Below are 72,089 nucleotides of genomic sequence, written 5' to 3' on the forward strand. Positions count from 1 at the left end.
TAGAGGTCATTCTGACCGGGGTGAGGTGGTACATCATTGAGGTTTAGATTTGCATTTCTCTGATAATGAGTGATGTTGAACATCTTTTCATGTGTTTTTTAGCCATCGGCATGTCTTCTTTGGAGAAATGCCTGTTTAGTTCTTTGGCCCATTTTTTGATTGGGTCATTAATTTTTCTGGTAATGAGCTGCATGAGCTGCTTGTATATTTTGGAGATTACTTCTTTGTCAGATGTTTCATTTTCTATTATTTTCTCCCATTCTGAAGGCTGTCTTTTCACCTTGCTTACACTCTCCTTCGTTGTGCAAAGGTTTTTAAGTTTCATTAGGTCCCATGTGTTTATTTTTGCTTTTATTTCCATTACTCTGGGAGGTGGGTCCTGGAAGATCTTGCTGTGATTTATGTCAGACAGTGTTTTGCCTATGTTTTCCTCTAAGAATTTTATAGTTTCTAGTCCTACATTTCAGAGAAGGCAATGGCAAGCCACTCCTGTACTCTTGCCTAGAAAATCTCATGGATGGAGGAGCCTGGTAGGCTGCAGTCAGTGGGGTTGCTAAGAGTCGGACACGACTGAGCGACTTCACTTTCACTTTTCACTTTCCACTTTTACACTTTGGAGAAGGAAATGGCAACCCGCTCCAGTGTTCTTGCCTGGAGAATCCCAGGGACAGGGGAGCCTGGTGGGCTTCTGTCTATGGGGTCACACAGAGTCGGACACGACTGAAGTGACTTAGCAGCAGTCCTACATTTAGATCTTTAATCCATTTTTAGTTTACTTTTGTGTATGGTGTTAGCTTGTCTGTAAAGCTTTTGATTTCTCCTTCATATTTGAATGAGATCCTTGCTGGGTACAGTAATCTGGGTTGTAGGTTACTTTATTTCAACACTTTAAGTATGCCCTGCCATTCCCTCCTGGCCTGAAGAGTTTCTATTGAAAGAACAGCTGTTATCCTTATGGGGATCCACTGTGTGTTATTTGTTGCTTTTCTCTTGCTGTTTTTAACATTTGTTCTTTGTGTTTGATCTTGTTAATTTGATTATTATGTGTCTTGGGGCATTTCGCCTTGGATTTATCTTGTTTGGGACTCTCTGGGATTCTTGGATTTGGGTGGTTATTTCCTTCCCCATTTTAGGGAAATTTTCAACTATTATCTCCTCAAGAATTTTCTCATGGTCTTTCTTTTAGTCTTCTTCCTCTGAGACTCCTATGATTTGAATGTTGGGGCGTTTAACATTGTCCCAGAGGTCTCTGAGATTGTCTTCATTTCTTTTAATCCATTTTTCTTTTTTCATCTGTTTCATTTATTTCTAGGTTTCTATCTTCTAACTCACTTATTCTATCCTCTACCTCCATTATTCTACTGTTGGTTCCCTCCAGAGTGTTTTTGATCTCATCTATTGCATTATTGATTGTATATTGACTCTTTTATATTTCTTCTAGATCCTTATTAAACCTTTCTTGCATCTTCTCGATCTTTGTCTCCAGATTATTTATCTGTAACTCAAATTTGTTTTCAAGATTTTGGATCATTTTCACAATCATTTTTCAGAATTCTTTATCATGTAGTGCCCTATCTCTTCCTCTTTCGCTTGGGTTCAGTTCAGTTCAGTCGCTCAGTCATGGCCGACTCTTTGCGACCCCACGAATCACAGCATGCCAGGCCTTCCTGTCCATCACCAACTCCTGGAGTTCACTCAAACTCATGTCCATCGAGTTGGTGATGCCATCCAGCCATCTCATTCTCTGTCGTCCCCATCTCCTCCCGCCCCAATCCCTCCCAGCATCAGAGTCTTCTCCAGTGAGTCAACTCATCGCATGAGGTGGCCAAAGTATTGCAGTTTCAGTCTCAGCATCAGTCCTTCCAATGAACACCCAGGATTGATCTACTCTAGAATGGACTGGTTGGATCTCCTTGCAGTCCAAGGGACTCTCAAGAGTCTTCTCCAGCACCACAGTTCAAAAGCATCCATTCTTCGGCGACAAGCTTTCTTCACAGTCCAACTCTCACATTCATACATGACTACTCGAAAAACCATAGCCCTGACTAGACGGACCTTGCTTGGTAAAGTAATGTCTCTGCTTTTGAATATGCTATCTAGGTTGGTCATAACTTTCCTTCCAAGGAGTAAGCGTCTTTTAATTTCATGGCTGCAATCAGCATCCACAGTGATTTTGGAGCCCAGAAAAATAAAGTCTGACACTGTTTCCACTGTTTCCCCATCTATTTCCCATGAAGTGATGCGACCAGATGCCATGATCATTGTTTTCTGAATGTTGAGCTTCAAGCCAACTTTGCACTCTCCTCTTTCACTTTCATCAAGAGGCTTTTGAGTTCTTCTTCACTTTCTGCCATAAGGTTGGTGTTATCTGCATATCTGAGGTTATTGATATTTCTCCCAGCAATCTTGATTCCAACTTGTGCTTCTTCCAGCCCAGCGTTCCTCATGATGTACTCTGCATATAAGTTAAATAAGCAGGGTGACAATATACAACCTTGACGTATATCTTTTCCTATTTGGAACCAGTCCGTTGTTCCATGTCCAGTTCTAACTGTTGCTTCCTGACCTGCATACAGGTTTTTCAAGAGGCAGGTCAGGTGGTCTGGTATTCCCATCTCTTTCAGAATTTTCCACAGCTTGTTGTGATCCACATAGTTAAAGGCTTTGGCATAGTCAATGAAGCAGAAATAGATGTTTTTCTGGAACTCTCTTGCTTTCTCCATGATCCAGCGGATGTTGGCAATTGGATCTCTGGTGCCTCTGCCTTTTCTAAAACCTGCTTGAACATCTGGGAGTTCACGATTCACATATTGCTGAAGCCTGGCTTGGAGAATTTTGAGCATGATTTTACTAGCGTGTGAGATGAGTGCAACTGTGTGGTAGTTTGAGCATTCTCTGGCATTGCCTTTCTTTGGGATTGGAATGAAGACTGAGTTTTCCAGTCCTGTGGCCACTGCTGAGTTTTCCAAATTTGCTGGCATATTGAGTGCAGCACTTTCACAGCATCATCTTTCAAGATTTGAAATAGCTCAATTGGAATTCCATCACCTCCACTAGCTTTGTTCGTAGTGATGCTCTCTAAGGCCCACTTGACTTCACATTCCAAGATGTCTGGCTCCAGGTGAGTGATCACGCCATCGTGATTATCTTGGTCATGAAGATCTTTTTGTACAGTTCTTCTGTGTATTCTTGCTACCTCTTCTTAATATCTTCTGCTTGGGTTAGGTACATACCATTTCTGTCCTTTATCGAGCCTATCTTTGCATGAAATGTTCCCTTGATATCTCTAATTTTCTTGAAGAGATCTCTTGTTTTTCCTATTCTGTTGTTTTCCTCTATTTCTTTGCATTGATCGCTGAGGAAGGCTTTCTTATGTCTCCTTGCTATTCTTTGGAACTCTGCATTCAGACGCTTATATTTTTCCTTTTCTCCTTTGCTTTTCACTTCTCTTCTTTTCACAGCTATTTGTAAGGCCTCCTCAGACAGCCATTTTGCTTTTTTGCATTTCTTTTCCATGGGGATGGTCTTGGTCCCTGTCTCCTGTACAATGTCACGAACCTGTCTCCAGAGGTCATCAGGCACTCTATCTATCAGATCTATTCCCTTAAATCTATTTCTCACTTTCACTGTATAATCATAAGGGATTTGATTTAGGTCATATTTGATTGGTCTAGTGGTTTTCCCTACTTTCTTCAATTTCAGTCTGAATTTTGCAGTAAGGAGTTCATGATCTGAGCTACAGTCAGCTCCTGGTCTTGTTTTTGCTATCTGTATATAGCTTGGCATTTATCCTGTTCCTTTACTTGCTGGGTATTTCTCTGCCTCTTCATCTTGCTTATATTGCTGTGTTTGGGATGGTCTTTCCGTCTTCTGGTAGTTTGTGAAGTTCTCTTTATTGTGGAGTTTCCTCGCTGTGGGTGGGGTTGGATGGGTGGCTTGTCAAGGTTCCTTGGTTAGGGAAACCTTTGTCGGTGTTCTGGTGGGTGGAGCTGGATTTCTTCTCTCTGGAGTGCAATGAAGTGTCCAGTAATGAGTTATGAGATGTCAGTGGGTTTGGAGTGACTTTGGGCAGCCTGTATATTGAAGCTCAGGGCTATTTTCCTGTGTTGCTGGAGAATTTGCGTGGTATGTCTTGCTCTGGAACTTGTTGACCTTGGGTGGTGCTTGGTTTCAGTGTAGGTATGGAGATGTTTGATGAGCTCCTATCGATTAATGTTCCCTGGAGTCAGGAGTTTTCTGGTGTTCTCAGCATTTGGACTTAAGCCTCCTGCCTCTGGTTTTCAGTCTTATTCTTGCAGTATCCTCAAGACTTCTCCATCTGTCACTTCCAAGGTGGTTCCCTCTGTTTTAGCTTCTTTTTGCTGGTCTCTTCAGTGTCTAATTTCCTCCCTGACACTAGGGGGCTGTGGTGGACACTTTTTAAGACTCACTTGTTCAGTCATGCTGTGGGGAGGGAGGTATGCTGCAGACAAATATCACTGGAGTCTGTGGGGAGTGCTTGCAGTGTCTTGGCCACACTGGGTTTGCCACTGCTCACGGCATGTGTGCTGTCCCAGTCTACACTGTACAGGCTTAGGTTGCTCTGCCGGGAACCATCCAAGGCCAGTGCTGGGTTTCATGCACATTCCAGGTCTAATCCGCTCAGGTTCAGGTACTCGAGTACTCCACATAGGCACAGACTTGGTTGGGCCTGCGTTTTGTGCCCTTCCCCGGTCTGAGCCGCTCAGGTTACCTGGTGTTTGGCGAGTGCAGTCACTGTGAATTATTGCCTCCCCGGTCCCTGCTGCTTGGTTTTCTGGGCATACACCCAGTGCACCTTCTCAGGTGGATGTTGCCCAGCTAGAAACCCAAGAAGTCCTGGCCAGCAACGAAGCCTGCCTGCAGTGTATCAGATGCCTTTTTCGGCCCGCAATTGCCCGCTTCTGGCTCTGGCTGCCCTCCCCTGCCTGTCTCAGCGGGGGATGGGCCGTCTACAGCCAGCTAGGTCTGCTCAGTCCTTTGTTCTCTGAGCGGGTCTGGCGGAGTCTTAGGTTAGGGTTTTTTGCCTTTTCACGGGGTAGCTATCCCACAGTCTGCTTTGCTATCTCCAGTTAGCTCTCTCAGATTGCCCTTGCAGCATTCAGTCTGGGTCCTCAATGCAGCCCTGTGTATGGTGTTAGAACTTGTTCTAGTTTCATTCTTTTACAAGTAGTTGACCTGTTTTCCCAGCATCACTTGTTAAAGAGATTGTCTTTTCTCCATTGTATATTTTTGCCCGCTTTTTCAAAGATAAGGTGTCTATAGGTACATGGATTTATCTCTGGGCTTCCTATTTTGTTCCATTGATCTATATTTCTTTGTGCCAGTACCATACTGTCTTGATGACTGTAGCTTTGTAGTATAGTCTGAAGTTAGGCAGGTTGATTCCTTCAGTTCCATTCTTCTTTCCATGGTTGATTTGTATGTAATTAGGAAAGCAATTGTGTCTGAGCTATCATATATATATATATATCTTTTGGTCTAATTCAGCCTAATCCAACTGTTGTTCCATATATATATTTACTGGTAGTCCCTGGAGTTTGTGGACAGGCAACTGAGCTTACAAATAGTGTCTGGGCATCTGAGAGGTGCCTGGGGGGGGGGTCTGTTTTCTCCATGGTGTTACCAGCACAGGTATGTAGACATACAAAGAGAGCTATTTTGACCTTTTTCCTGAGCTCAGCACAGCCGGGTCCTTTTGGGCGGCTGGAGGAGGACAAGGAGGCCTGGATTGGAGATCACCCCAGTGGTTCTTAAAAAGTCTTAAGTAATCCATCATTGAGCACCCATTCCTTTACTATTCTCCTCCCTCAGAAGCTCCTGTACAACAGAGGGAGGGAAGGAGTAGGGAGGAACATTGGCTGGGAAGTCAAGAAGATTAGGTCCCAGTCTCAGCCTATTAACAACTCTCTGAAGCTTCCTTTCCCTCCATGGGCTTCAGAGTCTTCAAACCCAGAAGGAAATTAGTGAGAAGACTCAGTACTGAGATTCAGAGAGCACCCCAATCCTATCCCTCATCCTTGATTATCTGTGTCTCTGTGTGTTCCAAGCAGAAGTCATAGCTGCTAAACTAGAGGGTCTGAGAAACCTTATTTGGATTCAAGGTGTATATTCTGAGGACCAGTACATTAGCACCACCTGGGAGCTCATTAGAAAGACAGACTCTCAGGGCCCACCACAGAACTACTGAGTCTGCAATTTGATCCCAAGGGGATCCCTCTGTGCCTTCGTCTCAGATGTACTGATCCAGAGGCCTGGGGGAAAAGACCAACGTCAGCTTGAAAATAAAGAATGGGATTTGCAGTCAGGAGACCTAGGCTCTACTTTTGAGTTCTGCCCTTTACTTGCTCTACACAATTCACCAAAATATGTAACCACTCTCATGCTTATTCTTAAATGAGGTTGCTCTCATAACCAATGAATGGAGTAAAGGTTAATGGTACATATTCTGGAGCCAAACTGCCTAATCTTAATTCTTTGTTTCATTTACTAGCTGTGAAGCTTTCGGTAAGTCACTTGACATGCACATCCTTCTGTTTCCTTATCTGGAAAGTACAGTATCATAACGAGGGATTCTAATAATAATTTTAAGTTAGAAGTGAATATAAATAACATAGGATAGTGCCTGGCACAGCCTAAGTCCACAGCACATATTATTACATATTGGCTTTTCACAGCATCTTTTAAGAACACAAAGAGACCTTATCTGCTATGGGGTTTGCATGGTGTACACCCTTCTCAACTGAAGGACACAATCACCAAAGACTGAGGTTCTAACCTCTAGACCATCAGACATCCGTGAGATTGGCTTCATGCTACCATTTTGGAGCCATCAACCAGTCCCCTGGGGTCGATTCCCATCTTGTCTATTCTTGTCTATTCCAGCTCCACTCACTCCACACACTTTCCAGCCTGCGGAAAATCTGCAGGAGTAGTGGCTCAGAGAGCTATGCAGTCCACCCAGGAGATGAACACTTGAACTGGCCTTCTCTTTTCCTACAGAAACTCATGAAGTTCAAAGAACAGAATGTCATCAAGGCATTGATCAACAGACCTGTCACCCACAGTCATTGCAGGGAAGACTTCCAGGAAGAGGAAGGTACCAGGAACCTTCAGCAGAACCCTAGAGCTCAGCAAGAAAACAAGCTCCCTCAGCTGCCACTAGGCAAACCTAGATAGTGTATTAAAAAGCAGAGACATTACTTTGCTGACAAAGGTCCGTATAGCCAAAGCTATGATTTTTCCAGTAGTTATGTATGGATGTGAGAGTTGGACGATAAAGAAAGCTGAGCCCTGAAGAACTGATGCTTTTGAACTGTGATGTTGGAGAAGACTCTTGAGAGTCCCTTGGACTGCAAGGAGATCCAACCAGTCCATCCTAAAGGAGATCAGTCCTGAATATTCATTGGAAGGACTGATGATGAAGCTAAAACTCCAATACTTTGGCCACTTGATGTGAAGAACTGACTCATTGGAAAAGACCCTGATGCTGGGAAAGATAGAACGCAGGAGGAGAAGGGGACGACAGAGGACGATATGTTTGGATGGCATCACCGACTCAATGGACATGAGTTTTAACAAGCTACAGTAAATGGTAAAGGACAGGGAAGCCTGGTGTGCTACAGTCCATGGGATCTCAAAGAGTCGGACACAACTGAGCAACTGAACAACAATAGCTGCTGCCCAATGCACATCCTCAGGACCTCTGCTCCTCAGAGGTGGGAAAATCCCAGCCTTGCTCTCTGAGTGCTGCTCCTTAGGTTGGCCGTCTCCTCCCAAACACCAAGCAGATGTACTGCTGAGGGCACAGTCATACTGGGTTCAAGAGCCCCACCCACTGGGATGGTTCTAACAACCAACCTGGGAATCTACAGCAACAATGTGTGCAGGGTCCCCATGGCTTGACGATTCCCTAGGATGACTCAGGACTTGGAAACACTGTTATGATTTCTCAGAGTCTGGGAGTCCTACTGAGCTGTTATATACAGAGTTGATTTATGACAGTGAAAGTAAAATCAGCAAAGGGAAAGGCACAGGGGTGAAGTCCAAAGGAAACCAGTTGTGAGATCCAGTTGTTCTCTCCCAAAGGAGACACATGGACAACACTTAATTCTCCCAGAAACGATCTGTGACAACGCATTCAGTGTCACCAGTCAGGGAAGTTCAACCAAGACTGGGGTCCAGAGATTGTACTGGAGGTCAGGCATGCAGCTTCCATGTGAGCACTTCTGCTACTCAGTCTACAGCCCCCAGATGTCAAATGAACACAGCATGGCCCAGGGCCTCTGACATACAAAACAGATGCTCACAATAGATCACACTGTTAGCATGAGCTACCTGGTTAGATGAAACAGGGCTGGAATACAGAAATACACGACTAGGCAGAACACGCCAGGGTCTTTGGGGTGGCTTCCCAGGAGTGGACAAGGACCAGTCTTCATCAAACAGGCTTTTCTTTGGAATATAAAGGTTTGAGTAACTGGGGCCTTCTGGAGTTACCATTTACAATGAATTTTAACTTATTAATAATTAGAGACTCAATTGTCATTTAGAAATGTTTTCAGTTGGATATGAGTGGTGATCCTGGGCAAGGGTGGTGGCAAAGTGCAGGAAGGAGGAGTAATGGGGACTAGCATGCTCCCTAGTGTTGGGGAGAGGACCTGCCACCAATTGCCAGGTGCCTGCTGTGGGCAAAGTCTTGGGCTTGGAGTTCTAGAGATGTTCCTTCAATCATGAGGACTATTTTGATGGGTGGTCTTTAGCTATGATGGAAAAGAGGCTCAAAGGGCCAGTAAGTGGTAAAGCCAAACCTTCTCTTCTATGCACAGAAAGATCCCAACAGCTGGGCAGAGTGTGGGCTAGAAGAACACCTTGGCATGTTTCCTGGATCCTGGATGCCCAAGTCACACTAGAAAAAGCTAGCACTGAGTGAACAACAACCACACGTCCTTCACCAGCCACTTCTTTCTGTGTGAGCACTCATTCCTGCCAAGTCAGGATACAGAGGAGAGTCTGACCAGGACAAAAAACCAGGTCTTTCTGCTACTAGGGGTTTCACTACTGTCCTCAGCACACTATCACACTTCAGTTCAGTCGCTCAGTCGTGTCCGACTCTCCACGACCCCATGAATCACAGCACGCCAGGCCTCCGTGTCCATCACCAACTCCCGGAGTTCACTCAAACTCATGTCCACAGAGTCAGTGATGCCATCCAGCCATCTCATTCTCGGTCGTCCCCTTCTCCTCCCGCCCCCAACCTTTTCCAGCATCAGAGTCTTTTCCAGTGAGTCAACTCGTCGCATGAGGTGGCCAAAGTATTGGAGTTTCAGCTTTAGCATCAGTCCTTCCAATGAACACCCAGGATCGATCTCCCTTAGAATGGACTGGTTGGATCTCCTTGCAGTACAAGGGACTCTCAAGAGTCTTCTCCAACACCATAGTTCACACTTACTCTATTAAATTTCTCCTGCCTCTTGACAGCGTTGTCAGAAAAGGTTATCACGTCACTTCTTCTGGAAATAGGTTAGGATCCCCAAATCTGGCCATCATTTATAAATGCACAAAGAATTCACGGGGTGGGGGGGTCCCCACTCACATGACTGACAGTAAACAGACTCTTCTCCTAGGACTTCTACACAAGACTGGGACAGAGTCACTTCCCAGACCTCCAGGTTGTAAGTTTGGGCTATGATTCATCCAACTACCATGGGAGTATCAATTAACTCATAGGGGAAAGGGAAAGAGAGGGAGAAAGCAATGTGTTCACATGGAAGAATAAATAAATGTATGTTGGATGCCATGACTGCTTTCCTCACTTGAATCTCTCAACAGTGCCTGGCAGATATTGGCTGTAGCACAGCGGTGGGCATCCTGAGCCCAGATTCTGCCCTATTCAGACCAAGTTCAGCTTGCAACCAGGGAAGTGCCACAGGCACACGGCACAAACTTAGCCTCTCCCCAAGACCCTAACAAGAAACAGAAAACTTTCCTGAAAAGCACTGCAGGCCTTTTTAGCAGACCACGTTGCCACAGGCTGGCATCATCAGAGAAACAGTTCTCCCCTACTTTATGCTGCATTTTCAAAATGGGCAAAGCCCAGGTTCTCCAAAGATCCCCAGGCTCCAAGAAACCAGAACTTCTCGATTTATTTCAGGAGAATCAGGCATCACGGTTTCTTCATTCGTGCATGCTGCCAGCCCAGCAACCTGGCTCCCACCGCTGCTCCAGGCGGTTTTCCGAACTGTGCCTGACCTCTGCTCTCTGATCCCTGACCTGACACCAGACCCCGGCTCCAACGGGCCGGCCCCGCCTCCAAGATGGCCGCACCCGTGTAGGTTGTAGTTATCGCTGAGGTTTCTTATTCTGATGATCTCAAGAAAGAGGAGAGCGTGGCTTTGCTGGATGGAGGGATGAGAACTCCCCAGGGAGCACAACCACAAGGAGGCCCGGCGCAAGAGGACGGGGAGAGCGGCCCTCGGAGGCAGCGGACCTGGCTCCGCTACAACAGTCTGCGCGGAGCCCGCTTGCCTCCCGCCGCCCGAGACGCGCCCCTCCCCCCGCCCCCGCCTTTCGTACGACTTGTCGCGTAAAATGGTCGCACTCCCTTGTCGCTCCATCTAACCTCAGAGGGAGCCACGTCAGAACCAGCGTCCCTGAAAGGCGCCATGTTGCCCATTGGCTGTCTTGCCATCCGCCCAGCCCCCTCACTTCCCTCCTGCGCATGCGCAGCACTTGGGCTCCCAGGGCAACGGGGAGCGGAAGTGTTCTGCTCATCCCGAGGGCGGTGCGAATTGGCGTTGGCTGTTTTATGCCCTCACACCTCGGGTTCCTGGTAGTTTAGTAAGGGGAGGCGAAGTTGGGGGCGGGCTGGATGGGGAGGTCGGAGGGGCAGTGGGCCGTGGGTAATGAGCTCGCGCCCCTGGGGTGTTGAGTGACAGGGCCGTGGGGAGGGGACTACGGAGTTAACGAGTGAATGGTTCATTAATTGATTCCTTTAGCAACTATTTACTTGGTGGTGGTTTAGTCTCTAAGTCCTGTCCGACTCTTGTGACCCCATGGACTGTAGCCCGCCTCTGTCTATGGGAGTTTTCAGGCAAGAATACTGGAGTGGATTGCCATTTCCTCATCCAGGGGTATCTTCCCGACCCAGGAATCGAATCTGGGTCTTATGCATTGCAGGCAGATTCTTCACCGACTAAGCTATGAGGGAAGCCCAGCTATTTACTTAGTGCCTAGTGAATACCGGACACCATTGTTTCACGTTAGTCATCACAATAGCCCCATGAGTAGGTACTACGAGTCTCTTCATTTTACAGAGAGAAAGCAAGAACAGAAATGTTCGGACACTTGACCAAAGTCACACAGTAAACTAGGGGGATCCTTGTTCTTTTTCTCAGCATACTATTTATGCGTTTCTAACTAACATACCCTGAATTTATCAACTTTATTGTTTACTGTCTCTCCCCGGCTAAGAATATGGCTCCTCAAGATGGGGGAACTCTGTTTATGTAGAACAGGCATAGTAAGCACTCACCTCTGTTATTAACTGAAGAAAAGCAGCAGAGCAGGTGGTCAGTTTCGTTTCAGAGTCCAGACTCTTAGGAAGTAAGGCAGTGCTTAGCTCTTTATCTAATGGTGTTGGTAACTGAGCTTACTAAATGTCAGTTCTTAAACTAGAGGGAGGCACTGTGCCTTCGAGTGTCAAGGGAGACATTTGGATTTTCCTCAACTTCACTCCATCGTAGACGTTGCTATCTGCATCTCCTGTGTGGTCATTCCCTTTACAGGGTCGGGGTTCATAACAGCCAACAGCTCACCAGACGCCAGCTGATCTACCATGGGCTTCCTTAGTTAGTCTACAGAAGACCTAGTCTGAGACCTCAGAAGGAGGTGAGTTTGCCTGGTCAGAGGTAGAGACATGGTCCAGAAGGGAAGGTCCTAGCAAAGGTATCTTTGGCTTTGAATCCTTGGATCCTGCCTCCTTAGTAATAAGACAGCTCATTTGGGAATTCCCTGGCGGTCCAGTGGTTAGGACTCCATGCTTTCACTGCTGAGGGTCCAGGGTTCGATCCTTGGTAAGGAAACTAAGATCCCACAAGCCGAGCAGCCAGACCAAAAAAAAAAAAACAAAAACAAAACCTTAAAACCCAAAAATACAGCTTCTCTGAGGGGAGTTGGAAGAGAAGCACCAGCCCAGATCTCAGGGCAGAGTGGGGAGACCCACAGGACAGACTCAAATGCTCTGGTTAGAGGGAAGTGGCTCACAAGATAGCAGGTTCTAAAACAACAGAACCTGCAGTGCCCTCTGTCCCTTCCTTCAGCTGAGAGAGAGCAAGACTTCTAGCCACCATCAAAAGCTGTGTCATGGTGGTCAGTTGAACCCCTATTGCGGGAGAGAGATGAAAGTTATGGATGGATGGAGGGATGCTGCCCTGTGGTAGTGCTAGCAAGGACATGATCAGGCTGGAAAGATTGACTCCCTACCTTCCAGGACTTTCTCCACTCTTAATACATTTGTGCACAAACATTTGTGCTCCCCTCTTGTGCCATGGGCTATTTCAGTCAGCCCCACAGTATGAACAACCCACTTGCCTGTAGCAGAAATGTTGAATCTCCTCTACCCTGACTAAATGACTAGAGAGATGTTTTTGGTTTCTGCATGTCTGTGAAATCTCAGAGTAGTCTCTAGGTAGCCATCACCTAGCTATGCTACCCCATTTTCATGCTAGTAACTGGGTCTGGAAGCATGACTCACTAAGCTCCATCTTGCTGAACACTGTTGTCTTGATACTAAGGCAGGGATTGCTAGAGTGGCAGTGGTTAACAAGAGCTTCTTGCTGAAAATTTGTTTTGAAAACTGCCACATAAGGAAGAACTTGGCAATCAAATGGCCATGATGAGAAATAAGGAAGTATTAGGGAAGGAACAGGGAGGTGATGGGCTGGAAGGACCGGGGTTGTGGGGAGCAAGGTCAGTGGTTTACAGTTCCATGTGGACTTGACCAATTCCAGGCCCTTAACCTCCTTCCATCCCCCTACCTTCCGCCCTCCACCCCTTTCCCTTCCGCCCTGCACTCAATCCTGGTTAGTCTCCTTCCTCCAAACCACAGCAAGTTGTCCCTGTCTCCAGACTGCTCAGGGTGTGTCACCTCAAGGGCTCAGTGTGATAATTAGGTGGTTTGTAATGATTTCTCCTTTTTATTTTACTAGTAATTAATATTGTCAAAAGTGATAAAATGCAAGTAAACAAAAAAAGGAAAGGTGAAATCAACCCTCAAAGGTAAGCAGGGTCAAAGTTTTAATAGCTATTCTTTTTCAGTACATGCATGTAGCTTAACAAAGGAGATCCCGCCCACCTGCTTTCTGGTAACCTGCTTTTAAATATGTTAAGACATGAGAACAGGATTCCATTGCATTTTTAAAGCCCATGTGGTATTTTCCATTTTGTGTGTCTTATTTTTTTTAAACTTGAGTCCCCTTTACTGGAGGTTTAGTTGCTTCCAGATTGTTGAATGGTGGAGACACCTACAGTTAACATCTTTGCAAATTGTGATAAATTTCCAGGCATAGAATTCTTGAGAGAAAGGAAATATCAGGATGTTAATGGCTTCTGAATAGAAGTCTTTAAACACAAGTCATACATCTGTCCAGGGAGAGAAAATCAATGCCCATGGGACTGTGCAAAACCCTTAGGATCTTAGCCAAGGGAACAGCCTGGAGCTACCAGGCCTTGTGTCCTGATCATCCTCACTGTGGGGCTGTGGTGATTGTTATTAGACTGGTGATGGTGGTCTCAGGAATGTGTGCACTGACCTTGATCCTCCTGATTCTGCCTTCCTAGATCTCCATCCTTGGTCTGGAGAGAACCGGATGGCCATGTCCCAGGTGAGTTCCTAATTTACCCCTACTTTGTTTCCAGTTAATTTGAGGCAGCAATTAGGAAATTATATTGCAACCTTGAAAAAAATATGTTAGTTCCCTCAGCTGTGGCTGTTTTCTTCTCAACCTGTCATCCACCTCAGGTTTCTCCAATCCTTCCTCTTTTCACCAAAAAGGAAAAAATAAAAGGAACGTGATAGAAAGGAAAATACATTTTTGTCTACTTCTTACTTTTGGAACTGTGCTTCATATTTTTGCCTTCTCAAAGAAAATTGTTTAAATGCATAGACTTATCTTGCTTTTTCTATTCACTTTCCATTCACTTTTTGCCTTTTCATTATGTTTAAAATTGTGAAAGTAAATCCACGTCTCATGTTCTAATATGCATAAAATAAACAGTATCCAAAAGATCCCCATTTCTTCTTCCCCCAGTACCACATTCTTCCTCAGAGATGCCCACTGTTAGCAGTTTGGTGATAAGGTGCTGTAGATGCATTTCAGTTCAGTTCAGTCGCTCAGTCGTGTCCGACTCTCCGCGACCCCATGAATCACAGCACACCAGGCCTCCCTGTCCATTACCAACTCCCAGAGTACACTCAAACCCATGTCCACAGAGTCGGTGATGCCATCCAGCCATCTCATTCTCTGTCGTCCCCTTCTCCTCCCGCCCCCAACCTTTCCCAGCATCAGAGTCTTTTCCAGTGAGTCAACCCATCGCATGAGGTGGCCAAAGTATTGCAGTTTCAGCTTCAGCATCAGTCCCTCCAATGAACATCCAGGATTGATCTCCTTTAGAATGGACTGGTTGGATCTCTGTGCAGTATAAGGGACTCTCAAGAGTCTTCTCCAACACCACAGTTCAAAAGCATCGATTCTTCGGCGATCAGCCTTCTTCACAGTCCCAACTCTCACATCCATACATGACCACGGGAAAAACCATTGCCTGGACTAGACGGACCTTGGTTGGCAAAGTAATGTCTCTGCTTTTTAATATACTATCAAGGTTGGTCATAACTTTCCTTCCAAGGAGCAAGCGTCTTTTAATTTCATGGCTGCAATCAGCATCTGCAGTGATTTTGGAGCCCAAAAAAATAAAGTCTGACACTGTTTCCACTGTTTTTCCATCTATTTCCCATGAAGTGATGGGACCAGATGCCATGATCTTTGTTTTCTGAATGTTGAGCTTCAAGCCAACCTTTTCACTCTCCTCTTTCACTTTCATCAAGAGGCTTTTGAGTTCCTCTGCACTTTCTGCCATAAGGGTAGTGTCATCTGCATATCTGAGGTTATTGATATTTCTCCCAGCAATCTTGACTCCAGCTTGTGCTTCTTCCAGCCCAGCGTTCCTCATGATGTACTCTGCATATAAGTTAAATAAGCAAGGTGACAATATACAACCTTGACGTATACCTTTTCCTATTTGGAACCAGTCTGTTGTTCCATGTCCAGTTCTAACTGTTGCTTCCTGACCTGCATACAGGTTTCTCAAGAGGCAGGTCAGGTGGTCTGGTATGCCCATCTCTTTCAGAATGTTCCACAGTTTATTGTGATCCACACAGTCAAAGGCTTTGGCATAGTCAATGAAGCAGAAATAGATGTTTTTCTGGAACTCTCTTGCTTTCTCCATGATCCAGCGGATGTTGGCAATTTGATCTCTGGTGCCTCTGCCTTTTCTAAAACCTGCTTGAACATCTGGGAGTTCACGGTTTACATACTGCTGAAGCCTGGCTTGGAGAATTTTGAGCATGACTTTACTAGCATGTGAGATGAGTGCAATTGTGCGGTAGTTTGAGCATTCTTTGGCATTGCCTTTCTTTGGGATTGGAATGAAGACTGACCTCTTCCAGTCCTGTGGCCACTGCTGAGCTTTCCAAATGTGCTGGCATATTGAGTGCAGCACTTTCACAGCATCATGTTTCAAGATTTGAAATAGCTCAACTGGAATTCCATCACCTCCACTAGCTTTGTTAGTAGTGATGCTTTCTAAGGCCCACTTGACTTCACATTCCAAGATCTCTGGCTCTAGGTCAGTGATCATGTTATCGTGACTATCTTGGTCGTGAAAATCTTTTTTGTACAGTTCTTCTGTGTATTCCTGCCACCTCTTCTTAATATCTTCTGCTTCTGTTAGGTCCATACCATTTCTGTCCTTTATCGAGCCCATCTTTGCATGAAATGTTCCCTTGGAATGTCTAATTTTCTTGAAGAGGTCTCTTGTTTTTCCTATTCTGTTGTTTTTCTCTATTTCTTTGCATTGATCACTGAGGAAGTCTTTCTTATCTCTCCTTGCTATTCTTTGGAACTCTGCATTCAGATGCTAATATCTTTCCTTTTCTCCTTTGCTTTTTGCCTCTCTTCTTTTCACAGCTATTTGTAAGGCCTCCTCAGACAGCCATTTCGCTCTTTTGCATTTCTTTTCCATGGGGATGGTCTTGGTCCCTGTCTCCTGTACAATGTCACGAACCTCCGTCCAGAGTTCATCAGGCACTCTATCAATCAGATCTAGTCCCTTAAATCTATTTCTCACTTCCACTGTATAATCATAAGGGATTTGATTGAGGTCATATCTGAATGGTCTAGTGGTTTTCCCTACTTTCTTCAATTTAAGCCTGAATTTGGCAATAAGGAGTTCATGATCTGAGCCACAGTCAGCTCCTGGTCTTGTTTTCGCTAACTGTATAGAGCTTCTCCATCTTTGGTTGCAAAGAATATAATCAATCTGATTTCGGTGTTGACCATCTGGTGATGTCCATGTGTAGAGTCTTCTCTTGTGTTGTTGGAAGAGGGTGTTTGCTATGACCAGTGCATTCTCTTGACAAAACTCTATTAGCCTTTTCCCTGCTTCATTCCGTGCTCCAAGGCCAAATTTGCCAGTTACTCCAGGTGTTTCTTGACTTCCTACTTTTGCATTCCAGGCCCCTATAATGAAAAGGATAATTTTTTTGGGTGTTAGCTCTAAAAGGTCTTGTAGGTCTTCATAGAACCGATTAACTTCTGCTTCTTCAGCATTACTGGTTGGGGCATAGGCCTGGATTACTGTAATATTGAATGGTTTGCCTTGGAAACGAACAGAAATCATTCTGTCATTTTTAAGACTGCATCCAAGTACTGCATTTCGGACTCTTTTGTTGACCATGATGGCTACTCCATTTCTTCTAAGGGTTTCCTGCCCACAGTAGTAGATATAATGGTCATCCGAGTTAAATTCACCCATTCCAGTCCATTTTAATTCACTGATTCCTAGAATGTCTATGTTCACTCTTGCCATCTCCTGTTTGACCACTTCCAATTTACCTTGATTCATGGACCTAATATTCCAGGTTCCTATGCAATATTGCTCTTTACAGCACTGGACCTTACTTCTATCACTGGTCACATCCACAGCTGGGTATTGGTTTTGCTTTTGCTCCATACCTTTATTCCTTCTAGAGTTATTTCTCCACTGAGCTCCAGTAGCATACTCGGCACCTACCGACCTGGGGAATTCCTCATTCAGTATCCTATCATTTTGCCCTTTGATACTGTTCATGGGGTTCTCAAGGCAAATATACTGAAGTGGTTTGCCATTCCCTTCTCCAGTGGACCACATTCGGCTGTGGTCCATGTGATCAGATCGACTAGTTTCCTGTGATTATGATTTCAGTGTGTCTGCCCTCTGATGCCCCCTAGCAATACCTACCGTCTTATTTGGGTTTCTCTTACCTTGGTCGTGGAAAATCTCTTCACAGCCGCTCCAGCAAAGTGCAGCTGCTGTACCTTACCTTGGACGAGGGGTATCTCCTCAAGGCTGCCCCTCCTGACCTTGAATGCTAAGTAGCTCCTCTCGGCCCTCCTGCGCCCGCGCAGCCACTGCCTGTTGGACGTGGGGTATTTACTTCAGTTTAATTAACTAAAAATAGAGGTACATGTTGGAGAGGGAAATGGTAACCCACTCCAGTACTTGTGCCTCGAAAATCCCATGGACGGAGGAGCCTGCTAGGCTACAGTCCATGGGGTCTCGAAGAGTCCAACAGGACTGAGCGACTTCACTGTCACTTTTCACTTTCATGCATTGGAGAAGGAAATGGCAACCCACTCCAGTGTTCTTGCCTAGAGAATCCCAGGAACGGAGAAGCCTGGTGGGCTGCCGTTTATGGGGTCGCACAGAGTCGGACACGACTGAAGTGACTTAGCAGCAGCAGCGGAGGTACATGTAATGTGTGTTTTTTCTCAAATGCCATCACACCCCTATACCCATCTTGCTTTTCCCACTTGATTATATTATGTGTTGTTCCCCATCAGTACATAGAAACTGTTTCAATTCCTCTTTCGTGGTAAGGATGTCTCATTTAATTATTTCTCTCTTCACAAATATTTGGGTTTTTTATTTTTCTATTGTAAACAGTGCCTCATGAACCACTTTCTATGTATATGTTGGCCCGTTAGTACAGGTATTTATGGAGAGTACACCTGGAAGAATTTTTGAACCAAAGATATTCACACTTTAAATTTGCTTTCCCAAATCCTGGTACATTCACAAAATTTTAAATACCAGATAATTTCTGTGTTCAACTCTTCCAGGCTGTTGTTGAAAGGTTAGGAAGAATCCAGTTCATGCTATGATGTCACCTAAATTCGAGGAAGATGCTACAGAAAAGTAAAAATTGAAATACCACTTTTATTTAAGAATATGGATGTGGAAATTCTAAAAATGTGTTCTGAATAGAGCATTAGTAAATTGAATTGAGCATTTTTTAAAAAAGTACTCTGTACCTATGGTAAAACATTCAAACAAACACTTTGTTCAACAAAAGGTGACAAATAATTTTCCTTCTTACCCTGTTTCCGTATCTCCTTCATATTTCATGCATGCTGCCAGAAATCATGTGTGCATATTTATTTGTATCGATGGAAGAATCCCCCTTTCTTTTATTTTCTTCCTTTTCACATATTACAGCACATTCTAGTCCTTTCTGTGGCCATTCCATTTCACTGTGTTTGATCAACCTTAACTTTTCTCACCTCAGCACTCTTGACCTTTGGGTCAGGTAATGCTATGTTGTGGAGGGGTGCCATGTGCATTGGAGGATATTTAGCAACATCTCTGGCCTCTACCCTCTGGGTAGAGGGATGCCAGTGCCCTGCCCCCCAACTCTGCCCCCCACCCTTGTTGTGACAGTGGGCTAAGGAGAAGTGTGTTGTTGCAGGAAACATTGACCTTCAGGGAGGTGTTTGTGGACTTCACCCAGGAGGAGTGGCAGCAGCTGGACACTGCTCAGAAGAACCTCCACAGGGATGTCATGCTGGAGAACTACAGCCACCTGGTCTCTGTTGGTGAGGAACCCTCCACAGGGTGACTGGAACACACCCCCTCGTGTCTCCCTCTCTGGGCTGTTGCAGCTCAGGGGTGTCTGGGCCCTGAATGAGTTGGGCCTCAGGCTCCCGGTCAGGAATTCCTAATGGCGTTCTCACCCTGCCCAGGATGGTCATGCTCTCGCCTTCTCTGTGGATGGTCTGCACTGAGGGCCCACTGGCTGGGCTCATGGGGCAGTCACCAAGGCCAGACCATCCCCGCCCTGCCAGGATGGGCCTTGGTTCTGGAATGCTGCAGATGTTCATAACCAAGTCCTCTGTCATTTCCCCTCAACAAGATACCCTGTGGCCCAGCCACATTGGATCTTCAGGTTGGGACAAGGAGAAGAGGAGGCCAGGATGGAAGCTGGAGAAAGCCTGATTTGGAGCTGTCCAGGTGAGCCCATACCAGGCCAGCTGGGCCAGGCAAGGGGACCTTCACGGGTCAGGGAGATCTTGGTCTCAGTGGCATGCCCAGGAACTTGTCTCAGAAACCCCAGGCTTGGGGACACAACTCAGGGCTGATGGAATGAGCTGCTGTGATAGCTACATGATGCCCCACCTGCCACCCCTCTGCAGCCCCTTATTCTTGGGGTTCAGACAGAGGTGGCTGCTATTGTTCTCTCGATCCTGTCCCCACCTTCTAGCATTTCCAGTATAGGGAGATGTGCCCAGGTTTGTTTCTTTCCTCTTCCTCCTCCTATCTGAAAGCTGTTAAACCTTCTCTCTTGGGTATGCACATGTTCATCAGAAGCCAAGCAGATGGAAGGATGATGTTTCCTCTTTATTTGGCGTATTGTGGGCCCTCAAAGTCTGAAATGCAGTGTCTTTTACCTCAGGGAAATTATCCTGCCTGGTTTATTGATTTATTGGAGTTGGGATGGACAAAAGAGCTTTGCTTAGTGACCTTCAGCTCTACCAGGCCAGGTACCACCGTGTCCTTGTCTGCTCTCACTTTGAGACTAGACAGTGTCAACTTCACACAGGTTTCTGTTTGCTTATTTCTCTCAGACCATTCCAAATCTGACTTGATTCCACCTGTTGTCAGTTTCCTCCTCTTATCAATACTTCCCTCCCGCTCAACTCTTTTGTCTTATCTCTATTTATTAAAATAAATAAACCTGAGAGCATATTACTTCCACAGCGGCATGCTTCAGTGAGCACTGTCTGCTTTCCTGTTTATTTGTTTGTTTTTGCTCAGGGTCCCTTGTGGTGACCGAGAAAATCTTGAGACATTGGTCTTCGTCTTTTTCTCTCCTGCTGTTGGTAGCCACTCAGTGGCCCCTCCTGAAGTCTGTCTAGAGCACTGTTACCCTTCACTGCACTCCATGGACCAGCAGCCTGGGCTCAGAGTAGAAGTGCAGATTTGGGATCCACTTCAGCTTTATTGAATCTGCATCTGCTTTTCAGCAGCTGTTCAGAGATTTGTTTCATGGCTGCAGCTGTAGTCAGACGGGCCCAGCTGATTCCAAGTGACTCTCTAGATGGCTTCCCCAGAGCCCACTCCTGTTTGGCAGGTGCACCCTCTCAGAGCATCCCTGAACCTTCTCCCAGGGATATTTTGGCCTACAATTTACTCTTTTTCAATCAGTCCTGTATCTGCTGCTCCATAGAGATTCATCAGGGTTTCTGGTCTGCTGATGGCCTGCTTTTTCCTGCTTCCAGTGTTTCTAGGAATTGAGTCTCATTCTTATTTCAATATTAATTGTGGAAGGAGGAAGCATAGTCTCAAAGGCAGCTTCCACCCTTTGAAGTCACATTTCCTATGTTGAGTCTGAGTGTGCAGAACAGTCTGGGATATGAAGTAATCTCAGTGCGTTCCCAATCACACCTCCAAGGGCAGCTTCTTTTCAAGGTTTCTGATTCCTCTGATGAGCATCTCCAAAGGTCCAGGGAATACCTTCACACCTGCATTTCTCAGTTCGCTTTTCCTCCTATGAAAAATAAGGATTTAGTTCAATTAACTTTGATCTTCTGCTCTGCAGCACTTCCCAATGTTCGTTAAATTTTTATTTTTTCTTTCTTTGTTGGCTATCCTTATAACTTTCAACAACATAGCTAAGCTTCTGTTTTTGCATTCCAGTTGGTAACTTTCTTTAAACCATAGCCAAATGCCTGTGGCTTAATTTTCTACCTGGAACACAAACCCCTAGAGGCAAGAGTCCACATCTTATTCTCATTCATCTAGGTGTGGGGCTGTAGAGGCACTAAGTAAGTGTTGCTTTGATTGTTTTGGACTGGGACAAAGGAATGAGGTTTGTTATTTTTCCATAGCCCAGTGGTGAAGAGCTTGGACTTTGGAGCTCACAGCCTAGATTCAGATTCTAGCTTCTTCACTCACAAGCTGTCACTTTGTACACGTGACTTAGCCGCTCTTTGCCTGTTTGTAGAATGGGGCTAAATGCTAGAACTTACAGGACTGACAGAATTTAATGAGTTGATAAATATCAAGCACCAAAAAAAAGTGCCTTGGAATAAAGGAAGTTCTCAATATATGTTATCACTCTTTGTATTATTGTTGTTAGCCATATAGAATATTTGTTTAATGTAATGGTTGTCAACCAGAGGTGTATCATCTGTGGAGGCCTAGTTATGTGCGTTGTAATATTCCAGATAGTTCTGATACCCACATCTAGTTCAGATTCATTGCTTTAAATGTCTGCTGACAGAGGTTCAAAGGACTGTGAGACTTAGCAAGGCTGTCACCCAGGAGCATGGGTCAGATGGGATAGTAAATAAGAGCGCACAGCCTCACTACTGGATAGCTTGGTTCTCTTCTCCCATTCCTCCATTCTTCAAGCTACTTCAGGGCTTATATTCTCCTCTGGGCCCTGGATGAAATCTCTGACATATCTCATAAATTCTCGGATTGTTCTGAGATAATAAACATCTTCTGTCAAGATCCACATATCAAGAGTAGCCTTGCTGTCATATTTATTATTTTCAATTTGTTGAGCTTTTCACAGAAAGAACTTTTACCTTTGTTAATTTTCTTTATTGTGTTTTCCATTTTGTTGATTTCTCCTTTTACATTTATTTCCATTTCTACTTCTTTGGGTTTACTTTGCTGTTCTGTATCAGCATCTTTTTCCCTTCAACATTTTATTATAAAATTTTTCAGACAAAACAAGCAAAATAATTATAGTTTGAACATCCATGTAATACCATTTAGATTCTACAATGAATGTTTTGCTGTATTTGCTTTATGCCTATCTGTGTGCTAATTCCTCTCTTCTTCCATCAAGCTCCCTTTTTTTGTTTGTGGAATGCATTTCAAAGTAAGTTGTGGACATCAGTGCACTTCACAACTAAATACTCCCACAGGCATGTCATTAACTAGAATTAAATATTTCTTAGTATTTTTTCTATCCTTAATGTTTAACAGGTATTTTCATAAAAGGAAATGCAAAACTAGCACAATATGATAGTGGGTTGTATGTGGTAATGTTTTAATGTAATTTCCAGATGCATTTTCCATGTACTGTCACGATATATGTAACTACAGTCTCTTCTTGAAAATGAGGTTTGGGTTATTGAGGTATAATTTATATACCGTGAAGTTCACCTCTCTTAAGTGTACAGTTCTGTATATATTGACAAATATATAGTCATTTAAATACCACCACAGTCAAGCTATTGGACACTTTCATTCCCCTAAACCATTCCCTTGTTCCTCTTTACAATTAAACTTCTACCCTACTCTCACATCCTATCTTGTTTCTTCTAGTTTTGTTTTTTTCTAGAATGTTATATAAATGAATCTTATAGTATATAGCCTTATGCATCTTGCTTCTTTCATTTACCTTAATGCTTTTTAGGTTCATTCATGTTGTGACATGTTTCAACAGTCTGTTCTTTTCTGTAGTCAAATGATATTCCACTTGCTTACCATAGACCAAGTTATGCACTTTTGAATTTTTTCTTATTTTTGGTTATTATGAAAGAAGCTGGTATGAACACACTGATGTTTAGGCATTTCTGTGGGCATATGTTTTCATATTTCTGGGGTAAATAGAGTGGGATTGCTTGGTCTGTGTTAAGTGTATGTTTAACTTCACAAGACACTACCAAACTGTTTTACAGTGTAACTGTACCATTTTGGATGCCTATCAGCAATACATATAAGAGTTCCAGTGTTTTGTTCTCTTGCCAGCACTTGGTATTATTAGTATTGTTAGTCTTTCTAGACGCTGTGTAAGAGTAGCTCATTGTGCTATTAATTTGCATTTTTCCAATAACTGATATTCAGCATCTTTTTATGTTCTTTTGTTTGTCATCTATATATCTTTGGTGAACTATTTCTTATAATCTTTTGCCATTTTTGTTATTATTAAATTGTGAGAGTTCTTTATATATTCTGGATGCAAGCCCTCTATCACTATGTGTTTTCCAAGTCTTTACTCCCATGCTGTGGCTTGTTTTTATCTTAACAGTGTCTTTCCCAAAAAAGACATTTTTAATTTTGATAAAGTCCACTTTATCAAATTTTTCTTCTACAGTTCATGCTGTTATACCCTGTATAAGAATTCTCTAACACAAGGTAACAGAGATTTTCTCATATTTTTATTTCAGAGGATTTATAATGTTAGCTCTTATATTTATCAGACTTCCCTGATAGCTCAGTTGGTAAAGAATCTACCTGCAATGCAGGAGACCCCGGTTTGATTCCTGGGTCAGGAAGATCTGCTGGAAAAGGGATAGGCTACCCACTCCAGTATTCTTGGGCTTCCCTTGTGGCTCAGTTGGTAAAGAATCCGCCTGTAACGCAGAAGACCTGGGTTCGATCCCTGGGTTTTGAAGATCCCCTGGAGAAGGGAAAGGCTCCCCACTGCAGTATTCTGGCCTAGAGAATTCCATGGACTGTATAGTCCATGGGGTAGCAAAGAGTTGGACACAACTGAGTGACTTTCACTTTCACTTATATTTAGGCCCATGGCCAATAATGAGATGAATATTTTTACCTGGTACGAGTTAAGGGTCATTGTTTTCCTTTTTTGGGGGGCATATGCATATTTAATTGTTCAAGCAGCATTTTTTAGAAGACTGTCTCTTCTCCATTGACTTACCTTGGTACCCTTATCAAAAACAGTTGAGCACATATGCATTGATCTGTCTGCCAGTACGGCACTATCTTAATTACTGTAGCCTACATGTTCACATCAGGTACAGTGAATCTTCCAACTTTGTTCTTTTCATAATGTTTTGGTCCTTGATATTTTCATATAAATTTTAAAATCAGCTTGCCAATTTCTGCATGAAAACCTACAGGGGTTTTGTTTGGGATTACATTAAGTCTGTGGATCATTGAAATACTAAGACTATTGAATCTTCTAATTCACAAACATAGTATATCTCTCAATTTATTTAGGTTTATAAAAATTTATCTCAGTATCTCAGTAATATTTGGTAGTTTTGAGTGCATAGGTCTTGCATAGGGAATGCAACTGCAATTTAAATATTTCATTTTAAACACACCTATTTGCTTTTTGTCAGTATCTCCTTTGTGTTTTTTTTTTAATTTAGTGGTTGCTCTAGCAATTAAGAGATACATACTTCATTAACCCTTTCACCATATATAGTTATATTTTAAGACTTCAAGTCATATGTAGAAAGTTTATAGCTTTATGTTATGCTATAGGTTTCAAATGTATTGTATCCATAACTGTCAAGCATATCTTAAAGAATTCAAAAGGAGAAAAATAGCCTGTATTTCTTTTTTGCAACTTCATGGACTGTAACCCACCAGGCTTCTCTGTCCATGGGATTTTCTAGGCAAGAATCCTGGAATGGGTTGCCATTTCCTTCTCCAGGGGATCTTGCAGGGATTGAACCTGTGTCTTCTGCAAGGCTCCTGTATTGCAGGTAGATTCTTTACTGCTGAGCTACCAGGGAAGCCAATTCTGTATATTTACCCAGATGCTTTTTTTTTTTTTCTGGTGTTGTTAATTAATTTTTTTAAATTTTTTAATTTTTCTAAAATGTTTATTTAATAAATGGTAGAAAGCACAATGCCAAAAACATTAAAAAAAATTTTAACTGTTAATGTTTTTGGAATTAATTTATTTTAATTGGAGGTTAATTACTTTACAATATTGTAGTGGTTTTTTCCATACTTTCACATGAATCGGCCATGGGTGCATATGTGTCCCCCATCCTAAACCCTCCTCCCACCTCCCTCTGTATCCCATCCCTCAGGATCATCCCAGTGCACTGGCTTGAGTGCCCTGTCTCATGCATCGAACCTGGACTGGCGATCTATTTCACATATGGTAATATACATGTTTCAATGTCTCAAATCATCCCACCCTCTCCTTCTCCCACACTCCAAAAGTCTGTTCTTTACATCTGTGTCTCTTTTGCTGTCTCGCATATAGGGTAATCGTTACCATCTTTCTAAATTCCATATATATGCGTTAGTATACTCTATTGGTGTTTTTCTTTCTGACTTACTTCACTGTGTATAATAGGCTCCAGTTTCATCTACCTCATTAGAACTGATTCAAATGCATTCTTTTTAATAGCAGAGTAATACTCCATTGTGTATATGTACCATAGCTTTCTTATCCATTCCACTGCTGATGGACATCTAGGTTGCTTCCATGTCTTAGCTATGGTGAACAGTGCTGCGATGAACACTGGGGGACATGTGTCTCTTTCAATTCTGGTTTCCTCAGTGTGTATACCCATCAGTGGAATTGCTGGGTCGTATGGCAGTTCTATTTCCAGTTTTTTAAGGGATCTCCACACTGTTCTCCATAGTGGCTGTACTAGTTTGCATTCCCACCAACAGTGTAAGAGGGTTCCCTTTTCTCTGCACCCTCTCCAGCATTTATTGTTTGTAGTCTTTTTGATAGCAGCCATTCTGATTGGGGTGAGATGGTACCTCACTGTGGTTTTGATTTGCATTTCTCTGATAATGAGTGATGTTGAGCGTCTTTTCATGTGTTTATTAACCATCTGTATGTCTTCTTTGGAGAAATGTCTGTTTGGTTCATTGGCCCATTTTTTTATTGTTACCCAGATATTTTATCATTTCTGTTGGTCTTCCCATCCACCCTGCAGAAGATCCTGTTTCATTTTTCTTAGAACAAATCTGATGACAAAATCTCTTTGCTTCAGTGTAGAGTTGTGGGTTGATATTTTTTTGCCTTTAGTAATTTTAAGAAGTTCCAGTATCATCTGACCTTCATTGTTTCTGATGAGAACCTCACAGTCATTTGAATAATTGATTCATATACAGTGTGCTTTTTTTTTTTTTTACTGACTACATTCAAGATATTTTGTTTTAACTTTGCTTTCCAGATATTTGACTGTAATATTCCTGGGTGTTTCTGTCAGTTTATGTTGTTTCTGCTATGCTGAGCATCTCGAATCTGTCATTTTATGTCTTTTTCTAAAGTTGGGACTTTTTTGGCCATTATTTCTTCAGACCTTTTGTTCTGCACTAGTCTCATTTCCTTGGAGGACTCCAATGATGTGAATGTTGGACCTTCTGATACTGTCCCATGGATACCTGATGCTGTATTTCTTTCTTTTATTTTTCTCAGTCTTTTTGTGTCTATTCTTCATATTGGCAGGTTGGATCATTTCTGTCAGTTTAACTCCAAGTTCATTGACTCTTTCCTCTCTCGTCTCCATTTTGCTGCTCAATTCACTTCAGGTGTTAGTTTGTTTGTCTTTCTGATTTAGATACTATCTTTTTTAGTTCTAAAATTTCCATTTTTTAAAATAGTTTCTGTATCTAAGTTGAGAACTTCTGTTTATCCATTCACTTCAAGTGTGTCTGCCTCATAGAGCTGTTTCCATAGCTACTTAAAATGTCTTTGGTATTTTCAGCATCTGACATCTGTTGGTTATCTTTTCTCTTGAGAATTGGTCACATTTTGCTAGTTGTTTGCTATCTTGAATGATTTTGGATTCTATCCTAGATAGTGGTGATTGTTTTGTTGCTTTTAATCTTACATTTAATAAACCTAGTTAGATTCATATCACTGGTTTTGTGTTGCCCTCTGTGGGTATTGATTCTAATCAATGTGGTGTTCAAAGGCTTTTCTTTGTGTATGCACCATTCAGGGGTTAATTTGAGACTTGAGTGATGGTTTAAGTCTTTGTGCAGTTTTCAGAACCTTTGCTGGCCTGCTTCATGGTTGTCTCCATGTATTTGTCACTCAGGTGTTAGTCTCAGACTGAGCTGTGGTTGAAATATTACTTTAGTTCAATTCTTTAAGCTTTGGTGTGAGGCTTTTGCTTGGATGAGCTCAGGACTTCTGGAGGTTTATATACCATTTGGACAGAGTCTTGTGAAAAAGAATGGGGACTAAAAAGAAATGCCCTGGTATACAGGCTGCTTCTTCAGTTTTTGACTCACCTTCAGAGTCTGCCTGCTTTGTTTTTGCTTTTAACTTGTCAGAATCCTGCATAGCTGCTTTACATATTTTGTCCAGAGTTCTTAGTTGTAATAATCAGTAGGAGAGGGGCTGTAGTAGACATACTCCATTGTGCTTAGAAATGGAAACCTTAATTTCATTCATTCTTGCTTTTATCTTTATTATTTCTATCTTCTTGCTATTTTGAATTTAATTTTCTCTTTTCCTAGTTTCATAAGGTAGAAGCTTAGATAATTCATTTGATAGCTTCCTTGTCTAAGTATTGTGAATCCTATGACTGCCTCTAAGAACTGATTTAGCTGTTTCAGCCTCTCTGTATTATACCACAATATATAAGAAATATACAAGAAACTGCATGAATTTAGAGTGTATAATTTGATAAGTTTTAACATGTAAACACACAAGAATCTATCACCAGAATCAAGACAGTGAAGTCATAGAACGATCTGGGAAGTATTCCCTTCCCTCTTTAGTTCTTTGGGAGAATTTGTATGAAATTGGTGTAATTTCTTTCTTAAATGTTTGATAGAATTCCCCAGTGAAGTCATCTGTGCCTGGAGTTTTCTTTATAAGAAGGCATTAAACTACAGTGTCAATTTCTTTAATAGATACTGGATTATTCAGATTATTTCTTCATGAACAAACTTTGGTAACTTGTGTCCTTTCAAGGAGTTTGTCCATTTCACCTAAGTTGGCAAGTTTATTTGCATAAAATTGTTCATAATTATTTCCTTATTATGCTTTTAATTTCTGAGGGTCTGTGGTAGTCTCATCTTAGTTTTATAAAAGTAATCACGTGTAGAAGTGAAAACCATGAACTTCATTAAAAGGGAAATCTCTCCCCCCAGCTAATGCCTCTTTCAGTGCTTCAGGCTAGAAGCTTTTAGTACCAAAGGAAGCATGCTCAGCTTTTTCTTTCTTTACTCCACTCTCCCCCCCATCCCCCTGCCACTGACCGAATCACCAACTAGGCCATCTCTGACTCCTTGGGTGAAGCAAGTGAAGAAGGAGGGAGTTAAGACAAAAATAGTTTGCCCTAACTGATAAAGATATAATCTGATATTGACACCCTCTGCATGTGGCAGATTCTAGAGACCTATTTCTTTCTGTCCCTGGTATGTTTTGGGCTTCCCAAGTGGCACTAGTGATAAAGAACCCACCTGCCAATGCAGGAAACATAAGAGACACAGGTTCAATCCCTGGGTCAGGAAGATCCCCTGGAGGAGGAAATGGCACCCCGATGGCAGCCCACTCCAGTATTCTTGCCTGGAGAATCCCCATGGGCAGAGGATACTGGTGGACTTCAGTCCATAGGGTCACAAAGAGTTGGACACGACTGAGTACACACAAACTGGTATGTTTATGGTTTCTTTGGAGATGCCCCAGCTAGGGCCCTTGATTGCAGTTCCCTCAATATAGGTGGTGCCTGTTTTCCAGCAAGTTATTTGATATATCTCCTTCTTGCCCTCATCAAACAGCACCGTCATAGACATCCAGTCTCTTTTTGCTGAGGTCACCTTGATGCTAGGAGAAAGCCCCCTCTCCAAAGTAACCCAACTCTGTTTCTATCCAGAGGGTCCACATCTAGCTTGTGGAATGTGTGTCTGTGTGATGGGGCCTTGATCTCTTCATCACCTCCCCCCCACCACCGAATTCAACCTCTTTTCTGTGGCCACAGACTGCCACAACCTGCCTGTCACCTGTAGAGTTTTCTAGCCGCAAACCAGGTGCCAAGTCCCAGGTGTCCCCCAGACTCTAGTGGACATATATCAAGCAGATTGTCTCCTTGAAGTTATCCTTACTAGATTAGGGCTGGGCCAAAAGTACTCCTCCTGCCCATATTGTGTGAGAGAGAAAATGCCACCGCTTTCCAACAGCTCTGTCTGAAGGTTTCTTCCTCAGCTTCTTAAACCTGAATACTCCTACTTTTATTTTTTTTACTCCTACTTGTAAGGTGTCTTACTACAGAGGGACTCCAAGTGGTTTTGACTTACTCCTTTAAGTCCTGCAAAGGTCTCTGGACTGCAAAAGCACTTGGTAGTATTTTATTACCAGCCTTTGAAATGAGTAGGGTTTTGTTTTTAATGTTTTATTTTCTTGTGGTGAGAACTTTTAAGATTCACTCTCTTAGCAACATTCAAATACACAATACAGTATTATTAGCTATAGTTGGGCTTCCCAGGTGGCTCAGTGGTAAAGAATCTGCCTGCCAGTGCAGGAGACACAAGAGACGTTTGATCCCTGGGTTGGGAAGATCCCCAGAGGAGGAAATAACAACTTGCTCCAGTTTTCTTGCCTGGAAAGTTCCATAAACAGGAGGAACCCGGCAGCTAGAGTACATAGGATCGCAAAGAGTTGGACACGACTGAGCGACCAAGCATACACACACAGCTATAGTCAGCATGCTGTTACTACTTCTGCAGTGTTTATTTAGAAAGCCCCAGGCTGGAATCTAACTAAGAAAAAAAGTCACTGCTATTTCCCAATTTACAGTGGAGCTGCCTCCTCACCCCTCCCCTCAAATTAGTATCACCTTGATCCATGTGAACAGATCATTGTTGAATCTTGATATGTGGGCAAGAGAAGTGGAGATTGTTGGTAAAAATAAAGGGCTCTACCAACGGTTTTTCAAAGCAGATGGCCTGCAAAGAGCTGTATTGATATAATGTTAAGCCAGTTCCTTCAGAGCATGGATTGCAACTGGGTGGCAGATGTAGCTTCTGAAATATCTGAAACTTCTGGTTTTGAACAGGAAGCATCAGTGTAAAAATTCAAAGCTCTGTAACCTTATGCAGCCAAACTGATTATACAGACAATGCATGATTTAGACCAGTGCTGCCCAAGAGAACTTTTTACAATGATAGCACTGTTCTCTCTATATAGAATTGTAGTATGGGCACACTCCTTTGGCTTCCCAGGTGGCACTAGTGGTAAAGAACCCGCCTGCCAATTCAGGAGACATAAGAGATGCAGGTTTGAATTCCTGTGTCCGGAATATTCCCTGGAGGAGGGCATGGCAGCCCACTCCAGTATTCTTTTTTATTTTAATTTATTTATTTTAATTGGAGGCTAATTACTTTGCATTATTGTATTGGTTTTGCCATACATTGACATGAATCTGCCCCGGGGTGTACATGTGTAGCCATCTTGAACCCCCCTCCCACCTCCCTCCATATCCCATCCCTCTGGTTCATCCCAGTACACCAGCCCTGAGCATTCTGTATCATGCATCGAACCTGGACTGGCGATTCGTTTCACATATGATAATATACATGTTTTCATGCCATTCTCCCAAATCATCCCACCCTCACCCTCTCCCACAGAGTCTAAAAGACAGTTCTATACATCTGTGTCTCTTTTGCTGTCTTAAGGCAATGGCAACCCACTCCAGTACTCTTGCCTGGAGAATCCCATGGAGGGAGGAGCCTGGTCGGCTACTGTCCATGGGGTCGCAAAGAGTCGGATACAACTGAGCAACTTGACTTCACTTCACTTCACATATAGGGTTATCGTTACCTTCTTTCTAAATTCCACATATATGTGTTAGTATACTGATTTGGTGTTTTTCTTTCTGGCTTACTTCACTCTGTATAATAGGCTCCATTTTCATCCACCTCATTAGAATCGATTCAAATGTATTCTTTTTAATGGCTGAGTAATACTCCATTGTGTATATGTACCACAACTTTCTTGTCCATTCGTCTTCATGTGGACATCTAGGTTGCTTCCATGTCCTGGCTATTATAAACAGTGCTGTGATGAACACTGGAGAACATGTGTCTCTTTCAATTCTGGTTTCCTCGGTGTGTATGCCCAGGAGTGCGATTGCTGGGTCGTATGGCAGTTCTATTTCCAGTTTTGTAAGGAATCTCCACACTGTTCTCCATAGTGGTTGTAATAGTTTGCCTTCCCACCAACAGTGTAAGAAGGTTCCCTTTTCTCCACACCCTCTGCAGCATTTATTGCTTGTAGACTTTGGATAGCAGCCATTCTGACTGGAGTGAAATGGTACCTCATTGTGGTTTTTATTTGCATTTCTCTGATTATGAGTGATGTTGAGCATCATTTCATGTATTTGATAGCCATCTGTATGTCTTCTTTGGAGAAATGTCTGTTTACTTCTTTGGCCCATATTTTGATTGGGTCATTTATTTTTCTGGAATTGAGCTGCAGGAGTTGCTTGTATATTTTTAAGATAAATTCTTTGTCAGTTGCTTCATTTGCTACTATTTACTCCCATTCTGAAGGCTGTCTTTTCATCTGGCTTATAGTTTCCTTTGCTGTGCAGAAGCTTTTAATTTTAATTAGGTCCCATTTGTTTATTTTTGCTTTTGTTTCCAGTATTCTGGGAGATGGGTAACGGAGGATCCTGCTGTTGATGTTGGAGAGTGTTTTGCCTATGTTCTCCTCTAGGAGTTTTATAGTTTTATAGTTTCTGGTGTTATATTTAGATCTTTAATCCATTTTGAGTTTATTTTTGTGTATGGTGTTAGGGAGTGTTCTAGTTTCATTCTTTTACAAGTGGTTGATCAGTTTTTCAGAACCACTTGTTAAAGAGATTGTCTTTTTTCCATTGAATATTCTTGCCTCCTTTGTCAAATATAAGGTGTTCATAGGTGCTTGGATTTATCTCTGGGCTTTCTATTTTGTTCCATTGATCTATATTTCTGTCTTTCTGCCAGTACCATACTGTTTTGATGACTGTGGCTTTGTAGTAGAGCCTGAAGTCCGTCAGGTTGATTCCTCCAGTTCCATTCTTCTTTCTCAAGATTGCTTTGGATATACGAGGTTTTTTGTATTTCCATACAAATTGTGAAATTATTTGTTCTAGCTCTGTGAAAAATACCGTTGGTAGCTTGATAGGGATTGCATTGAACCTATAAATTACTTTGGGTAATATGTTCATTTTCACAATATTTATTCTTCCAATCCATGAATACGGTATATTTTTCCATCTATTAGTGTCCTCTCTGATTTCTTTCACCAGTGTTTTATAGTTTTCTATATATAGGTCTTTTGTTTCTTTAGGTAGATATATTCCTAAGTATTTTATTCTTTTCGTTGCAACAGTGAATGGAATTGTTTCCTTAATTTCTGTTTCTATTTTCTCATTATTAGTGTATAGGAATGCAAGGGATTTCTGTGTGTTGATTTTATATCCTGCAAATTTACTATATTCATTGATTAGCTCTAGTAATTTTCTGGTAGAGTCTTTAGGGTTTTCTGTGTAGAGGATCATGTCATCTGCAAACAGTGAGAGTTTTACATCTTCTTTTCCAATTTGGATTCCTTTTATGTCTTTTTCTGCTCTGATTGCTGTGGCCAAAACTTCCAAAACTATGGTGAATAATCGTGGTGAGAGTGGGCACCCTTGTCTTGTTCCTGACTTTAGGGGAAACACAGTTTTTCACCATTGAGGATAATGTATTTTTGGGGGTTTGTCATATATAGCTTTTATTATGTTGAGGTATGTTCCTTCTATTCCCGCTTTCTGGAGCATTTTTATCATAAATGGATGTTGAATTTTGTCAAAGAAAAAAATTTTTTCTCCATCTATTGAGATAATCATATGGTTTTTATTTTTCATGTTGTTAATGCAGTGTATTACATTGATTTATTTGCGGATGTTGAAGAATCCTTGCATCCCTGGGATAAAGCCCACTTGGTCATGATGATGATCTTTTTAATGTGTTGTTGGATTCTGATTGCTAGAATTTTGTTAAGGATTTTTGCATCTGTGTTCATCAGTGATATTGGCCTGTAGTTCTCTTTTTTTGTGGCATCTTTGTCAGGTTTTGGTATTAGGCTGATGCTGTCCTCATAGAATGAGTTTGGAAGTTGACCTTCATCTGCAATTTTCTGGAAGAGTTTGAGTAGGATAGATGTTAGCTCTTCTCTAAATTTTTGGTATTATTCAGCTGGGAAGCCGTAAGATTCTGGGCTTTTGTTTGCTGGAAGATTTCTGATTGGTTTCAATTTCCGTGCTTGTGATGGGTCTTTTAAGATTTTCTATTTCTTCCTGGTTCAGTTTTGGAAAGTTGTTCTTTTCTAAGAATTTGTCCATTTCTTCCAAGTTGTCCATTTTATTGGCATATAATTTCTGATAGTAGTCTCTCATGATCCTTTGTATTTCTGTGGTGTCTTTTTTGATCTCTCCATTTTCATTTCTAATTTTATTGATTTGGTTTTTCTCCCTTTGTTTCTTGATGAGTCTGGCTAGTGGTTTGTCAATTTTATTTACCCTCTCAAAGAACCAGCTTTTGGCTTTGTTGATTTTTGCTATGGTCTCTTTTTTTTTCTTTTGCATTTATTTCTGCCCTAATTTTTAAGATTATTTTCCTTCTACTAACCTTGGGGTTCTTAATTTCTTCCTTTTCTAGTTGCTTTAGGTGTAGAGTTAGGTTATTTAGTTGACTTTTTCTTGTTTCTTGAGGTATGCCTGTATTGCTATGAACCTTCCCCTTAGCATTGCTTTTACAGTGTCCCACAGGTTTTGGGTTGTTGTGTTTTCATTTTCATTCGTTTCTATGCATATTTTGATTTCTTGTTTGATTTCTTCTATGATTTGTTGGTTTTTCAGAAAGGTGTTGTTCAGCCTCCATATGTTGGAATTTTTAACAGTTTTTCTCCTGTAGTTGAGATCTAGTCTTACTGCATTGTGGTCAGAAAAGATACTTGGAATGATTTCAATTTTTTTGAATTTACCAATGCTAGATTTATGGCCCAGGTTGTGATCTGTCCTGGAGAAGGTTCCGTGTGTGCTTGAGAATAAGGTTAAATTCATTGTTTTGGGGTGAAATGTCCTATAGATATCAATTAGTTCTAATTGGTCTATTGTATCATTTAATATTTGTGTTTCCTTGTTAATTTTCTGTTTAGTTGATCTATCCATAGGTGTGAGTGGGGTATTAAAGTCTCCCACTATTATTGTGTTATTGTTAATTTCATTTTTCAACCTTTTTAGCAATTGTCTTACATATTGCGGTGTTCCTATATTGGGTGCATATATATTAATAATTGTTATATCTTCTTCTTGGATTGATCCTTTGATCATTATGTAGTGTCCTCCATTGTCTCTTTTCACAGCCTTTGTTTTAAAGTCTATTTTATCTGATATGAGTATTGCTACTTCTGCTTTCTTTTGGTCTCTATTTGCGTGGAATATCTTTTTCCAGCCCTTCACTTTCAGTCTGTATGTGTCCCTCGTTTTGAGGTGGGTCTCTTGTAGACAACATATATGGGGGTCTTGTTTTTGTATCCATTCAGCCAGTCTTTGTCTTTTGGTTGGGGCATTCAACCCATTTACATTTAAGGTAATTATTGATAAGTATCTGAACTGAACTGACTGATGATCCCATTGCCATTTGCTTCATTGCTTTGGATTCGAGTTTATACACTCATTCTGTGTCTCCTGTCTAGAGAAGGTCCTTTAGCATTTTTGGAGAGCTGGTTTGGTGATGCCGAATTCTCTCAGCTTTTGCTTGTCTGTAAAGCTTTTGATTTCTCCTTCATATTTGAATGAGATCCTTACTGGGTACAGTAATCTGGGCTGTAGGTTATTTTCTTTCATCACTTTAAGTATGTCCTGCCATTCCCTCCTGGCCTGAAGAGTTTCTATTGAAAGATCAGCTGTTATCCTTATGGGGATCCCCTTGTGTGTTATTTGTTGCTTTTCCATTGCTGCTTTTAATATTTGTTCTTTGTGTTTGATATTTGTTTATTGTGTGTCTTGGGGTATTTTGCCTTGGGTTTGTCCTGTTTGGGACTTTCTGGGATTCTTGGACTTGGGTGATTATTTCCTTCCCCATTTTAGGGAAATTTTCAACTATTATGTCCTCAAGAATTTTCTCATGGTCTTTCTCTTTGTCTTCTTCTTCTGGGACTCCTATGATTCGGATGTTGGGGCATTTTACATTTTCGTAGAGGTCTCTGAGATTGTCCTCATTTCTTTTAATTCGTTTTTTTCCCTCTCTGTTTCATTTATTTCTACCATTCTCTATTCTAACTTATTCTGTCTTCTGCCTCCATTATTCTACTGTTGGTTCCCTCCAGAGTGTTTCTGATCTCATCTATTGCTTTATTCATTGTATATTGACTCTTTTTTTTATTTCTTCTAGATCCTTGTTAAACCTTTCTTGCATCTTTTCGATCTTTGTCTCCAGGTCATTTATCTGTAACTCCAAATTTTTTTCAAGATTTTGGATCATTTTCACTATCATTTTTCGGAATTCTTTATCATGTAGGTTCCCTATCTCTTCCTCTTTTATTTGGGTTGGTGGGAATTTATCCTGTTCCTTTATTTGCTGGGTATTTCTCTGCCTCTTTATCTTGCTTATATTGTGTTTGGGATGGCCTTTCCGTCTTCTGGCAGTTTGTGAAGTTCTCTTTATTGTGGAATTTCCTCACTGTGGGTGGGGTTGGATGGGTGGCTTGTCAAGGTTCCCTGGTTAGGGAAGCTTGTGTCGGTGTTCTGGTGGGTGGAGCTGGATTTCTTCTCTCTGGAGTGCAATGAAGTGTCCAGTAATGAGTTATGAGATGTCAATGGGATTGGAGTGACTTTGGGCAGCCTGTATATTGAAGTTCAGGGCTATTTTCCTGTGTTGTTGGAGAATTTGCGTGGTATGTCTTGCTCTGGAACTTGTTGACCTTGGGTGGTGCTTGGTTTCAGTGTAGGTATGGAGGCGTTTGATGAGCTCCTATTGATTAATGTTCCCTGGAGTCAGGAGTTCTCTGGTGTTCTCAGGATTTGGACTTAAACCTCCTGCCTCTGGTTTTCATCTTATTCTTGCAGTATCCTCAGTACTTCTCCAACTGTCACTTCCAAGATGGTTCCCTCTGTTTTAGCTTCTTCTCTTTGCTAGTCTCTTCAGTGTCTAATTTCTTCCCTGACTCAAGGGGGCAGTGGTGGACACTTTTTAAGGCTCACTTGTTCAGTCGTGCTTTGGGGAGGGAGGAACTCTGCAGACAAATATCACTGGCGTCTGTGGGGAGTGCTTGCAGTGTCTCCGCCACATTGGGTTTGCCCCCACTCCCGGTGTGTGTGCTGTTGCAATCTACCCTGTACAGGCTCTAGGATGCTCTGCCAGGAACTGTCTGAGACTGGCGCTGTGTTGCATGCACATCCCAGGTCTAAGCCGCTCAGGTTCAGGTACTTCCGTACTCCGCAAAGGGTCAGACTTGGTTGGGCCTGCGTTTTGTGCCCTTCCCCGGTCTGAGCAGCTCATGTGACCAGGTGTTTGACGAGCGTGGTCGCTGCAACTTATCCCCAGTCCCTGCCGCTTAGTTTTCTTGTTGTACAACCAGCGCACCTTCTCAGGCTGATGTCGACTGATGAGAAACCCAAAAATTCTTGGTTAGCAAGGAAGCTTGCTTGCAGTTTGGTATCGGACACCTCGCTGAGGCTGTGATTGCCCCCTTCCGGCTCTGGCTGCCCTACCCTGCCTATCTCAGTGGGGGATGGGCCAACTGCAGCCAGCTAACTCTGCTCAGTCCTTTGTTCTGTGAGTGAGTCTGGCGGAGTCTTCAGTTCAGTTCAGTTCAGTTGCTCAGTCGTGTCCGACTCTTTGCGACCCCATGAATCACAGAACGCCAGGCCTCCCTGTCCATCACCAACTCCCGGAGTTCACTCAAACTCATGTCCATCGAGTCGGTGATGCCATCCAGCCATCTCATTCTCTGTCGTCCCCGTCTCCTCCCGCCCCCAATCCCTCCAAGGTTCAGAGTCTTTTCCACTGAGTCAACTCGTCACATGAGGTGCCCAAAGTATGGGAGTTTCAGCTTTAGCATCAGTCCTTCCAATGAACACCCAGGATTGATCTTTAGAATGAAGTGGTGTGATCTCCTTGCAGTCCAAGGGACTCTCAAGTGTCTTCTCCAGCACCACACTTCAAAAGCATCCATTCTTCGGCGATCAGCTTTCTTCACAGTCCAACTCTCACATCCATCTATGACCACGGGAAAAACCATAGCCTTGACTAAACGGACTTTTGTTGGTAAAGTAATGTCTCTGCTATTTAATATGCTATCTAGGTTGGTCATAACTTTCCTTCCAAGGAGTAAGCGTCTTTTAATTTCATGGCTGCAATCAGCATCTGCAGTGATTTTGGAGCCCAAAAAAATAAAGTCTGACACTGTTTCCACTGTTTCCCCATCTATTTCCCATGAAGTGATGGGACCAGATGCCATGATCTTTGTTTTCTGAATGTTGAGCTTCAAGCCAACCTTTTTACTCTCCTCTTTCACTTTCATCAAAAGGCCTTTTAGTTCCTCTTCACTTTCTGCCATAAGGGTAGTGTCATCTGCATATCTGAGGTTATTGACGTTTCTCCTGGCAATCTTGGTTCCAGCTTGTGCTTCTTTCATCCCAGCGTTCCTCATGATGTACTCTGCATCTAAGTTAAATAAGCAGGGTGACAATATACAACCTTGACGTACTCCTTTTCCTATTTCTAACCAGTCCTTTGTTCCATGTCCAGTTCTAACTGTTCTTCCTGACCTGCATATAGGTTTCTCAAGAGGCAGGTCAGGTCGTCTGGTATTCCCATCACTTTCAGAATTTTCCACAGCTTTTTGTGATCCACAAAGTCAAAGGCTTTGGCATAGTCAGTGAAGCAGAAATAGATGTTTTTCTGGAACTCTGTTGCTTTCTCCATGATCCAGCGGATGTTGGCAATTGGATCTCTGGTGCCTCTGCCTTTTCTAAAACCTGCTTGAACATCTGGAATTCACAGTTTACATATTGCTGAAGCCTGGCTTGGAGAATTTTGATCATGACTTTACTAGCGTGTGAAATGAGTGCAATTGTGTGGTAGTTTGAGCATTCTCTGGCATTGCCTTTCTTTGGGATTGGAATGAAGACTGACATTTTCCAGTCCTGTGGCCATTGCTGAGTTTTCCAAATGTGCTGGCATATTGAGTGCAGCACTTTCACAGAATCGTCTTTCAGGTTTTGAAATAGCTCAATTGGAATTCCATCACCTCCACTAGCTTTGTTCGTAGTGATGCTCTCTAAGGCCCACTTGACTTCACATTCCAAGATGTCTGGCTCCAGGTGAGTGATCACGCCATCGTGATTATCTTGGTCGTGAAGATCTTTTTTGTACAGTTCTTCTGTGTATTCTTGCCACCTCTTCTTAATATCTTCTGCTTCTGTTAGATCCATACCATTTCTGTCCTTTATCGAGCCTATCTTTGTTCCCTTGATATCTCTAATTTTCTTGAAGAGATCTCTTGTTTTTGGCTTTTCACCTTTTCACGGGGTAGCTATCACACAGTCTGCTTTGCTATCTAAAGTTAGCTCTTTCAGATTGCCCTCACGGCATTCAGGCCGGTTCCTTACTCTAAGCACTGCAGCCCGTTCCTCCCTGCCCCACCCCCCTTGTTAATGGCAGATGACAGCGTCTGCACTGCTTCTCAGCTGGGAATTACCGTTGGGCGGTTAATCTGTGGGTTTTAATTATTTATTTCTTTTTCTTTCCGGTTATGTGGCCCTCTGAGGTTCCAAGGCTCGCCAGAGACTCACCAGTGAGAGTGTTTCCTGGGGTTTGGAAACTTCTCTCTTTTTTAAGCCTCCCTTCCCGGGATGGAGCTCTGTCCCTACCTCTTTTGTCTCTCTTTTTATCTTTTATGGTTTTTCCTACCTCCTTTCAAGGACAATGGGCTGCTTTTCTGGGTGCCTGATGTCCTCTGCCGGCATTGAGAAGTTGTTTTGTCGAATTCATTCTGCGTTCAAATGTTCTTTTGATGAATTTGTGTGGGAGAGAGTGGTCTCCCCGTCCTATTCTTCCGCTGTCTTCTTCCCTCCTCTACTCAGTATTCTTTTCTGGAGAATCCTGTGGACAGAGGAGCGTGGTGGGCCATGACTAACAAAGAGTCCGACACAACTGGAGTAACTTAGCACGCATGCATACATGGGCTCACTCTATGTTTTGGCAATCTGTTAAGTACGAATTTGTATCTTACTGTAAATTTTGTTTCCCTGATTACAAGTAAAGATATTTATCATTTCATATTTGGTGTGGACTGGATTTCCTCTTCTGTTGCTTACTTGTTCATATCCTTTATTTATGTTTTTGTTAGGGGTATTTGTCTTTTCAATTTTATACAGATTCTTTACATAGTCCCGATTTTGATTGTGTATAGTCAGTATCTTTTTTAAAATTTTTTTATGGAGAGTATAGTTGATTTTTTTTTGCCTAGAAAATCCCATGAACAGAGGAGCCTGGTAGGCTGCAGTCCATGGGGTCGCTACGAGTCAGACATGACTGAGCGACTTCACTTTCCCTTTTCACTTTCACACATTGGAGAAGGAAATGGCAACCCACTCCAGTGTTCTTGCCTGGAGAATCCCAGGGACGGGGGAGCCTGATGGGCTGCCGTCTATGGGGTCACACGGAGTCGGACACGACTGAAGTGACTTAGCAGCAGCAGCATAGTTGATTTACAATGTTGTGTGAGTTTCAGAGGTACCGCAAACTGAATCAGTTACACATACACATATGTCCCTGCTTTTTTTTTTTTTTTAGTTAGTATACTTTCTTCATCTTGGTTATTGTTGGTGTTTTCTGAGTAGAAGTTTTCTTTGTAATGTAATTTCTTTATAACTGATTGATTTTTTAGTTCTTGCTTTTTGTGTAATTTCATGTAACTTTTCTCTGACTGAGCTCATAAAGATGTCATGTAATTTTCTTCCAAAAATTTCAAATTTTGCATTTTACTTTCTTAAAATCTGCCTCAGTCAGTTCAGTCACTCAGTCATGTCCGACTCTTTTTGAACCCATGGACTGCAAGCATGCTTCCCTGTCCATCACCAACTCCCGGAGTTTACTCAAACTCATGTCCATTGAGTCGGTGATGAGAAGATCCAACCTTCTCATCCTCTGTCATCCCCTTCTCCTCCTGCTTTCAATCGTTCCCAGCATCAGGGTCTTTTCCAGTGAGTCAGTTCTTTGCATCAGATGCCCAAAGTATTGGAATTTCAGCTTCAGCATCCGTCCTTTCAATGAATATTCAGGACTGATTTCCTTTAGGATGGACTGGTTTAATCACCTTGTAGCCCAAGGGACTCTCAAGAGTCTTCTCCAACACCACAGTTCAAAAGCATCAATTCTTTGGCACTCAGCTTTCTTTATAGTCCAACTCTCACATTCATACATGACTACTGGAAAAACCATAGCTTTGATTAGATGGACCTTTGTTGGCAAAGTAATGTCTGTGCTTTTTAATATGCTGTCTATGTTGGTCGTAGCTTTTCTTCCAGGGAAGAAGTGTCTTTTAATTTCATGGCTTCAGTCACTATCTGCAGTGATTTTGGAGCCCCCCAAAATAAAATCAGCCACTGTTTCCACTGTTTCCCCATCTATTTGTCATGAAGTGATGGGACCAGATGCCATGATCTTTGCTTTGTGAGTGTTGAGTTTTAAGCCAACTTTTTCACTCTCCTCTTTCACTTTCTTCAACAGGCTCTTTAGTTCTTCTTCACTTTCTGCCATATATAGTCATATATAAAATCTGCCTAGACTTTACATAATTAATGAAGAAGGGAACTATTGGTTGCCCATTTTTCCTCATGTGGACATCCACTTGTACCATGCCACATACTGAACCTTTTTTACAGTGGTGTGGGATACCATTTCAGCTAGAGGTCAAGTTCCATATCTGTGTGGGGCTGTTACAAGGCTGTCTATTTTGTTCCATTGGTTTGTTTCTCCCTTTGCCAATTGCATGTTTTTCTAACTTTATAATGAATTAAAATATGTAAAGTACTTAAAAGTGCCTAAGTGAATGCTATATAAATATCAACTGTTGTATCATTCTTACTGTTGTTGTTGTTAATAGCTGGTAGGATGATTCTCCTTATCTCTTTGGACTCTTTGTTCTTCAAATAGGAATCTAAGGATTAGTTTGTCAAGTTCCAAGGAAGATTATTGGGGATTTCAATTGCAGTTGACCTGTGTTTGGAGATGAGTTGGAAGTAGGTTGGGGTTTGGTATCTTTACTATATTGAATTTTACCATCCGTGAACTCTTATTCAACCTGTCCTTCCTGCCATTTAGTAATATTTTGAAGTTGTCTTCTGGACATGCTTGCACATCTTTTGTTACACTTATTCCTAGATACCTCCAAGCTATTATTGCAATTGTGATTAGGATTTTTTTTTTCATAGTGTGGTTCCTAATTGGTTAATACTCGGCATCTGGTCCCATCACTTCATGGGAAATAGATGGAAAAACAGTGGAAACAGTGTCACATTTTATTTTTTTGGGCTCCAAAATCACTGCAGATGCTGATTGCAGCCATGAAATTAAAAGACGCTTACTCCTTGGAAGGAAAGATATGACCAACCTTGATAGTATATTAAAAAGCAGAGACATTACTTTGCCAACAAAGGTCCGTCTAGTCAAGGCTATGGTTTTTCCCGTGGTCATGTATGGATGTGAGAGTTGGACTTTGAAGAAAGCTGATCGCCGAAGAATTGATGCTTTTGAACTGTGGTGTTGGAGAAGACTCTTGAGAGTCCCTTGGACTGCAAGGAGATCCAACCAGTCCATTCTAAAGGATATCAATCCTGGGTGTTCATTGGAAGGACTGATGCTAAAGCTGAAACTGCAATACTTTGGCCACCTCATGCGACGAGTTGACTCACTGGAAAAGACTCTGATGCTGGGAAAGGTTGGGGGCTGGAGGAGAAGGGGACAACAGAGAATGAGATGGCTGGATGGCATCACCGATTCTGTGGGCATGAGTTTGAGTGAACTCCGGGAGTTGGTGATGGACAGGAAGGCCTGGCGTGCTGTCATTCATGGGGTCGCGGAGAGTCGTACATGACTGAGTGACTGAACTGAACTGAATGTATGACAATGCATTGGTATTTATACATTCAGTTTGTGTTCAGAAACCTGCCTGAATGCTTTTATTAATACTAATAGCCTTTAGATTCTTTTGGGTCTTCTTTGTAAATAATTATCTTCTTAAAAGCAATTTTGGATCTCCAATTATCAGTTCAGTTCATTCGCTCAGTTGTGTCCAACTCCTTGTGACCCCACGGACTGCAGCACACCAGGCATCCCTGTCCATCACCAGCTCCCAGAGCTTGCTCAAACTCATGTCCATCAAATCAGTGATACCATCCGACCATCTCATCTTGTGTCGTCCCCTTCTCCCCCTGCCTTCAGTCTTTCCCAGTGTCAGGGTCTTTTCCAATTATACATTTTTTCATGTTCCATTCTATTAATCAGGGCCTGTAATACAGTGTCTAATAGATATAATGACAGGGAATTCCTTGTTTCTGATTCTAATGGAAATAATGTTGAGGACAATGGTAGAAATGTAATGATAGTCAATGTGTAAGCGTGTGCTGTGTCCCACAAATGCAGTACTCTGTCTGCTTTATATACATTATAGAGTTTAATCCTCCAAATGATCTTGTAAAGGAAACTGGTTATTATTTTAGAGATACAAAACGGAGGCACATAGAGAGAATGTGATTTCTAAAACGTTCACCATTAAGTATATTTGCTGTAGCTTTTTGAAAAAATAACTTTCATCAAAAGCTTTTATGTCCCTGATTTACTAAGACATTAAAAAAAAATCGTGAATGAGTGGTATTTTCTTGAATGCTTATTTACTGCATCTATTGAGAAGATACTTTTTTCTCCTTTGGTCTATTAATATGGTAGATTATATTAACATTTTTCCCATGTTGTACTGTTCTTGCATTCCTGCACTAAACTCTTAATTAGTTTTAAAGCATTTTTAATTGATTGAATTCAGTTTACTCATGTTTAAGAGTTTTCCATTAATGTTCAGAGTGAGACAGATCTTACATTTTCTTTTCTTGTACTGTTCTCTTGTATCCAAGGTTATTCTCACTGCATTAAAAAGACTGTACTTTTCCCTTATTTTTTCTAGTTTCTGAAACTATATTGACTGAATTATACCTGTTCTTAACAGTTTGATAGCAGTCATCTATAACAGTATCTGGATAGGAAGACTTTTATAGGGTAAGACTTTCAAGTACAGAGTAAAATTTATAGTTTTTTTTTTTTAAAGTTGCTGATTTATTCATGTTTTCTCTATCTTCTATCAGTTCTGGTCAGTTTTTAAAGATAATCATGTTTCATCTGAGACTTCAGATCTACTGACCTAGGGCAGTATTCTCTTTTCCTTACAAAAGCTTTAATTTTTATGAAATTAAATCATGTCCATTGTTTAAAAATAAAATAAATGTGATAAAACTATAATGAATGTGAAGGGCATGATACTATACTTGGTCATAGCTAACAAGATGAGAAACAGTCAGGGCATGACAAATAAATTCAGGATAGTGATTATCTGAGAAGAAAGAGAATTAAATGAGCACATAAGAACTTCAAAGGTAAAAATAACTTTTTTAATGAGTAATGGATATGCAGATAATTTTTGGTATCTCTGTTCTTTATAATTTACATATTTCTTATCAAAATTATTTAAAATTTTCTGCTATGGAAGATGAAGATTTAGCTCACTTCATTAACACACACACACACACACACACACACACAGTCTTTTATTTTAAAAAATTATTTTTTTATTTTTAAAATTTTAATTGGAGGCTAATTACTTTACAATATTGTGTTGGTTTGCCATACATTGACATGTATCCGCCCGAGGTGTACATGTGTTCCCCATCTTGAACCCCCTCCCACCTCCATCCCCATATCATCCCTCTAGACCATGCCAGTACACCAGCCGCAAGCATCCTGTATCATGCATCGAACCTGGTCTGGCGATTTGTTTCACTTATGATAATATACATATTTCAATGCCATTCTCCCAAATCATCCCACCCTCACCCTCTCCCACAGAGTCCAAAAGACTGTTCTATACATCTGTGTCTCTTTTGGTGTCTCTCATACAGGGTTATCGTTACCATCTTTCTAAATTCCATATATATACATTAGTATACTGTATTGGTAGTTTCCTTTCTGGCTTACGTCACTCTGTATAATAAGCTCCAGTTTTATCCACCTCATTAGAACTGATTCAAATGTAATCGTTTTAATGGCTGAGTAATACTCCATTGTATATATGTACCACAGCTTTCTTATCCATTCGTCTGCTGATGGACATCAAGGTTGCTTCCATGTCCTGGCTATTATATAAACAGTGCTGTGATGAAAACTGGGGTACATGTGTCTCTTTCAATTCTGGTTTCCTCAGTATGTATGCCCAGGAGTGGGATTGCTGGGTCCTAGGGCAGTTCTATTTCCAGTTTTTTAAGGAATCTCCACACTGTTCTCCATAGTAGTTGTACTAGTTTGCATTCCCACCAACAGTATAAGAAGGTTCCCTTTTCTCCACACCCTCTCCAGCTTTTATTGCTTGTAGACTTTTGGATAGCAGCCATTCTGACTGGCGTGAAATGGTACCTCATTGTGGTTTTGATTTGCATTTCTCTGATTATGAGGGATGTTGAGCATCTTGTCATGTGTTTGTTAGCCATCTGTATGTCTTCTTTGGAGAAATGTCTGTTTAGTTCTTTGGCCCATTTTTTGATTGGGTCGCTTATTTTTCTGGAATTGAACTACAGGAGTTGCTTGTATATTTTTGAGATTAATTCTTTGTCAATTGCTTCATTTGCTATTATTTTCTCCCTTTCTGAAGGCTGTCTTTTCACCTTGTTTATAGTTTCCTTTGCTGTGCAGAAGCTTTTAATTTTAACTAGGCCCCGTTTATTTTTGCTTTTATTTCCAGTATTCTGGGAGGTGGGTCATGGTGGATCCTGCTGTGATATATGTCGGAGAGTGTTTGCCTATGTTCTCCTCTAGGAGTTTTATAGTTTCTGGTCTTATATTTAGATCTTTATTCCATTTTGAGTTTATTTTTGTGTATGGTGTTAGGGAGTGTTCTAGTTTCATTCTTTTACAAGTTCAGTTACCAGTTTTCCCAGCACCAATTGTTAAAGAGACTGTCTTTTCTCCATTGAATATTCTTGCCTCCCTTGTCAAAGATAACGTGTCCATGAGTGCATGAATTTATCTCTGGGCTTTCTATTTTGTTCCATTGATCTATATTTCTGTCTTTGTGCCAGTACCATACTGTCTTGATGACTGTGGCTTTGTAGTAGAGCTGGAAGTCCGGCATGTTGATTCCTCCATTTCCATTCTTATTTCTCAAGGTTGCTTAGGCTATTTGAGGTTTTTTGTATTTCCATACAAATTGTGAAATTATTTGTTCCAGCTCTGTAAAAAATACCGTTGGTAGCTTTATAGGGATTGCATTGAATCTATAGATTATTTTGGGTACTATACTCATTTTCATTCTATTGATTCTTCCGATACATGAACCCGGTATATTTCTCCATTTTTTAGTGTTCTGTTTGATTTCTTTCACCAGTGTTTTTTAGTTTTCTATATGTAGGTCTTTTGTTTCTTTAGGTAGATACATTTCTAAGTACTTTATTCTTTTCGTTTTAATGGTGAATGGAACTGTTTCCTTAATTTCTCTTTCTATTTTCTCATTATTGGTGTATACCAAAGCAAGGGATTTCTGTGTGTTAATTTTATATCCTACAACTTTACTATATTCATTGATTAGCTCTAGTCATTTTATGGTGGAGTCTTTAGGGTTTTCTATGTAGAGGATCATGTCATCTGCAAACAGTGAGAGTTTTACTTCTTCTTTTCCAATTTGGATTCTTTTATGTCTTTTTCTGCTCTGATTGCTGTGGCCAAAACTTCCAAAACTATGTTGAATAGTCGTGGTGAGAGTGGGCACCCTTTTCTTGTTCCTGACTTTAGGGGAAATGTTTTCAATTTTTCACCATTGAGGATAATGTTTGCTGTGGGTTTGTCATATATAACTTTTATTATGTTGAGGTATGTTCCTTCTATTCCTCCTTTCTGGAGGTTTTTTATCATAAATGGATGTTGAATTTTGTCAAAGGCTTTCTCTGCATCTATTGAGATAATCATATGGCTTTTATTTTTCAATTTGTTAATATGGTGTATTACATTGATTGATTTGTGGATATTGAAGAATCCTTGCATACCTGGGATAAAGCCCACTTGGACATGATGTATGATCTTTTTAATGTGTTGTTGGATTCTGATTGCTAGAATTTTGTTAAGGATTTTTGCATCTATGTTCATCCCTGATACTGGCCTGTAGTTCTCTTTCTTTGTGGCATCCTTGTCAGGTTTTCTTATTAGGGTTATGGTGGCCTCAGAATGCGTTTGGCAGGTTAGCTTCCTCTTCTGTTTTCCAGAAGAATTTGAGTAGGATAAGTGTTAGCTCTTCCCTACATTTTTCGTAGAATTCAGCTGTGAAGCCATATGATCCTGGGCTTTTGTTTGCTGGAAGATTTCTAATTACAGTTTCAATTTCCGTGCTTGTGCTGGGTCTGTTAAGATTTTCTATTTCTTCCTGGTTCAGTTTTGGAAAGTTGTACTTTTCTAAGAATTTGTCCATTTCTTCCAAGTTGTCCATTTTATTGGCATAAAATTGCTGATGATAGTCTCTTATGATCCTTTGTATTTCTGTGTTGTCGGTTGTGATCTCTCCATTTTCATTTCTAATTTTATTGATTTGGTTTTTCTCCCTTTGTTTCTTGATGAGTCTGGCTAGTGGTTTCTCAATTTTATTTACCCTCTCAAAGAACCAGCTTTTGGCTTTGTTGATTTTTGCTATGATCTCTTTTTTTTTTCTTTTGCATTTATTTCTGCCCTAAATTTTATAATTTCCTTCCTTCTACTAACCTGGGGTTCTTCATTTCTTCCTTTTCTAGTTGCATTAGGTGTAGAGTTAGTTTATTTAGTTGACTTTTTTCTTGTTTCTTGAGGTATGCCTGTATTGCTATGAACCTTCCCCTTAGCATTGCTTTTACAGTGTCCCACAGGTTTTGGGTTGTTGTGTTTTCATTTTCATTCGTTTCTATGCATATTTTGATTTCTTCTATGATTTGTTGGTTTTTCAGAAAGGTGTTGTTCAGCCTCCATATGTTGGAATTTTTAACAGTTTTTCTCCTGTAGTTGAGATCTAGTCTTACTGCATTGTGGTCAGAAAAGATACTTGGAATGATTTCAATTTTTTTGAATTAATCAAGGCTAGATTTTTGGCCCAGGATGTGATCTATCCTGGAGAAGTTTCCATGTGCGCTTGAGAAAAAGGTGAAATTCATTGTTTTGGGGTAAAATGTGCTATAGATATCAATTAGGTGTAACTGGTCTGTTGTTTTATTTAAAGTTTGTGTTTCCTTGTTAATTTTCTGTTTAGTTGATCTATCCATAGGTGTGAGTGGGGTATTAAAAGTCTCCGACTATTATTGTGTTATTGTTAATTTCCACTTTCATACTTGTTAGCATTTGTCTTACATATTGCGGTGCTCCTATGTTGGGTGCATATATATTTATAATTATTATATCTTCTTCTTGGATTGCGGAGAAGGCAATGGCAAGCCACTCCAGTACTATTGCCTAGAAAATCCCATGGATGGAGGAGCCTGGTAGGCTGCAGTCCGTGGGGTCGCTAAGGGTCGGACACGACTGAGCAACTTCACTTTCACACATTGGAGAAGGAAATGGCAAACCCACTCCAGTGTTCTTTCCTGGAGAATCCCAGGGATGGGAGAGCCTGGTGGGCTTCCGTCTATGGGGTCACACAGAGTCGGACACGACTGAAGTGACTTAGCAGCAGCAGCAGCAGCAGCAGCTTCTTGGATTGATCCTTTGATCATTATATAGTGTCCTTCTTTGTCTCTTCTCACCGCCTTTGTCTTAAAGTCTATTTTACCTGATGTGAGTATTGCTACTCTTGCTTTGTTTTGGTGTCTATTTGCATGGAATACCTTTTTCCAGCCCTTCACTTTCAGTCTGTATGTGTCCCTTGTTTTGGGGGGGGGTCTCTTGTAGACAACATATATAGGGGTCTTGTTTTTGTATCCATTCAGCCAGTCTTTGTCTTTTGGTTGGGGCATTCAACCCATTTACATTTAAGGTAATTATTGATAAGCTTGATCCCATTGCCATTTACTTTAATGTTTTGGGTTCAAATTTATACACGCTTTCTGCGTTTCCTGTCTAGAGAAGGTGCTTTAGCATTTGTTGGAGTGCTGGTTTGGTGATGCTGAATTCTCTCAGCTTTGACTTGTCTGTAACGCTTTTAATTTCTCCTTCATATTTGAATGAGATCCTTGCTGGGTACAGTAATCTGTGCTGTAGGTTATTCTCTTTCTTCACTTTATGTATGTCCTACAATTCCCTTCTGGCCTGAAGAGTTTCTATTCAAAGATCAGCCGTTATCCTTATGGGAATCCCCCTGTGTGTTATTTGTTGTTTTTTCCCTTGCTGCTTTTAATATTTGTTCTTTGTGTTTGATCTTTGTTAATTTGGTTAATATGTCTCTTGGAGTATTTTGCCTTGGGTTTATCATGTTTGGGACTCTCTGGGATTCTTGGACTTGGGTAACTATTTCCTTCCCCATTTTAGGGAAGTTTTCAGCTTTTATCTCCTCTAGTATTTTCTTGTGATCTTTCCTATTGTCTTCTTCTTCTGAGACGCCTATGAGTCGAATGTTAGGGCATTTAACATTGTCCCAGAGGTCTCTGAGATTGTCCTAATTTCTTTTAATTCGTTTTTCTTTTTTCCTCTGTGTTTCATTTATTTCTACCATTCTATCTTCTATCTCACTTATCCTATATTCTGCCTCTGTTATTCTAGTGTTGGTTCTCTCCAAAGTGTTTTTCATCTCATTTATTGCATTGCTGCTAAGTCACTTCAGTCATGTCTGACTCTGTGTGACCCCATAGATGGAAGCCCACCAGGCTCCCCCGTCCCTGGGATTCTCCAGGCAAGAACACTGGAGTGGGTTGCCATTTTCTTCTCCAATGTGTGAAAGTGAAAAGTGTAAGTGAAGTCACTCAGTCGTGTCCGACCCTTAGCGGCCCCATGGACTGCAGCCTACGAGGCTCCTCCATCCATGGGATTTTCCAGGCAAGAGTACTGGAGTGGCTTGACATTGCCTTCTCCGCATTTATTGCATTATTCATTATTTATTGACTTTTCTTATTTCTTCTAGGTCCTTGTTAAACTTTCTTGCATCTTCTTGATCCTTGTCCTCAGGCTATTTATCTGTAAATCCATTTTGTTTTCAAGATATTGGATCATTTTCACTATCATTATGCAGAGTTCTTTATCAGGTAGATTCCCTATGTCTTATTCTTTTCTTTGGATTGGTGGGCATTTATCCTGTTCCTTTCAGTTCAGTTCAGTTCAGTCGCTCAGTCGTGTTTGACTCTTTGCGACCCTATGAATCACAGCACGCCAGGCCTCCCTGTCCATCACCAACTCCCAGAGTTCACTCAAACTCATGTCTACAGAGTTGGTGATGCCATCCAGTCATCTCATTCTCTGTCGTTCCCTTCTCCTCCCGCCCCCAATGCTTCCCAGCAACAGAGTCTTTTCCATTGAGTCAAATTGTCGCATGAGGTGGCCAAAGTACTGGGGTTTCAGCTTTAGCATCAGTCCTACCAATGAATACTCAGGATTGATCTCCTTTAGAATGGACTGGTTGGATCTCCTTGTGCTTCAAGGGACTCTCAAGAGTCTTCTCCAGCACCACAGTTCAAAAGCATCAATTCTTCAGCGATCAGCTTTCTTCACAGTCCAACTCTCATATCCATACATGACCACTGGAAAAACCATAGCCTTGACTAGACGGACCTTTGTTGGCAAAGTAATGTCTCTGCTTTTTAATATACTATCTAGGTTGGTCATAACTTTCTTTCCAAGTAGTAAGCGTCTTTTAATTTCATGACTGCAATCAGCATCCGCAGTGATTTTGGAGCCCAAAAAGATAAAGTCTGACACTGTTTCCACTGTTTCCCCATCTATTTCCCATGAAGTGATGGGACCAGATATCATGATCTTTGTTTTCTGAATGTTGAGCTGCAAGCCAACCTTTTCACTCTCCTCTTTCACTTTCATCAAGAGGCTTTTGAGTTCCTCTTCACTTTCTGCCATAAGGGTGGTGTCATCTGCATATCTGAGGTTATTGATATTTCTCCCAGCAATCTTGATTCCAGCTTGTGCTTCTTTCATCCCAGCGTTCCTCATGATGTAATCTGCATTTAAGTTAAATAAGCAAGGTGACAATATACAACGTTGACGTACTCCTTTTCCTGTTTGGAACCAGTCTGTTGTCCCATGTCCAGTTGTAACTCTTGCTTCCTGACCTGCATACACGTTTCTCAAGAGGCAGGTCAGGTGGTCTGGTATTCCCATCTCTTTCAGAATTTTCCACAGTTTACTGTGATCCACACAGTCAAAGGCTTTGGCATAGTCAATGAAGCAGAAATAGATGTATTTCTGGAACGCTCTTGCTTTCTCCGTGATCCAGCGGATGTCGGTAATTTGATCTCTGGTGCCTCTGCCTTTTCTAAAACCTGCTTGAACATCTGGGATGTCATGGTTCACATATTGCTGAAGCCTGGCTTGGAGAATTTTGAGCATGACTTTACTAGCGTGTGAGATGAGTGCAATTGTGTGGTAGTTTGAGCATTCTTTGGCATTGCCTTTCTTTAGGATTGGAATGAAGACTGAGTTTTCCAGTCCTGTGGACACTGCTGAGTTTTCCAAATTTGCTGGCATATTGAGTGCAGCACTTTTACAGCATCATCTTTCAAGATTTGAGATAGCTCAGTTGGAATTCCATCACCTCCACTAGCGTTGTTCGTAGTGATGCTTTCTAAGGCCCACTTGACTTCACATTCCAAGATGTCTGGCTCTAGGTCAGTGATCACGTTATTGTGATTATCTTGGTCGTGAAGATCTTTTTTGTACAGTTCCTCTGTGTATTCTTGCCACCTCTTTTTAATATCTTCTGCTTCTGTTAGGTCTATACCATTTCTGTCCTTTATTGAGCCCATCTTTGCATGAAATGTTCCCTTGGAATCTCTAATTTTCTTGAAGAGATCTCTTGTTTTTCCTATTCTGTTGTTTTCCTCTATTTCTTTGCACTGATCGCTGAGGAAGGCTTTCTTATCTCTCCTTGCTATTCTTTGGAACTCTGAATTCAGATGCTTATATCTTTCCTTTTCTCCTTTGCTTTTCGCTTCTCTTCTTTTCACAGCTATTTGTAAGGCCTCTCAGACAGCCATTTTTCTCTTTTGCATTTCATTTCCATGGGGATGGTCTTGGTCCCTGTCTCCCGTACAGTGTCACGAACCTCCGTCCAGAGTTCATCAGGCACTCTATCAGATCTAGTGCCTTAAATCTATTTCTCACTTCCACTGTATAATTGTAAGGGATTTGATTTAGGTCATATCTGAATGGTCTAGTGGTTTTCCCTACTTTCTTCAATTTAAGTCTGTATTTGGCAATAAGGAGTTCATGATCTGAGCCACAGACAGCTCCTGGTCTTGTTTTTGCTAACTGTATACAGCTTCTCCATCTTTGGCTGCAAAGAATATAATCCATCTGATTTCGGTGTTGACCATCTGGTGATGTCCATGTGTAGAGTCTTCTCTTGTGTTGTTGGAAGAGCGTGTTTGCTATAACTAGTGCATTCTCATGGCAAAACTCTATTAGCCGTTGCCCTGCTTCATTCCGTCCTCCAAGGCCAAATTTGCCTGTTACTTTAGGTGTTTCTTGACTTCCTACTTTTGCATTCCTGTCCCCTAATATGAAAGAGACATCTTTTTTTGGTGTTAGTTCTAAAAGGTCTTGTAGGTCTTCATAGAACCGTTCAACTTCAGCTTCTTCAGCATTACTGGGTGGGGCATAGGCCTGGATTACTCTAATATTGAATGGTTTGCCTTGCAAACGAACAGAAATCATTCTGTCGTTTTTAAGATTGCATCCAAGTACTACGTTTCAGACTCTTTTGTTGACCATGATGGCTACTCCATTTCTTCTAAGGGATTCCTGCCCACAGTAGTAGATATAATGGTCATCTGAGTTAAATTCACCCATTCCAGTCCATTTTAATTCACTGATTCCTAGAATGTCTATGTTCACTCTTGCCATCTCCTCTTTGACCACTTACAATTTGCCTTGATTCATGGACCTAACATTCCAGGTTCCTATGCAATGTTGATCTTTACAGCATCGGACCTTGCTTCTACCACAGTCACATCCACAACTGGCTACTGGTTTTTCTTTGGCTCCATCCCTTCATTCCTTCTGGAGTTATTTCTCCCCTGATCTCCAGTAGCATACTGGGAACCTACCGACCTTGGGAATTCCTCATTCAGTATCCTATCATTTTGCTTTTTGATACTGTTCATGGGGTTCTCAAGGCAACTATACTGAAGTGATTTGCCATTCCCTTCTCCAGTGGACCACATTCAGCTGTGGTATATGTGAGCAGATCGACTAGTTTTCCGTGATTATGATTTCAGTGTGTCTGCCCTCTGATGCACCCTCGCAATACCTACCATCTTTTTTGGGTTTCTCTTACCTTGGGCGTGGGATATCTCCTCACAGCTGCTCCAAGAAAGTGCAGCCGTTGCACCTTACTTTGTATGTATGTATGTATATATCCTTCTTGAGTCTTCCTCCTCCCTGCCCCATTCCATTCTTCTAGGTCAAAACAGAGCACCAAGCTGAGCTTCCTGTGTTATACAGCAGCTTCCCACTAGATGTCTGTTTCACACATGCTAGTGTATGTATTCCAGTGTTATTCTCTCATTTTTTCACACCCTCTCCTTTGCCCCTTTGTCCAGAAGTCCATTCTCTACATCCACACCTCTTTTTCTTCCCTGAAAATAGGTTCACCAGTATAATTTTTCTAGATTCCATATGTATGCATTACTGTATGATATTTTTATGACTTATTTCACTCTGTATGACAGACTCCAAGTCCGTCCACATCTTTATAAACGACCCAAATTCATTCTTTATAGCTAAGTAATAGTCCATTGTATATATGTACCATATCTTTATCCCTTTATCTGTTGATGGACATTTAGGTTGCTTCCATGTCCTGGTTATTTTAAATAGTGCTGCACTGAACATGGGGTGCATGTATCTGTTTTGATTTTTAAATTGGAACTCTAAAAATTTATTTGTGCATGTGTGCTCAGTCATATCCAATTCTCTGTGGTCCCATGGACTATAGCCCACCAGGATCCTCTGTCCATTTTTCCCAGGCAAGAATACTGGAGTAGGGTGTCATATCCTTCTCCAGGGGATCTTGCCAACCCAATTATCAAATGTGTTTCTGGCATCTCCTGCACTTGCAGGTGGGTTCTTTACTACTGTGCCACCTGGGGAGCCCCCAAAATGAAGTATGTTAGTCGCTCAGTTATGTCTGACTCTATGTGATCTCATGGACTGTAGCCCACCAGGCTTCTCTATCCATGGGGATTCTCCAGGCAAGAATAATGGAGTGGGTAGCCATTCCCTTCTCCAGGGGATATTCCTGACCCAGGGATCGAACCCAGTCAGTCTCCTGCATTGCGGGAGGTCTCTTTATCATCTGAGCCACCAGGGAAGCCCCATCCCCCGCAAATTTATTTGTCCATTTATTTAATTATGGCTGCCCTGGGTCTTCGTTGCTGTAAGCAGGTTTTCTCTAGTTGCAGAGAGCAGGGGCTACTCTAGTTGCAGTGTAGTGACTTCTCTTATCATGGAGCTCAGGCTCTAAGCCCATGGACTTCAGTTGTTGCAGCATGAACTTCAGTAGTGAAGGTACATGGGCCCTGGAGTGTTCGGGCTTCAGTAGTGATGGTGCACAGGCTTAGTTGCTCCACAGCATGTGGGATCTTCCCAGATCAGGGATTGAACCCATGTCCCCTGCTTTGACAGGTTGAATTCTTAACCACTGGACCACCAATGATATCCAGAATACACTTTCTTCTTACCTGAGAACAGTTTTTCAAACACTCACTTACTATCCTTTCTGTGTCTATCCTTCTTTCAGGAAGGCAGAAAGGATCCTTAGAAACAACACCTCCTTGCATTCCAGGGCCCTCCCTTGACACAGTGCTCACCAAGGACAACCTGAACCACAAGATGACCAGCATGACCCTTAGGCCTATTTTTTGATTAGGTTGTTTTCTTGTTATTGACTTGTATAAGCTGTTTGTATATTTTGGAAATATACAAATATAGTTTGTATATTTAAGCCCTTGTCGGTCTCATCATTTGCAAATATTTTTTCCCAGTCTATAAGTTGTCTTTTCATGTTGTTTATGGTTTTGTTTGCTGTGCAAAAACTGGTGGCCGAGATGGTAAAGAATCAGCCTGCAATGTGAGAGAGCTGGGTTCAATCCCTGGATTAGGAAGATCCTCTGGCGGAGAGCATGGCAACCCACTCCTTGCCTGGAGAATCTCCATGGACAGAGGAACCTGGTGGGCTACAGTCCATGGGGTCACAAAGAGTTGGATGCAACTGAGTGACTAAGCACACATGATTTCATTTGCTGTGCAAAAGCTTTTCAGTTTGATTGCTGCTGCTGCTGCTGCTAAGTCACTTCAGTCGTGTCCGACTCTGTCTGACCCCATAGACGGAAGCCCACCAGGCTCCCCTGTCCCTGGGATTCTCCAGGCAAGAACACTGGAGTGGGTTGCCATTTCCTTCTCCAATGTGTGAAAGTGAAAAGTGAAAGTGAAGTAACTCAGTCGTGTCTGACCCTTAGCGACCCCACCGACTGCAGCCTACCAGGCTGCTCCATCCATGGGATTTTCTAGGCAAGAGTACTGGAGTGGCTTGCCATTGCCTTCTCCTTTAAGTTTGATTCCGTTCCGTCGCTCAGTCGTGTCCGACTCTTTGCGACCCCGTGGACTGGAGCCTACCAGGCTTCTCCATCCATGGAATTCTCCAGGCAAGAACACCAGAGTGGGTTACCGTTTCCTTCTCCAGGGGATCTTCCCGACCCAGGGATCGAACCCGGGTCTCCCACATTGGAGGCAGACGCTTTAACCTCTGAGCCACCAGGGAAGCCCTAAGTTTGATTAGGCCCCATTCTTCTTGGTAAACTGATCTAAGAAAACATGTGTATGATTAATGTCAGAGAATATTTTGCCTATGTTCTCTTCTAGGAGTTTTATGGTATCCTGTCTTATAGTTAAGTCTTTACCATTTTGAGTTTATTTTTGTGCATGGTCTGAGAGTGTGTTCTAAGTCATTGATTTACATGTCATAGGTAATTTGATAGGTATTGCATTAAATCTGTAAATTCCTTTGGGTAGTATGACCATTTAAACATATCAGTTTTTCCAATCAAAGAGGATGGGAGTTTTTTCCCATCAGACCATCTTCAGTTTCCTTTATCAATGTTTTACGGTTCTCAGCATATTAAGTCTTTCACCTCTTTGGTCAAGTTTATTCCTAAGTATTTTATTTTTTGATGTGATTTTAAAAGGGATTTTTTTTTTTTTACTTTTTTGATATTTCACTGTTAGTATAAAGAAACATAACCAGTTTCTCTGTGTTAATCTTGTATCCTGCTACCATGCTGAATTTATCAGTTCTAGTTTTTGTGTGGAGTCTTCAGGGTTTTCTATATATAGTATCATATCAGACTTTTAATTTCTTATATATAATATCATTCTTTTCAGTTTCCTTGACCAGTGCAGAGTCTTTCTAGTTCCTGTTTAACAAGCATGGATACCCTTTGTGGTTCCTACTTTAAGTGAAAATTACATTCCAGTTTCCTGAAAATTTGTGCCTTGTGGTCTGGATTCCCTAGAAAATCCTCAAGCTTCAGTTTCTGTTCACCCCATCACTTTAAATTTCCATTTCACTTTTGATGTCTAAAATTTATATTTTCTTGGTCTTGAGCTTGACTGGGAATTAAATTATTTTTGTTAAATATAGGCCAGCATTTCTGTTTTTACAGGTGAGGGAAGTGGTGGAGTATAGGGAGGGTTCATTCACATCAGCTCAGGTCCATTAATAGGAGTTTACAGCATGGCATTTATGAATGAATTTTGTCCCATAACATTATCACAGAAATAATTACGGCATGGCATTTATGAATGAATTTTGTCCCATAACATTATCACAGAAATAATTACAAGTTTTATGAATCATTGCATTTTTCCCTAGAATTCTGGAAAGTTAATGACCAGACAGATAACCACAAGAAAAGCCAAGACAAATCTCTATGGCAAGCTGCATCCGTAGGTAAGGAAACACTAAAGGATAAAAGTAGCCAAGAATTCAGAACATATGGAGAAATCATTTATCCAAGCACAGGCTTTGTTTCTATAGGACAAAGACTCACTAAATATTATTCATGGCGAAAGTGTTCAAAACATAATTTCAATTTTCTTAGTCAAAGTAGAAGCTGTGTAAGAAAGAAAGGTGATGAATGTAAGGCATATTGGAAATTATGCTTCCATTCTAATCTTGATAAAGCTCAATCTAGAGATAAATTCTTTGAGCCTAATGAACATGGAAAAGCCCTCCACCATAAGCAAGCACTTAATAAAAGTCCAAGAATTCAAAATGGGGAGAAACTCTATCAATGTTCTGAATGTGGAAAAGTGTTTATCCAGAAAGCAAACCTTGTTGTACATCAGAGAACTCACACTGGAGAGAAACCTTATGAATGCTGTGACTGTGCAAAAACTTTCAGCCATAAATCAACCCTAATCGCACACCAGAGAACTCATACAGGGGAAAAGCTGTATGAATGCAGTGAATGTGGGAAAACATTTATCTAGAAGTCAACTCTGACAACTCATACAGGAGAGAAACCATTTGTATGTGGTGAATGTGCAAAAGCTTTTAAGAGTTCATATCACCTTATTAGACATGAAAAAACACACATTAGACAAGCATTTTATGAAGCTATCAAATGTGATAAGTCCAGCCTTATATATCAAAGGACTCATATGGGTGAGAAACCTGAATGCAATAAACATGGGAAAGCCTTTGATGAGACACCCACACCCATTAAACATCAGCTAACTCATACAAAAGAGATATTTTATGAGTGTAGTAAATGTGGAAAAGGCTTCAGGGGAAAGTCACATCTTTCTGTTCATCAGAGAGTTCATACACAAGAAAAATCCTATGAATGCAGCATCTGTGGGAAGACTTTCAGTGGAAAATCACATCTCTCTGTCCAGCATAGAAATCACACAGGAGAGAAACCTTATGAATGCAGAAGGTGTGGGAAAGCATTTGGTGAGAAGTCAACCCTTATTGTACATCAGAGAACTCATACAGGAGAAAAACCCTATAAATGCAATGAATGTGGGAAAGCTTTCAGTGAAAAGTCACCATTGATTAAACATCAGAGAATTCATATAGGAGAGAGACCCTATGAGTACAGTGAATGTAGGAAAGCATTCAGTAGGAAGTCAACTGTCATTAAACATCAGAGAATTCATACAGGAGAAAAACCTTATGAATGCAGTGAATGTGGGAAAGCTTTCAGTGTGAAATCAACTCTCATTGTACATCACAGAACACATACAGGAGAGAAACCTTATGAATGCAGAGAATGTGATAAAGCCTTCAGTGGGAAGTCAACTCTCATTAAACATCAGAAGAGTCACACTGGAGATAAAACTTAATAATATGCTTATTAATAACCTAAAATATGATGTAATGACCTATTAAGAATATAACCTATTAATATATTAATGTAGAGATAATTTCACTAGTTATACCTCATTATATTATATATCAATTCATCCTGGGGAGTAACCTTATAAATATCAAGAATGTAAAAAAGCTTCATATACTATTTAATGTTCATTTAACTTAAGAAAGAGCACAAAAGCATAATTCCAGAAGCATCTGATAAATGTGACCAATTTTTCATCCAGAATTCTTACAGAGTGGAGAATTATATGTCAGAGAATTCAGAAGTGACAAAACTGAATATATTGATGTAGAAAAGAATTTAGAAAGAATTTAAATGTCATTGAGTATCAGAGTATGCTGAAAAGAAACTAAGAATTTAAAGTCTAGAAGACTGTTAGAAATTATGAGAAAAATATATTCCATATTCTATACCACACATTTTGTGGGAAAGGCCTAGAGGTTCCAAATAAGCACTCAGTAATTAAGACATGTTCACTGTGGAGTAAGTATGATATTTTTGAAAGAAAAATATAAAGTATAAAATTACTAATTCTACCTATGACAAACTACGGTCACTTCTTAAACAGATAGGAAAATTCCTCCCTTAAGTGGTATAAAGGGGGATGAGTCATCATGATCCCTGAAACAAGCACTCAAACAGGAGATCTTACACATGTTCATCAACACTTTCAATGCAAAATACAAACCCCTTTCAGAAAAGGCATATAGTAAGTTTTAACACACCTCACTTAGGAACATTGCTTACAACTTAATATTTAAGGGTAACCATTTTACGGTTACATTTTATGCCTCATTTTACAATATTGTAAAGTAATTAGCCTCCAATTAAAATAAATAAATTAAAAAAATAAAAGATTTTTAATTTTCAGATTATTTCCCTTAACACAATATCATTTAAAATAGGAAAAAATTTGACTATCCAATAGTCAATTGATTCAAAGTTGACATATCAGTAAGATAGAATAGTATGCACTAATTGAAAGTGTTCTTGCTGCTGCTGCTAAGTCACTTCAGTCGTGTCCGACTCTGTGCGACCCCATAAACAGCAGCCCACCAGGTTCCTCCGTCCCTGGGATTCTCCAGGCAAAAATACTGGAGTGGGTTGCCATTTCCTTCTCCGAAAGTGTTCTTATGTTTCCCTGGAATTTAGGGGAATGTTCATGATAATTGGCTAAGTGAAAAAAAATTAAAAAGTGTACCACATGATTTACATTGTAAAAATGCATTGAGAATGGATATGCAGCATTGTATCAGTGATTCTGGGTGGCAGAAAAATAGTTTTATACTGAGTAAAATTATATGCACATATATGTATACAAATATATTTGTTTTATATTTGTATGTGTTTCAGATTGTATAGGTGGACACAGAACAAAATGCTTAGAAGGAAATATACCAAATTATTAAGCAGATTATCCAGATTATTACTTGGGTGTTAGGACTGTTGATTTTTTAATTTTTAAATGTAGTCTCCAGAAACTACCAGTAAAATAAATTGTTTAAAGTAATCTTGTGCATGCTTGATTCTGTCTTTCCACCCATACTTTAATGACATCATTGTTTTCTTAAAATGACCCCATTTTCACATATGTGTATATATTCCTTATTCCTTTTTCATGTGTTTATCTGAGGGTATGGTTTTGAGTATATGTTTTGCATCTTGACAATTAATATCCTGCAATTTTAATATCTGTGTGATTTTTTGGATTAAAATAAGTGTCTCCATAGTTCTTTACTTTGTGACCACCAAATCTCATTACATAAATTATCAGCTAACAAAATTTATAGGTGAGGAGAGAGGTAGTAAATTGGTCCAAGGTACAAGTAATGAGACAAAACTGACTTCTGACACCAAATAGAAATCTCTTCAACTGTAATACTTGTGAATGTTCCTGTTCCCTCTTTTCTCCTTGTCCTGTTGTCAGCAGTTGTGTCAGGTACATCCTGCTGCTGCTGCTGAGTCACTTCAGTCGTGTCCGACTCTGTGTGACCCCATAGACGGAAGCCCACCAGGCTCCCCCGTCCCTGGGATTCTCCCGGCAAGAACACTGGAGTGGGCTGCCATTTCCTTCTCCAATGTGTGAAAGTGAAAAGTGAAAGTGAAATCGCTCAGTCGCGTCCGACCCTTAGCGACCCCATGGACTGCAGCCTACCAGGCACCTCCATCCATGGGATTTTCTAGGCAATAGTACTGGAGTGGCTTGCCATTGGCTAGGTGACTCCAATGATTTATGCCCTATATAATCCTCTCTGCTTAAGTGTAGGCAGAACTGAGACTTGCTTTCAGCCAATAGTTTATGGCAGAGGTATAGGATGTCACTCCCATGACTATGTTATGTTATACAACACTTCATCTTAGGAGACCAGAGAGAAATTTTCCTTGCTGGCCTGATAAAGTAAGCAGCCATGTTGAAATACATGTGACAAGGAATTGCAGCTGGTTTTTAGGGCCTGAAGGAGCCCTGAGCTAAGACAATGGGACTTGGGTGGCAAGGTCATGCAGGAAAGAAAAGTAGCAATAGACAGCTACTGTTTCCCCACAAGGAGCTCACTGATTGGTAAATGGCATAGGAAAGATTCAGAGATGTATAGCAGCCAAGAACCTTATGTGCTAAGGAGATCAACTTGGAGATCAGACCCCACTAGTGATTATGGGCCCAGGTAATTATCAGAGTTTCAGTTGGAACCTCTGAAGAACTTAGGAGGAAATTCATAAGAAAATATAAATTAATCCCAATAATTATTTACTTTTTTGCTTAGTTTTTTATTTTCCTGGAGTTTCTAACTGCTTTTAAAAATTTTCTTGTTTACTTTTCCAGGGTCATAAAACATACAATCGTATCCATGGAATTCTCCTCACTGGTATTAGAATTCAGGATAGTTAGTAACTTTGAGGGGGACAACTTGGAAAGGGCAAAGGGAAGATCCTCAATTAGGGTCAATAGCAGGCTAGAAGTTTTTTCTTTTTCCTCTGAAGAATATCTGTCTGCAGAAGATGGCATCATTATGCTCCAAAACCCTCACAGACTGTACTGTGACTCACATACAGGGACCTTCCAAAATTTCCATACACCATGTCCATCTGCCACAGACACTTCATATGCTAGGTCACTTGGTAATCCACACCTATTGCAATGTCTATTCTTGCTCTAGGCCACACTGAAAATTGGCAGTTTTGTGGGTTATTCAGTAAATGGAGCAAAGCAGCAGGATAGAAGGAGGTTTATTGTGCCTAGTGCTCCTCATGAGTTATGGGACCCTGCTATCTCAAAAGTAGTATAATTCTCTGACACATATTTCATGGCCTTATTCAAAAATCTAAGGGGCTTGTTTCTCACTCTGCATCTTTTCCCACCACTGACACCTTCAGCCCCTTAGGGCAGCCAGACCATATGGTGCAAGCAACAAGGCTGTTGGCACTAGAGCCTGGGCTAACTGCAGAGCCTTTCCTGCCCTAGGCCCCAGTCAAAGCTGGCAGCCTTTGTGTCACCTGGAATATGGGCCAGACAAGTATTTATAGGTGTAAAATGTGTCACCTCTGATCCCAAAGAGGACCTTAAGGTGCTATATTTCTCTTTTGTGAAGTTAAACTTGGTGTGGTTGAGCTTGTGGTAGTTTAAACTTATTCTCTGGGATCCAGCTGGTTTCTTCAGGGGCCAGAAAGATGAAATAAATAGAACTGTGGTAAGGACCACCACCCCTTAACCCCTGACCTGGCATGGGCTTACCTGGAGAGCTCCGCAGTGGGCTTTCTCCAGCTGCCATCCCGGCCTCCTCTTCTCTTTGTCCCAACCTGAAGAACCCATGTGGCTGGGCCACAAGGTATCCTGTTGAGGGGAAATGAAAAAGGACTTGGTTATGAACACCTGCAGCATTCCAGAACTGAGGCCCATCCCTGCATGGTGAGGATGCTCTGGCCTTGGTGACTGCCCCATGAGCCCAGCCAGTGGGCCCTCAGTGGAGACCATCCACAGAGAAAGCGAGAGCATGACCATCCTGGGCAGGGTGCAAACGCCATTAGGAATTCCTGACCAGGAGCCTGAGGCCCGACTCATTCAGGGCCCAGACGCCCCTGAGCTGCAGCAGCCCAAAGAAGGAGACAGGAGGGGGTGTGTTCCAGTCAACCAGTGGAGGGTCCCTCACACATGGAGACGAGGTGGCTGTAGTTCTCCAGCATGACATCCCTGTGGAAGTTCTTCTGAGCAGCGTCCAGCTGCTACCACTCCTGGGTGAAGTCCACAAACACATCCCTTAAGGTCAATGTTTCTTACGACACCACACTACTTCTTAGCCCAGTGATTAGCTTGCAGATGGAGATAGTACGTCACATCAAGTGCCCACTCTGTGCCCATCCTATGTCCTTCATATGTAGGAAGATTCCAGCCCTCCCCACCCTCAGGAGAACACTGACAGATGAGGACAGGAAGGCTCAGAGTGCAAGGTCACCTGCCCCGGATCACACAGGTAGGAACTAGGAATCAAAATCCATGCGGTCTGGTTTCTGCACACACAGTTTTAGACACTGCATTGCCTTTCTTTATGTAATTGTTGTTATACTGTTCATCATCCACAATTTGACATAGTATAGTATATAGATTACTTATGTAACTAAAATTATTTTAAACTATGGGAAAAGAGATGAAGTGTTAGAAATATCTCACCCTGCAAGTTCATTCTTCCAACACATATTTATTGACTAGAGACCAAGCTGATAATTTCTGAGGATTTAAAAATTAATAAAAAACAAACACCTCCTGAGTTGAAGGAGTTACATACATTCTAGTAGAGGGAGAAAAACACCAGTTACTAACTTACACATGAAAGGGCGGGAGGAAAGGAAGAAGGCAATGGCAGAGGTAGGGCTGCTGCTGCTGCTGCTGCTGCTAAGTCACTTCAGTCGTGTCCGACTCTGTGTGACCCCATAGACGGAAGCCCACCAGGCTCCCCTGTCCCTGGGATTCTCCAGGAAAGAACACTGGAGTGGGTTGCCATTTCCTTCTCCAATGTGTGAAAGTAAAAAGTGAAAGTGAAGTCGCTCAGTCGTGTCCGACCCTTAGTGACCCCATGGACTACAGCCTACCAGGCTCCTCCATCCATGGGATTTTCTAGGCAATAGTACTAGAGTGGCTTGCCATTGCCTTCTCCAGAGAGGTAGGGCAGGGAATCCAAAAGAGGAAGAACTCAGTTCTGCTTGGGACTGACAGTGTAGGCTTTGAAAGGGATGTAGATCTAGAGCAAACGGTTCAAAACATGGCCAATCAATCATGACCAACAGCACTGATTATCCAATCAATCATGAGTCAAAGAACGGGACAGTATCTGGCCTGGTCAGCAAATTTAGGTAATAAAGAAAATGTCTATATTTGATCTTATCACCACCAAACAAGGATTTACTTCTCTAACTGCCTGGATAGCAATAACCCACCCATTTCCATTCTGGATCCCATCCTGTCCCACCCATCCTCAGTGGCCTTAAATTCAAGAAGACATGTTGCAGCCACAAGGCCCCCGTGGGCCATGTGTGGCACCAGTTTACTCAGCTTTGCAGAGAGACAGGAGACAGTGGGCCAAAAGATAGTGACAGGCCTGTGTCGCTAGCAGGAGGACTTTGTACAATCCAGTAGCTCAACCTGCCCCTGCCACTTCCCGCTGCCATGTGATAGTTGAGGTGCCAGGAACAAGGCCACACTGTCAAATACAGCCAGTATCTGGTCTAGAAGCTGAAAGTGCTCCATACACCAGTATCTCTTGTAACAGACCCCCAGGCACACATTTTGCCAAAAGTTTTACTTTCATTTTAGGTTCAAAGGATTCATTAGCAAAAGAAACCACTCGTTACTCACATAACAATTTGGATATTTAATAGAGGATTATCTGACTTATTTTCAATATACAGTCATTAAAAGAAATAGAAGTAACAGAGAGAAGTAACAGCATACATATCACCAAATTGGGCCAACATCTTCATCCAGAATTTAACAGCGCTGGGACGTCCCAAGTAACAGCAATCTGGAGTCCCAATTGGGAGAGGGTCCTGGGCAGTGCCACCACCCCACTGGCGAGATCAAATTGCAGCTTTGGGGGCTCCTGCTTATAATCCCAGGCTGCAAATTGATACCATCATCAGTTTGTGAACAAAAATGCAGCTCTGGTTTTTCTTTAAACTTTGACAGTGCTGTTTATTCCATCTTCTGAGTCACCAGATTTTCCAGACCCCAGAGGCTGGCCAGGCCTCCAAGAGCTCAAAAAAAAAAAAAAATTTCTAAGACCCATTCCCTCTCTTATCTAAAGAGCTGCTTGATAGCTGGTGAAAATCTGCATGCTCATGGGCAGGCACGTAACCCAGGGAGTGTCCAGGCAGGTCAGAGGCCTGCTCCCCTGCCTCTGAAGCCTGAACAAGACTACCTCCATTTTAATTTCCCTAACAGCATATTTTCCAGGGTCCTGGCGAAGGACATGCTCAATTATGAGAGTTACCCTGGACCCAGGAAAACCCAAATCAATGGCTTCCTACCAACTATTTTCAGTTAGTCGCAGACATCCCAGTCCAGGTGCAGTTTGTTTACCAATCAAGAGTCATATTGATCCTAAGTAACAATGCCTGGTAATACAGCTGTTATTCCACAATTATTGGGTTTCCAGAGACACAAAGCTAAAGCTAGGTTATCTCAGATTTCTGTGATGAGGAGAAAGAGTTTTATTCATACTATACTCAGTGTTATGCTTTAATAATGACAATGAAGGAATTTAAAAACTACTAACAGATCCTACACATACAGGGTCAGAATTTAGTTCAGAACGAAAGCATCTCAAATTGCTGCATAAAAGAAGTTATTAGCAAAATCTGGCTACGTATTTATGTAGGGAAAAAGCATACTGTAAAACTGCATTAGCTACCCCACTCCAAATTCCAAAATAAATTACAGATGAATTAGAGATTTAAATGTGTGCAGGATAACCATAAAATCACTAGTTAAAAGTTTTTATAAATGCAAAGTAGCGAAAGTCTTTCTAAGTCATCCCCAAATTCAGAAGACATACAGCTAAAGACTGGCAAACTTGATTACCTAGACATTATAAATATCTAAATCGAAGAAAATAATTTTTAAAATTCTCAAACATCAGTATCGATGTGCTAATGATATTTGTTTATTATATAACAATGATCTAATTTTCTTAATACACTAAAATTCTAACATCTTTAAGAACCACAACCTCCTCCAGTATAACTGAAGGAATGTGAAATAAATTTATAATAGTATACCATTTATCACCCTTCAGATTCTTTTTCTTATTGAGATATAATTGACATATAACACTGTTTAAAGTCTGGATTTCCCTGGTGGCTCAGTGGTAAAGAATCAGCCTGCAATGTGGGAGACTCAGGTTCGATCCCTGGGTTGGGAAGATCCCCTGGAGAAGGAAATGGCAACTCATTCCAGTATTCTTGCCCTGGAGAATCCCATGGACAGAGAAGCCTAGTGGGTTTCAGTCCATAGAGTCACAAAGAGTCGGACACTGAGGAACTGAGCACAACACATACAACATGTTGACTTGGAAAAAAAAAAACATATTGACTTGATACTTTATATTTTGTAATATGATTACCACCAGTAGCATTAGCTAACACCTCTATCATGTCACACAATTATAATTTTTTTTGTAGTGAGAACAATTAAAATATAGTCTCTTGGCAACTTTGAGGTTTATAATACAGTATCATTGACTATAATCACTATGCTGGGCATTAAATCTCCAGTAATTATTTATACTCTTCAGCTTCTTAAATATTAAACAGGTTAATACCTAGTGCAATCAAATGTGTAGAAAAACAACAAAGAAGTTATAAATGATTTAAAGCATTGGGTATGGGTGGAGCAACTTGTTAATATACATCAAAATGTAGATTACAAATACTCTTTAATGCAGCAGTGCCATTTCTAAGATTTTACTCTAGAGTTTTTGATAAATCAGTTAAGAATAGACAACAGAATGGATAAAATGTTCATACCAACAGAAATAATTAGTTGACTAAAAATTTCATTTGGGTTTTTCTGTAAATGGCATGGAAAAACCTGAATGAACTTTTTGGCCAACCCAATATAAGCAGCTGCTAAAGATACAAATAGATTATAAATCTCAGTAAAGTTCAAATATATGCTAATTAAATAGTAAGATACTCTTTTTTTTTACCTATAAGGTTAGTAAACATTCAAAAGATAGAGAAGAGCCACTGTTCATGAAGGTATAGGAACGTGAGTACTCTTACTGTGGCAGTAACTATTACATTTTTTTCTCATATTTTAGGACTCTATCCTCCTGACTTCCCTGGTGACTCAGACAGTAAACAATCTTGCCTGCAATGCAAGAGACTCAGGTTTGATCCTTGGGTCAGGAAGATCCCCTGAAGAAGTAAATGGCAACCCACTCCAGTATTCTTGCCTGGAGAATTCCATGGACAAAGGAGCCTGCCAGGATACAGTCCATAGGATCACAAAGAGTCAGACTCCACTGAGTGACTAACTCTTTCTATCCTACTGGAATATTTATATGGCCATAAGAATGTTAAAGGCAGCATTATTCATATTAGCTAAAAGAAAAGGGACATGACTCAGTGTCCTGTGCTCCTGGGGATTCAATAATGGTGGCATGACAGTCATATCACCAGGTGACATCGCTTCTGATAAAAATGACCTCTGATAGCAAACAAGCTGCATCTGGACTTGGAGGATGACAGTGTTTAAACTGTTATGGCTACACTCTGAAATGGCCATTATAACAACTGGCTGACATGAAAAGATGTCTGATATATTTTTGTTAAATGATAAAAAGCACTTTAGTCAGAGTGGAGGGATATTCAACATTTCTCCCAGAGGCAGGAGGGATGTTCATACTAAGGAAGTGACTCAAACCCAGAAATAGGCCATGGCATAAGAGGGAAGAATAAGGTGTGCACACAAGTATGTCAGCATGGGGGAAAGTCCTATGAGATTGTAACTGAGCAGGACCCTCTGGGGTCTTCCCAGGCAGATGTCCTCCACCTGCCTCTTGTTTGTAGAAAACCTAGCCTCCTAGGCCTTCCCTCAGTTCCAAATAATAAATTTAATCAAAGAAATGAGAAAATGCAGAAACAAAGGAAAACAGTCAAGCAAGACAAAGAGTAATAGTTAAGTCATTAAACAAAGTCAAATACTTTTAGTTCCTTCTCAAGGACTATAGATAATACTTCTGGGCCATATCCTTTGAACTGTTTTGCAGAGACTGAAACCCTCACCAGGTGGAAGAAGTTAATTGCATGTTGACTACAAGCAAGGACACCCCCAGACAGGTTGGAACCAGAAGGTCGATGACGTTAACTCCCAATTATCTCACCACAAGTCAATCAGAAAAATGTTCACTAGCTGATCATGGATCCTATAATCCCCCTCAGTCACCCTGTCTCAGTCATCCTATTTTAAAAAAACCTTTTCCTAACAGTCACCATGGAGGTCGGGTCTTTTAAGCACTAGCTGCATGGACTCCTTGCTTGGTGCCCTGTAATAAATGCTGCATTTTCCTTCACCACAACCCAGTGTCAGTAGATTCGGAAACCAGATGCAATTTGGTTTGGTAACATAGTGGGGAGTGATCCTTCCTAGCTTGATCCTGCCCTCACAGGCACTACAGCAGGTCACCTGCCCTCATGGCAGTGTCTCTCCAAACACTTGTAACTTTCATCTCTCTCCTCTAATAGGGATTTAACTGCCCTTTGTAACCTGGTCCTTCATGGGTGGCTGGAAGTTGAGTCACCATGCCAGCATTACTCTCTCAGCTGGGAGAAGGGACAGAACATTGCAGGTCCAGCTCTTGTAGGATCTGCTGTTCTTTGAGCCTTCCTCCTCTGCCCTGGTGTCTGGTTTCAGGGCTGAGGCATCTCCTGCAAGCTTAATCCTGAAGAGGCAGAACCAAACACATTTCTGCAGGAACCATCACTTCAGCACCATATCTCTGCCTCTAACCTGGGAACTTGCCTCCTTATGAGGTCTTCTGTAGACTAAGGAAACCCACGGCAGATCAGCTGGTGTTTGAAGCTGGTGAGTCATTGGCTGTTATAAACCCTGACCCTAGAAAGGCAATGACCACACATGAGATGCCATTAGCAAACCATATGATGGAGCAAAGTTGAAGAAAACCTAAATGCTTTACTCAACACAAGGAGGCACAGTTCCTCATTCTAGGTTTAAGAGGTAAGTGCTTAATTGCTGACAGGGTCTCCTTCAGTGTCTGCCGCTGAGGATTTTGGGCCTCTGGATGCATGCAGGGATCTGGGCCTTTGGACCACCACCTGGCGCTGGATTCGGCCCTTGCCGCTGGAGCTGCCCACCTGGGCCTGTGCGCTGATGTTGAAGAAGACTCCTGAGAGTCCCTTGGACTGCAAGGAAATAAAGCCAGTCAATCCTAAAGGAAATCAGTCCAGAATGTTCATTGGAAGGACTGATGCTGAAGCTCCAATACTTTGGCTACCTGATGCGAAGAACTGACTCATTGGAAAAGACCCTGATGCTGGGAAAGACTGAGGGCAGGAGGAGAAGGGGACGACAGAGGATGAGATAATTGGATGGCATCACCGACTCGATGGACATGAGTTTGAGCAAGGTTCAGGAGTTGGTGATGGACAGGGAAACCTGGCGTGCTACAGTCCATGGGGTTGCAAAGTTGGACACGACTAACTGAACTGAAGCGAAGAGCTCAATTATCGGCAATGAGCTACAACTGCTTTACTTCGTTGAAAGTCCAGCCTCTGAAATCAAACTTCTCTGCAGGTTTCATTCATTCACTATAAGAGGTGAGTGCCTGCTGCTGCTAAGTCACTTCAGTCGTGTCTGACTCTGTGCGACCCCATAGATGGAAGCCCACCAGGCTCCCCCATCCCTGGGATTCTCCAGGAAAGAACACTGGAGTGGGTTGCCATTTCCTTCTCCAATGTGTGAAAGTAAAAAGTGAAAGTGAAGTCGCTCAGTCGTGTCCGACCCTTAGCGACCCCACGGACTGCAGCCTACCAGGTTCCTCCATCCATGGGATTTTCTAGGCAATAGTACTGGAGTGGCTTGCCATTGCCTTCTCCGAGGTGAGTGCCTACTATGTACTTATTCTATGTGTTGGATATACAAGAGTTCCCTGATTGTGTGGAGCTATACTCTAGCAGAGGAGAGAGAGTAAACAACAAATTTGATAAATACATTAAGGGTATGTTAGTTAGAAAGGCATAAGTGCTGTGTGTGGGGAAAAAGTGCTACCTGTAAGTCCTTTGCATCCTGCTCATACCCTAGTCTGGCTAAGGCTCTCTGCCTCGGTTGGGGTTGGGGAGGGTTCTTTTTCCATTCCAGTTTGAGCAGCTAATCATGAAATGGAAGCTGATATGGACACAGCACAAGCTTTACTCAGTGGCCAAAGAATGGAGAAGCAGGAACTAAGTTCACAGAGCAACTTCTCCTCACCCACCTGCAGCATGGATTTAATTTTAAACAATGAAGACAAAAGGGGGAGGAGAGAGGCTAAAGATGGGGATGCATATGCATTAGTCTACTGTGGAAAAGGTGGTGCTTTTTCCAAGGGGTGTGGTGTTACCCCCTTTTATGCTTTTATTTTTTTTGGTCTTTAATCTCTGGTCATGGCCACCGGTAAGTGTGTTATCTAATATGCTAATGTAATACAATCAGCTAATCACTGCGGATGCTGATTGCAGCCATGAAATTAAAAGACGCTTGTTCCTTGGAAGGAAAGTTATGACCAACCTAGATAGTATATTAAAAAGCAGAAACATTACTTTGCCAACCAAGGTCCGTCTAGTCAAGGCTATGGTTTTTCCAGTGGTCATGTATGGATGTTAGAGCTGGACTGTGAAGAAAGCTGATCGCTGAAGAATTTATGCTTTTGAACTGTGGTGCTGGAGAAGACTCTTGAGAGTCCCTTGGACTGCAAGGAGATCCAACCAGTTCATTCTAAAGGAGATCAATCCTGGGTGTTCATTGGAAGGATTGATGCTAAAGCTGAAACTCCAATACTTTGGCCACCTCATGCGACGAGTTGACTCACTGGAAAAGACTCTGATGCTGGGAAGGATTGGGGGCGGGAGGAGAAGGGGACGACAGAGAATGAAATGGCTGGATGGCATCACCAACTCGGTGGACATGACTTTAAGTGAACTCTGGGAGTTGGTGATGGACAGGGACGCCTGGCGTGCTGTGATTCATGGGGTCGCAGAGTCGGACACAACTGAGCGACTGAACTGAACTGAACTGAATACTGAGACCCAGGATCTGTTGGAGGTCTGAAGAGTGAGCATCTTGGTCCCAGATGGTTTGTAGTTTCCTTTCTAATCTCTGGGCCCTTTAACAGTAAGATTTCAGTTAATTCCTGCTAAAGGTGGGGGTTGGCATGTTTTGAGTAAAGTTGGAGCGTCCCTGGCAACAAAAGGATCCCTCGGGTTTACTGTGTGATTTTGGCTAGGTTTCCAAGCCCTTCTCTACTTGTTTTCTCCCTATAAAATGAACAGAAGGGTAGTATCAAAGTACATATAGGGCAACTATGAAGACAAATGTGAAAAACAGTGCCAGGCATTTAGTAGACACTGAGTAAACAGTCGCTGATTTAATCAATTAATGAAGCAATCACTCGCTGACCCCCGGAGCCCGCCCCTCTCCCACCACCGAGGCCAAAGCACTCAACACCGCCCCCCACCCCAGGGGCGGGAGCTCTTTATCCACGGCCCCACCTCCGACCTGCCTAAGTAGCCGATCCCCAACTCCGCCTCCCCTTAATCCACCACCAAGAACGCGAGATGTCTGGGCGGGTAACACCAACCAGCACCAACTTGCACCTCCCTGGGGTCAGCAGAACACTTCCGTTCCCCGTTACCCCTGGAGCCTGAGTGCTGCGCACGCGCAGGAGAGGCAACACAGCCAATGGGTAACGTGGTACCTTTGGGGACACTGCTTCTGACGTGGCTCCCTCTGAGGTTAAACGGAGCGACAAGAGTGCGATCATTTTCCGCGACAAGTAGTACAAAAGGTTGGGGAGACGTCTCGGGTGGCGTGAGGCAAGCAGGCTCCGTGCGGACTGTCATTGCGACCCGGTTCCACCGCCTCCGAGTGCCGCTCCTCCGGTCCTCCTGCGCCGCTGGGCCTCCTTGTGGCTATGCTCCCTGGAGAGTTCCCGCCCCTCCATTCCCCAAAGCCATGCTCTGTTTCTCAGAATAGGAAAACCGGCACTGGTCCCCAGCCGCACATGGTTGCGGCCATTTTGGGGGCAGGGCCGGCCCATTAAAGAGGGGTTATGGTCTCAGGTCAGTGTTCAGTCCAGAATTGGCCTAGAGGAGGGGCTGGGCAAGGTTACACTTTAAAAGATTATAGTCCGTTTATTTATTATAAAATATTGACTGTATTTTCTGTGTTGTACAATATGTCCTTGTGGGTTATTTTATACGTAATAATGTGTACCTCTTAATCTTCTACCCCTATATTGCACCTTTCCCCCTTCCCTCTCCCCACTGGTAACCACTAGAATATTCTCTATATATGTGAGTCTTCTTCTTTTTTGTCATATGCACTAATTTGTTGTATTTTGTAGATTCCACGTATAAGTCATATATGGTATTTGTCTTTGTCTTACATTTTATTTAGCACAATAGCCTTTAAGTCCATCCATGTTGTCACAGAGGGCAAAATTTCATTTTTTATGACTGAGTAGCTTTCCTGTGTGTGTGTGTTCGTGTGTGCATGTGTGCACGTATGTGTGTAGTCACATCTTTATCATTCATCTGTTGATGGGAATTTAGGTTGCTTCCATATCTTGACTATTGTAAATAATGCTGCTATGAATATTGGGGTCCATGTATCTTTTTGAATTACTGTTTGTTTTTTTCAGATATGTAGCCAGGAATGGAATTACTGGGTCA

The 72,089-nt window shown here is 41.8% G+C and overlaps 1 protein-coding gene across 1 annotated transcript; it reads left to right on the plus strand.

The window, feature by feature from the left end:
- Positions 1-13,857: 13,857 nt before the first annotated feature.
- Positions 13,858-58,134, plus strand: ZNF674 (zinc finger protein 674). Its single transcript, XM_055438694.2, is given in 4 exon segments — positions 13,858-13,901; positions 19,082-19,227; positions 19,526-19,623; positions 56,642-58,134. Coding segments are annotated over 4 exon segments (1,752 nt in total). The 5' UTR covers positions 13,858-13,886.
- The last annotated feature ends 13,955 nt before the right edge of the window (positions 58,135-72,089 follow it).

The sequence above is a fragment of the Moschus berezovskii genome, chromosome X, assembly GCF_049115385.1.
Source record: "Moschus berezovskii isolate FMDL1 chromosome X, NW_MosBer_1.0, whole genome shotgun sequence".
In the NCBI taxonomy this organism is placed as follows: Eukaryota; Metazoa; Chordata; class Mammalia; order Artiodactyla; family Moschidae; genus Moschus; species Moschus berezovskii.